The sequence below is a fragment of the Geotrypetes seraphini genome, chromosome 11 (assembly GCF_902459505.1).
Source record: "Geotrypetes seraphini chromosome 11, aGeoSer1.1, whole genome shotgun sequence".
NCBI lineage: Eukaryota > Metazoa > Chordata > Amphibia > Gymnophiona > Dermophiidae > Geotrypetes > Geotrypetes seraphini.
Genome location: NC_047094.1, coordinates 72,360,646 through 72,419,997, shown reverse-complemented (window position 1 = coordinate 72,419,997; position 59,352 = coordinate 72,360,646). Strand labels below are relative to the sequence as shown.

Here is a 59,352-nt window from a genome sequence, read left to right as displayed (position 1 = left end):
CCGCATCACTGATGACGTCATCAGTAACGCGGCAGAGGGAGGAGAAAGCCGCGAAGGAGGTTTGCTGCTCTCGCTGGGAAGGTCGGAAAGGTTCACGGGGGGGGGGAGATAGGAGGGTCAGCGGGGGTTCGGCTGGGAGGGGGGAGAAGCGGACTGCCTCGGTGCTCCATTACCTTCTTCGGGCAGCAGCAGCGTTTACAATTCGCTGCTGTTGCCGGCTTCAGGCCTTGTTCTCTGCCGGGTCCTGCCTACTTCCAGTTTTCATGAAGACAGGACCCGACAGAGAGGAAGGCCTGAAGCGGGCAACATCAGTGAATTGTGAATGCTGCTGCTGCCCGATGAAGTTCAGGACATCAGGACATCGGGGAAGGAGCAGGGAGAAATCGGCTGCTGGCTTGGGGGTGAGGGTAGGGAAAGAATCGTGGAAGTGGAGAAATCGGCACGATGGCTTTGTGCAGGCTAGGGGGAGAGAGAAAGAAAGGAAAAAATAAAGAGGGGGGGCCAGGGGGAGAGAGAAAGAAAGGCAGAAAGAAAGAGGGGGACCAAGGGGAGAGAAAGAAAGGCAGAAATAAAGAGGGGGACCAAGGGGAGAGAAAGAAAGGCAGAAATAAAGAGGGGGTCAAGGGGGAGAGAAAGAAAGGCAGAAAGAAAGAGGAGGGCCAGGGGGAGAGAGAAAGAAAGGCAGAAAGAAAGAGGGGGACCAAGGGGAGAGAAAGAAAGGCAGAAATAAAGAGGGGGGTCAAGGGGGAGAGAAAGAAAGGCAGAAAGAAAGAGGGGGGCCAGGAGGAGAGAGAAAGAAAGGCAGAAATAAAGAGGGGAGCCAGGGGGAGAGAGAAAGAAGAAGGATCAGAAGAAGGACCAGAGACTCATGAAATCACCAGACAAAAAAGTAGGAAAAATGATTTTATTTTCAACTTAGTGATCAAAATGTGTCCGTTTTGAAAATTTATATCTGCTGTCTATATTTTGCACTATGGCCCCCTTTTACTAAACCGCAATAGAGTTTTTTAGCGCAGGGAGCCTATGAGCGTCGAGAGCAGCGTGGGGCATTCAGCGCAGCTCCCTACGCTAAAAACCGCTATCGCAGTTTAGTAAAAAGGGAGGGGGAATATTTGTCTATTTTTGTATAGTTGTTACTGAGGTGACATTGCATAAAGTCATCTGCCTTGACCTCTTTGAAAACCCGCGGAATATAAATGATAATTAACATTTTCTCTGCGTACAGAGTGCTTTGTGTTTTTAAAATTTTATTGTTGGTAGATCATTTTGACTTGGCCACAAAGGTAAGGGGGAGGGAGGGAGGGGAACTGCTGAAAGACATCTAATAATCCTTGCAGGCTTGACTGCAGGGAATTATTTTTGTAAAATCATGTTTTGTTATGTGACTGGCATTATCTAGACTTTAATTTCTATGAATGAATAGAATGAAAATGATATAAAATTACTTGCTTGTTTTTATGTGCGTGCGCTGAAGGAAAGTGGAGAGAGAGTGGGCTGAGGATGCTGAAGGGAAATGGGGAAGAGAGTGGGGAGAAGATGCTGATTTATAAATTGACAATTGTACAGAATATTGTTTCTTTTTATACTTTAATATAAACAATTCAAGGCTTGTGTGGATGGAATCAGGTGGTTTGCGGGGATGGGGACCGAGCTTACGGGGATTAGTCCAATAAAATTGTATTTTTTTATATCTCATTATTTGTTTTATTTTTATTTGTTAATTTATAAAGTGGTGATTGTTATGTATCAGTTTTTTCAAATTTACATCTACTGTCTTTATATTTTGCACTGTTTTAGAGGACATGTGTTACTGTTTTTTGTGGTGTTGCATTGTATCCAGGGTCTGGTTTCTTGGCGGATCAGTTTAACTTTTGTCTACATATTTCTATTTTTAGTTTGTGATTATTCCATTTTGGGCGAGGGTGTATCTCTGTTCTGTGTGTATGAAAAAGACATAGTTTTCAGTTGGCATTGACTACAGGACCAATTGACTGTGCGGGATCTGGCTTGTTTAGTTTTACAATGTATGTGTTGGTGTTCTAGTGCTCACTGCAGTGTTTAAGATGCAGCCTTTTCCTAGGTACACTCTTGTGGTGCGATATGTAGATTGGTACTAAAAATCATATTTTTCATATAGATGGGGGGGGTGTCAAAAAATAATGGGCCCTGGGTGCCACATACCCTAAGTACGCCACTGCCTGCAACTACTCCATATGTACTTCTAATGTCATGACAATTTAGACATAATTTATGTTTTGTTATGTTTGGAATAATGGTTACATATATGAGGTTCAATAAAAGAAAATTTTAACTGCCTGTTTCTATTCTGACCATTTATTCCATTTCATGGTTATTGCAAAAAAAAAAAAAAAAATTTTTACATGGGGGGGGGGGGGTGTCAAAAAATGATGGGCCCCGGGTGCCACATACCCTAGGTACGCCACTGCCTAGCGGTTAGAACATTTGCCTCCGCACCCTGAGGTTGTGAGCTTGAGTCTTACTGCAGCTCCTTGTGTCTCTGGGCAAGCCACTTAACACATCATTGCCCAATACCTCATGTAAACCAAACAGAAAAAGCAATATATCAAGTCCCATCCCCTTTACCCTTGTATTAGGTTAGCATTTGAGGTTTACAATATTTCATGGTCATCATGGATATAACTGTCATCTTTGATACAATCAATCCTCTGACTTTAGTAGATCATTTGAGTATTTTTTAGGAATAGCAGGAAATATGCTTATATTTTTTTGTTACATAAGAACATGAGAATTGCCGCTGCTGGGTCAGACCAGTGGTCCTTCCTGCCCAGCAGTCCGCTCATGTGGCGGCCCCCAGGTCAAAGACCAGTGCTCTAAATGAGTCCAGCCTCACCTGCGTACATCCCAGTTTAGCAGGAACTTGTCCAGCTTAGTCTTGAAACCCTGGAGGGTGTTTTCCCCTACAACAGACTCCGGAAGAACATTCCAGCTCTCCAACATTCTCTGGGTGAAGAAGAACTTCCTTAGGTTTGTACGGATCCCCTTTTAACTTTAGAGAGTGCCCTCTTCTCTCTACCTTGGAGAGGGTGAACAACTTGTCTTTATCTACTAAGTCTTTTCCCTTCAGTATTTTGAATGTTTCGATCATGTCCCCTCAGTCTCCTCTTTTCAAGGGAGAAGAGGCCGAGTTTCTCCAGTCTCTCACTGTACGGCAACACCTCCAGCCCCTTAACCATTTTAGTTGCTCTTCTCTGGACCCTTTCGATTAGTACCGTGTCCTTCTTCATGTATGGCAACCAGTGCTGGACGCAGTACTCCAGGTGAGGATGCACCATGACTCGGTACAGATGTATGATAACCTTCTCCGATCTGTTCGTGATCCCCTTCTTTATCATTTTGTGTGCTGCAAGGCTCAAACAACTCCACATGGCTTAATTTTGACTCATATTTGCCCCATGGTTCTGCATTGTCAGCCATGCTTTTTAACATGTGGTGCCAGTCTGTAAAGTACTTTCATGTTTGGGATTGAACTATAGACTGTATGCATGTGACTTACGGTTTTAGTTTTTCCAGTAGGACAATCACACGTGTACTACAAACTCAGACTTTTATTTTTATGTTTTTATTGTGAAGAGCGAATAATAAATTATCTTCCAGAACATCCACATGCACAGTCTTTTGTTTTTATCATTGGATTGTTTTTACTGTGGAACATTGGGTCTTCTTTTTGTTTTGTTTTTCCCAGTCATGACTACAAATTCTGCAATTGAGTACAGTAAAACCTTGGTTTGCGAGCAGAATTCGTTCCAAAAACATGCTTGTAATCCAAAACACTCGTATATGAAAGTGAATTTCCTCTTAAGAAATAATGGAAACTCCACAACCCAAAAACTTTGATACAAAATACTGTATGTACTCGTATTGCAAGACCTTGCTTGTTTATAACAGTCACTACACTCCTGCAGTGTCAGAGAGAGAGAGAAAGAGAAGAACCATCTGCTCAGTTGTGATGTTGTGACGCGTGCATACTGAATGTACTTGTATTGCAAGACCTTGCTTGTATATCAAGTTAAAATTTAATAAAATGTTTTGCTTTTCTTGCAAAACACTTGCATAGCAAGTTCTGTGCAGATTGCCAAACAAAAAAAAAAGTGAGAGGGAGAGAGAGACTAGGGGCTCTTTTTACGAAGGTGCGCTAGCATTTTTAGCGTGCGAAGATTAGCGCATGCTAACCCCGCGCTACACAAAAAATACTAACGCAAGCTCTGTGGAGGCTAAAACCGCTAGCACACCGTCGTAAAGGAGCCCTAGGTTTACCTGAGAAATTAAATAGAGTTCAAATCTGGTCAATAAATATGTTTGAAAAATTAATAAGAACATAAGAAATGCCTCTGCTGGGTCAGACCCGAGGTCCATCGTGCCCAGCAGTCCGCTCACGTGGTGGCCCAGCAGGTCCAGGACCTGTGCAGTAATCTTCTATCTATACCCCTCTATCTTCTTTTCCAGTAGGAATTTGTCTAATCCTTTCTTGAAGCCCAGTACCATATTCTGCCCAATCACGTCCTCTGGAAGCGCATTCCAGGTGTCCACCACACATTGGGTAAAAAAGAACTTCCTAGTATTTGTTTTGAATCTGTCTCCTATCAACTTTTCCGAGTGCCCTCTTGTTCTTTTATTATTCGAGAGTTTGAAGAATCTGTCCCTCTCCACTCTCTCTATGCCCTTCATGATCTTATAAGTCTCTATCATATCCCCTCTAAGTCTTCTCTTCTCCAGGGAAAATAGACCCAGCTTCTCCAATCTCTCAGCATATGACAGGTTTTCCATACCTTTTATCAGACGCGTCGCTCTCCTCTGAACCCTCTCGACTAATGCCATATCCTTCTTAAGGTACGGCGACCAATATTGGACGCAGTACTCCAAATGCGGGCGCACCATTGCCCGATACAATGGCAGGATAACCTCTTTCGTTCTGGCTGTAATACCCTTTTTGATTATACCAAGCATTCTATTCGCTCTCTTAGCGGCCGCTGCACACTGTGCCGTCGGCTTCAATGTCATGTCCACCAATACCCCCAAGTCCCTTTCCTGGGTACTTTTATTTAATAATATCCCTCCCATTGTATAGTTGTACCTCGAGTTTCTGCTCCCCACATGTAATACCTTACATTTCTCAACGTTGAACTTCATCTGCCATCTCATCGCCCAATCTTCTAGTTTGTTCAAGTCCCTTTGCAATTCTTCGCATTCCTCTGTAGTCCGAGCTCCATTAAATAGTTTAGTGTCATCCGCAAATTTTATTATCTCGCACTTCGTCCCTGTTTCTAGATCATTTATGAAGATATTAAATAGTAGCGGCCCGAGCACCGAGCCCTGCGGTTTTAACAGCTTCCCCGTATGACAGATAGTTGGATAATTGTCTAGTTTCAAGGGGTAAAGAATTTCATATTTTTCTGCTATATGAAAAGACTATAATAAATAATCTTTTAGATTATTTTAGATCTTATAGATATAGATTTGGAAATTTTGATTGTTTATTTTGCATCAAGCTACAAGATGAATCTGGTGGAAAAAGCAATAAATTTGAAAGGTATAACGGAGCTTTGTCATGGAAGATTTTGAAAACCATCTTACGCAGTTTAAATACAATCCTTGCTTCAACTGGTAACCTTTGCAGCTGAATTAAGAGGGGAAACTCTCTCTGATTGATGGTCTGCGAATATTAATCAGGTTGCTACATTTTGTATAGTTTGAGGTTTCTGAAGTGAATATTTGCTCCCCTACGAATAGTAGATTGCAATAACCAAGCTGAGACTACAATTAAGACAGTACTACCAGCCTGAAGTGTTCGGATTGCAGAAAATGTTTTAGTCTTCTTAGCAGGGCTGTGGAGTCGGTAGATAAATGTTCCGACTCCAACTCCTCAGTACTTCAGACTCCGACTCCAGGTACCCAAAATTTCCTCCGACTCTGACTCCTCGACTCAGACTCTGACTCCACAGCACTGGTTAATTTTCAGATTGTTAAAATGGAATGTCAAGTTGAGAGAAATGAGCATTTTCGACACCACCTTCTTTTTGCTTTTAATCAAGGTTCTAAGGCCGCAGAAGCTGCTCGCAACATTTGTGCTGTGTATATAGTGGGTGCTATAGCTGGAAGAATTGCTCGTGATTGGTATGCCAAGTTCAAAAATGGAGTCGGTAGATAAATGTTCCGACTCCGACTCCTCAGTTTTTTGTACTTCTGACTCCGACTCCGACTCCAGGTACCCGAAATTTCCTCCGACTCCGACTCCTCGACTCCGACTCCACAGCCCTGCTTCTTAGGGCTCCTTTTATCAAGGCGTGCTATGGGGGTGAGCGCTCTCGGACATTTCATCACGCGCTAACCCCCGCGGCAAGCCTAAAAACTAACGCCTCGTCAATGGAGGCGTTAGCGACTAGCGCGGCAGGCGGTTGAATGCGCGGTATTCCGCACGTTGACCGCCTACCGCACCTTGATAAAAGGAGCCCTTAGTTTCCATAATGTTATATACTCTAAAAGCACGCTTAGTTAAAGCATCTCTTTTCTCTGTTTTATGGGCTCCTTTTATTAAGGTATGTTAGGGCCTTAACACACGGAATAGCGCGCGCACTAGCCAGTACCACCTCATCTTGAGCAGGCGGTAGTTTTTTGGGTAGTGCGCGCTAATCCAGTGTGTGCACTAAAACCGCTTGCACACCTTTATAAAAGGAGCCCTATGTTTTGATTTTATTTATTTATTTAAAACATTTATATTCCGCTGTAAACCAAAGCAGTTCACAATAAACATACACAGTAAAAATACATAACAATAGCAATAATAATTAAGAAACAAAACCAATAAAACTGTGGAAGGCGAATGAAAAGAACATTCTCATTAAAGCTTTACAAGACATAGAGGTATCAAAAATACATCAGCCAAAATAAATCTATTCACTTCATTAAATATATTAATTCATTCTTTAATTATTGCCAGACTTGATTATTAATAAATATTACGCAAAAGGAAAATAAGCGATTACAAATAATCCAGAACACTGCCGTTAAACTTATTCATAACGGTAAAAAATATGATCACGTTACTCCTTTTCTGATCAAATCTCACTGGCTTCCTATTAATCACCGCATCACTTTTAAAATTTTATTACTAGTATTCAAAACTCTTGTCACTAACGAACCCCAATTTATCAATAAATCACTTATTCCTTATAGTACGTTGCGTTCCCTTCGGTCTACTAACTAAAAGCTCTTAGTAGTTCCTTCCCTGAAGATTATTGGAACTTGACAACAAGATATGTTCTCAGTGATGGCTCCACCACTTTGGAACACTTTACCTCAGCAATTGAGAGAGGCATTTTAAAAGTAACTTAAAAAGAGTCATTTAAAAAGTAACTTAAAAAGTTTTCTTTTTAAAGATGCTTTTAATCTTTAAATTTAATTCAAAAATTTTACATTACCTCCTTTCAGGTTTCCACCTCTCCCCCCTAATGTTTTTCCATTTATGGTTCTCTCCTGTACTCGAAAAATATTGAATTGTAGTTCTGCCCTTTTTTTACCTAGTGTCTCTGTTGGTATATAAGTCCGTTAGTTTTAACTATTGTTTTAAAATTTTTAAACATTATGTTAAAATAAATGTTATTTTTTTCAATGTTGTAACTCACTTAGTAAAAATTAAATTAAGCGACTCATCAAATTAAAATAAACTTGAAACTTGACTTGATATCACAATAAAAGCTTAGGCAACAAAATGGATCTTCAATAATTTTCTACACTGTAATAAGTTCCCACAGAATCTCAAAATGCCAGAAAGGGCATTCCATAACTTAGGCCCAGCAGTAGAAAAGCATGAATTTCTAGTACTTGCGTATTTTATGTTTTGCTGGTATCAATCACCAAATGGTTCTCAGATCTCAGAGCTCTCATTGGTTTGTATACCGTCAAAGATTTAGCCAAATAATGTGACAGGGTACTGTAAATACCCTGCTGGACAAGTGTCAAAATTTTAAATTGTTTCCAAAAATGTATCGGTAACCGATGTAATTTTTTTCCAAAATCGGAGAAATGTGCTCATATCAGGACCAACCCATCAAGACCCGAGCTGCTGAGTTCTGAACAGTTTGTAAAGCTTTGATCCATTACAATAATCAAGTTGACAAAACCATCTTTTGTACAACTTGTTGAAAATCCTGATTCGAGAGAATATTTTTCAAATATTGTACCACCTTTGATGGCCAGCCTCATATCAATTTGGAAATCACATTAAACTCCTTATGGGGCATATTAGCAATTCATAAATATCTATGAAATGTAATGTAATTTATTTGTGGCTTCATGGTTAATTCACAGTCTAAAAGAACTCTTAAAACTTTTAAATGTGGTTCCAATGTGTTACTATCATTGTCAATAACTAGTTTTTGATCAGTTTCTAAATAGAGGAAGAGTTTCTGCAGAGCCAACAAATATACCTATAGATTACTATAATTTACATACATACTTGAAATAAGTTCAAGTTCAAGTTTATTTGTTCTTAATGAATCGCCTATTTAAATTGCTAGGCGATGTACAACATCATAAAATATACAAATAAAATATTGGTGTTAACATATAAACTAACTTTTGCTATGGGTTAAAACTTAACATACAAAATACATACATATAAAATAATTTTTTGTTATAGGTTAAAACATACAAGATTTGTGAGGATAAGTAGGGGAAAAGTTACAATGTTTGGATAGGAGAGAAGGAAAAACATAAAAGGGAAGAACAAAAAGGAGGGTAATTTTAGTTACTTAGATAAAAATCGATAATTAATATACTAGGAATCATAAGCATCTTTAAAAAGAAATGTTTTTAGGGTTTTTTTAAATAAGGTTAGATCTTTTAATTCTCTAATGTATTGAGGTAAGTGATTCCATGAATGGGGGGCCATGACTGAAAACATGTCGTGTCGTCTGATTCCTATAACTTTCATTGAGGGAATGGAAAGAAGATTATAAGAAGTCGAGCGGAGTGACCGTGTAGTGCTGTAGGGGATTAGCCACCTGTTGATAAATTGTGGTTCGTTAAAACTTACGGCTTTAAAAACTAAAAGCAGTAATTTAAAAGTGATGCGATGGCTTACCGGAATATATTAGCATAGAAATTTACAAATGTTACAAATTTAGGGGCCTTACAAACTGGTAAAAAGTAGCCTTAGTACCGCCCTTACGTGTGTCTTTCCCACACATTAAGGCCATTTTACCATGGGGTAAAATGGCTGCATTTGTGTTAATGGCCATGTGCTAATTTTGTCATTAGCGCATGGCCATTAAAAAAGATTAGAATGTGAGCCCTTAATGCCACCCATTGTGGAGTTAGAAAAGGCTCATATGCTAAGCACTTACTAATTGTTTAGTGGGTAGCAATGTAGCTACATTAACTGATTAGTGCGGAATGCCCACTCTGCCCCAGACATGCTCCTAGAATAAAGATTTTTTTTTTTTGCACTGGATAGTGCACACCTATCGCTAGGGTTACCAGACATCTGGGGAAACCTGGATGGACTTTCCAAAACCCGGTAGTTTGTCCAGATTTTGGAAAGCCCTGACCTCCAGCCGCATCTGGAGGACCTTTGAGCATGCGTGGAGGACGTCACACACATCCACACATGCTCATAGGCCCTCCAGACACGGCCCGGGAGCCGGAGAAGAAAGATGAGGCTTGGTGGGGATGGGGGTGGGGGGACGGGGGCATAATGGGGCAGAGCTGGAGGCAGAATAGGGTGGGGCTAGATGTGGAACAAAGCGGGGCTGGGGGCAGAATGGGAAGGGGCCATGTGTCCAGGTTTCTACATTGGAAAACCTACTCATGAGAAAACTACCGTGGCATGTCTCAGCGCTCCTGCGGTATGCCATTTTTTTGCTGCGGTAAATACACATTAGTGCTTACCATAGCTTTGTAAAAGGACCCCTTAGTTTTCTCTTTATTTCATTTTTGAAAGGGAGAGGTGGTACCATATTAAACAGGATTTGTTATCTTGGAGTTCTTTTAGGTTCCTCTCTATGTATCCACAATTGAAAAGCATGGTAACAGTGCCATAGTAAGGGGGGGAGGGCGATGGGGGTGGTCTGCCCTGGGCGCAGTCTTTCTCAGGGTACCGGCACCCCTTTTCCTCTCCGTCCCCCCTTCCAATTCCTCCCCCGCTGCACGCGTGCCCATTCCCTTCCCCCATACCTTTTTAACTTTGACGCAAGCAGCCATGAACTTGATACCCATGTCAGCTTTGGCACTCTCTCTGATGTCACTTCCGGGACCCGCACCTAGGAAGTGACTTCAGAGAGAGTGCCGAAGCCAACGCAGGCAGCAAGTTTGTGGCTGCTCGTACCAAAGTTAAAAAGGTACATGGAAGGGGTGTGCGTACAGGGCAGGTGGGGCAGGGAAGAGGGCAGGAGAGGAGCGCTACTCACCCTTGCTATGCCATTGCATGGTAAGAATGATTGAGGTTGATGAGGAGATTGTATAATTTTCTGTCTCCAGAAAACTTTTCCATGGTGATTCAGAGTAGAGAATGACATGGGGACAAAGTTTGTCCCAGCAGGATCTGTCCCTATCCCCGCCCCATTCCTGCGAGCTTTGCCCCTATCTTCGCCCTGTCCCCATAGGCTCTGCTCCATCACCCCGAGGTCTGTTTCCATCCCCGCAGGCTTTGTCCTCATTTGTTCAAGTCTTGAACACTTATGATTTTATATTCAAATCTTTTTATTAAAGTATAAAAATGGACAATCTGGTTTTGATACAGCCTTCCCAAAGATTCAGTTGCCTCTGTTTTTATTTCATCTAGGAAAGTAAATGGATTGTCATTCAGACAGGGGTGTAGAAGAGTCCTAAACTGTGTAGTGAGTGAACAGGAAAATAAGCGTCTGTCAAATGTTGGAAATACTCCTTGATGCCAGCAACGATGGATGAATCTCTTGCAGTAACAGAAAGATGCTTCTGCATCTGGGCACATGATGGAAGGATGTTGCAGGTGGTAGGAGTCTGATCAGCATACAAGACTCTTGTTGCCACATCAAATGATGTCGTTAACAGTAGTTCATTTAAATTCAAAAGCAGTTTGGTTTTAATCATTGAATTCAGTTGGCAATTGGCTAAGATGTGTTAAGTTTTTACATATTGATATTAGACTCAAGAGACAGGTATGCACTGTTTTATTCAGATCTTTGCGGGGTGGGAAAGGGTCCTTCCTTATAAATCAAAATTCTGGCTGCTGAACTAGAGAAAGAGATGTTCAGCTCGCAGGGCTTTTTATCAGCACAACTAATATACCACTTTATCCTACAGCAAAAAAAGAAAATAAATAGAATTTTTTTCTACCTTTGTTGTCTGGTTTCTGCTTTCCTCATATTCTCATTCAATTCCTTCCATCCACTGTCTGTCTTCTCTCTGCGTCTTCCATTTGCTCTGTTACTGTGCCTCTCCCTTCACGCCCCCCCCATTTGTCTGGCACCCATCTTCTTCCCTCCGCTCCCCCCATAGTCTGGCATCTCTGTCTTCTTCCCTTCCAGTGTCTTCTCCCCACTCTCTGTTCCCCATTTCCCTTCAGTGTCTTCTCCCCACTCTGTCTTCCATATTTCCCCTTCAGCGTCTTCTCCCCACTCTGTCTTCCATATTTCCCCTTCAGCGTCTTCTCCCCACTCTCTGTTCCCCATTTCCCATCAGCATCTTCTCCCCACTCTCTACCCATTTTCTTTCAGCATCTGTTCCTCTCCACCCCCTTCCCTCTCGCCACCCCCTTTCAGCATCTGTTCCTTTCCACTGCCCTTCAGCACCCCTCGCACGGTCCAAGCATCTCCCTTCATCCCCCTTACCTTTGTGGCGTGTTTTAAGTTTACAGAGTAACTTGTTCAAGCTGCCGGAGCCTGCCTGAAGTCGTGTGCATCTGTGGGCGGAAGCTTCTCCTCTGATGCAACTTCCGGTTATGTCAGAGGAGACGCTTCCCCCCCTAGACACACGTGACTTCAGGCAGGCTCCGGTGGCTTGAACAAGTTACTCTATAAACTTAAAATGTGCCTGAAGGTAAGGGGTAGGGAGGGAGATAGATAGATTCAGCCAGTAGGTATGAAGGATGGAGGGGGACCATATGCGATCGGTGACTGCACGTGTTCCCTCCCTTAACTGCGGGGACAAGGCCATTCGCCACTCCACGGGGCGTTGGATTGCCTTGTCCCTGTACCCACAGTGAGCACTTTCCCCCCTCGTTTTGGTGGGTTACCCGCAGCTAGCCGCGGGTAAAAGTCACCATGTCATTCTCTAGTTTAAGCCCTCCCATAACATGCCTCCCAGTGTTATAACAATTATTATTAAATGAAGGGAACTCCACCAATAATATATATATATATATTATATATATATATAAGATATATATTGTAAAGAACTATTAATTTGGGAAAAGTTAGCCCGCTTGATTAAAACTTAGCTAATTAAATATCAAGAACTAAGACTCGGAACATTTATAAGCAAACTGAAAATTTATTTAAAAGTATTAAAATCAAGCAGGTAGAAGCAGTAGGCTCATTAAGCAAATAATTAATAGTATTACACAAGACAAATGTTTCTAAAGCAGAAGGATCAATTTATCTGGATTAAAAAAGTTACTTATGATGTGAATAGTCCTTAAAATGGAGAAGAGGCCACAAGACCTAGTGAAGCAGCATGGTGATCCAGGGAGAAGAAGAGTTGTTATAGCTTGATCCAGGCTGGTTCCAGAGGGAGAGAGAGCATCTTCCCTCCTGAGAAAGGATTCCACTTCATATTTATAGGGTTGAGACCTGTTCTAAAAATAGAATCCTAGGTCTCTGGACCCATGATGCATAGCAGTTGTCCCATCCCTGAGGCTGACAGGGCATCACATCCAATCATAGAGCAGTCTTTCAATTCCCTCTGTTTCTAGGTGATGTCATGATTGAATTACACTGGCTTAAAATGGTATCCCAATACATAGTATTGTTACTTGTCCTTGCTGAATGTGGTGTGAATCTATGTCTGAGTGGTTTAAAATGGAGGATAGGCAGATGAGGTCATCTGATTGAATCTTCTTTGAGTGGCTTAAAATGGTGTGATGAACTTCTATTGTCCTGCAGACTGGAGTAGTCCAGAGATGAATGTGGTATGAAGGGCTTCTATTGATCTACATCCTGTTAAAGTTCTGTTTAGCTCTGGTATCCACCCTGGCCATGTCTTTGTACTTAACACTTTCTGAAGGTGAGGTTTGTAAGTAAGGCTCCCATATATTCATAAACATCAACTTTCGCTTCTCAGGCCTTCCAGCATCTCTCGCCTCCCAGATGGCCAACTGATATAACTGGTTTCGCCAATGCCAAAACTTCAGGGGGTCAGGGACTGTCTAATATTGTAAAATACATTTTTGGCCAATAAACTCATCTTCCTACACAGCACCCGATGACCCCTAGGCAAATGTCTGAAAGCCTCTGGCAAATCTAAAAAAAAAAAAAAAGGGTCAGAAAACTACGTAAAGAGCTCCCAATTATTTTTGACATATAGGATATTATTCTTTTCCAAAAATTTTAAATAATGGGACAAGTCCAAAATGCATGTCCCAAAGTATGCCTCCCAATCTCACATTTATGACACAATGGTGTAGGGAGACCTCCACTATAATATAACTGTGTACGAGTGTAATAAGCATGTAATGTCACCCTATAGTATGTTTCTCTTAACCATGCACACGGGGTCACCCCCAGTGTCATCCTCAGAGTTTGAGCTATATCCCAGTGCGGTCTTAAGATGGGTGTCCTAGAGTGTATTGATGTGTCATAGTGAGGTGATTTAGAGAATACAATTGAGAGGGGGTTATGGGTGGGAGAATTTATGCTTCTTATTTTATCTGGGGGTATTTATACTTCTTATTTTATATTATTTGATGCATTGTTGTTGTATTATACACTATGTGATGATCTTATGTTATTTTTTTTATATTATTTGCATCAATAAAAATTGTTTGAATCTGAAGGTGATGGCTCAGTCTTTTCTTTTGTGCTCTATTGAATGGGGCATTTAACACCTTTCTGAATAGATGGCTCTGATGGCTCAGAGGCCACATCAGAAATTCGCTTTTAAATCCATCAAATTAGTATACTTTTAACTTAAATTCAAATAGAAGTTCACTTTACTATAAATCCAAAATTTAAATCGCATTCTGGCTTCCGATCACTCATTGCATTACATATAAAATATTATTACTCACCTACAAAACCAAAACAACACACACACACCTGCTTATTTCACACAGACTGCTTATTCCACACTGTCCAAGTAGAACACTACGATCTAGTAACCAGCATCTTCTGGAAATTCCATCTCCACGACACCTATCTTATGACACAACCAGAAATTTTTTTTCTTAACAGTGCCCACAACATGGAACTCTTTACCTTCACATCTTCTTTAGATATATTTAAAGCCAATCTAAAGACCTTTCTCTTTAAGGACGCCTACAACAAGTAGATATCAGACCTTAGGCAGAAGGAAGAACATCTCCCCCCTCCTCATGTACCAACCATTTATGTCTTGCTCTCCTATCTCAGATTGTACTTCTTCCTTTATCATTATGTTTCAGTATGTCATTAACATCTTTTGGTCTTAATGTCATCCCCTTGTTTTTAATAGTTATCATATTGTACACTGCTCAGACAGTTTTTTAAGCGGTATATCAAATTTTTTAAAAAACTTGAAAACTTGATCCTGTCTTGGGTCAGACAATAATTCCAGAAAACTTACATAATTTACCTCCAACAAAACCAAATACGTCTTGCTATATATTTTAGCTGCAAGCAGAATTATAAAATCATTTCATGCTACACCAACATGTCCTTTTGAATTTTGGATGCTCACTGCTGGGACACCTTATAAGATGTCCAGAAAGATGGTTTTGAAAATCGGCACTTAGACATCCTGGTGATTAGGACATCCGTGTGCCAATTTATGATGTTTTTTGAATATCTTTCTATTTTTTTTAAATGCCTCTAATAATCTAATTATTTCTCTGTCCCTTCTAGTTTCCCCAGCAAGTACATACTCCTTTTCTCTAATCAGCCTTCCTACCTGTCACCATCCATCTTTGTGTGTCAAGGAATTAAACAGATTGTAAAACTAAGGTAAGGAGTTTTAATTATTTTAAAAGTTCTGTGCAGAGTAATGCCAAACCTCTGCTATTGTCAAGCATTTTCCCCATAGGTATGCATAAATGATTCTGTTATGTAAAATTCATTGCGGGTTTCTCTAACAATAGTTTATAATATATTTCATTTCATTAATATATACATTTCCAAAAGATTTCAAGCTTACACATACTAGTAATTTTGTAAACCACCTTGACCTTGTTCAGACTGGAGGCTGGGCATTAAACATTAAAAATAAATATAATATTGATTCTAATACACTTCAAGGATATATTTTTAAAACTCTATTTTAGATTATCAAAAGTAGAAAATTCCATAAATGAGACACCTGAGTTATACACACTTAAGACAATGTTTGCAGTTACTATATCAAGTGAGCTAGACTGAAATGAACACATTTACATGATTTGAAGAGCCTTTCATCCAACTGTTTGAGGGTCACAATGGAGAACTTCAGGGGCCATATGTGGCCCTGGGGCCACACATTGGAGACCACTGGCCTATGAGAACAGTGGAGTTGCCTGTGTTTGTTGAATTGGTCACTGGTCTCCAACCAAACAGAACAGTGATATTGTTTCACTTTGAAGTGGAGATGAAGCTGAAACTGGTTGAAATTCTTGGAGAACAGGTATGTATCTACCACATCAGACTGCTGGTCATCCCAAGGAAAATTTTACATTGGGGTAACTGTCCACTGGATTGATTGTCTTTAGAGAGGAGCCTATGTGTCTTACCTCAAGACTGAAAGATTCCCACACATTTGATGTTCTTGCATCAATGCTCAAAGATATTCAAACAGTTTGTCATCAGAAGAAAAATTGTTAGAACAGCAGATAATGACTCCAACTTTGTGAAAGCCTTCTTTGTAATTAGACAGCATGGCAATAATAGTAAAGATGCATGTGATAAATTAGACAGCACTATTTCTCATGCAGATGATAATGACAATAAAAATTGTCAAATGCAATAAGGAAGTCAACAATTTCAGACAGATTCCCTTGATCAGTACCTGCAGACTCAGTCAGAAGACATCAGTAATACCGCAACCTGGCCTGATTTGAAGGAACTTTTATCAGACTGATCAATCCACTTTCTACCAGTGCAGTTGTTGAATGCCTTTTTAGTTGTGTTTTAATGGTTCATTTTCAAAATTTAGCTTTACTAAAAGCAAAGTGGATTGAATATTAGGCAATAATTTTTTACTTTCACGTAAGTCAATTTCTTGTGTGTTCACTGTATTTATGGCAAACATCCTTCAAAGCGATGAAATCTTCGGCGATGATGCAATTGCTGTTTTTCCTTTTCCATAGAGTGTACTGGACTCCACGTAAACTGCACAAAATAGATCCTTCACTGTCAGATAAGTGCTGGTCCTGTATGAAAACTGTTGGCACTTATAACCATATGATATATCAGTGTTCCTTTTTACAGCACTTTTGGAGTGAGGTTTGGATCACTGTGTGTTGAATGCCTTTTTAGTTGTGTTTTAATGGTTCATTTTCAAAATTTAGCTTTACTAAAAGCAAAATGGATTGAATATTAGGCAATAATTTTTTACTTTCACTTAAGTCAATTTCTTGTGTGTTCACTGTATTTTTTTTTTAAACTTTTTATTTAGTTGCATTTTAACTCATACAAAGCATATATCATGCATTAGGTAAAAGTTCACTTGCATTATACATATTTGAAAAATAAATGCCAGGGATATTAAACATCTACAGAGGAAAAAGAAACAGCATTGAACTTCTTATAAGCCCTCTATTACAGAGAGAGTTCTATTGGTAAAAGAGCCTATCTCATAAAAAATAATGTTTAATCTATGCAGCAATTTAACCTAAGCAATTACAATTCATAACATCTTCTGTAACTAAGTCCCATTACTTATACCCCCCTATCCAACTCAGGAAGCTGAACAGATCATTTGTTATTAAGAAAAGCCTTAAGTTGCATGTCATAGAAAAGGTATCTATTAAGAGTCCAGAAGGAAAATGTAAGAAGAAATGCGCACCCAGGAACAAAACTTGTGGGCATATTAACAAGAATTGTTTTCTCTTCTCCTGCGTGCCCACACAGATATCAGGAAAAACCCAAACCTTCCCACCCAAATATAACATGTTCCGGTCTTGATTCCTGATAGTTCTTCTCAGGCAAAAAAATACACTTGAGAAGTAGGAGGAATAACTTCCTTAGGAACCCCCAAAATCTCTCAGATATTTTTAAACAATTTTATAGGAGCCATACTCCTGGCTTGGGGAAAGTCGACAAAACACAGATTCAACCTCCTGGTATAATTTTCAAGCTTTTCAACTTTATTAATCAACCCAATAATACCATTTCCAGGTGTTAAAAGGTCCTCGATTCAACCTACTGTAAATCACGTTGAACAGTTTCCACCTTCCTCTCTAAGTCTAATATTTTTGCCTCCTAGGTGACTAGGTGAGTCTTGCAATCCTTTAAATTTATTTATTTATTTACATGTTTATATATTGCATGATCCAAAATTCTCTGCGGCTTCCAATAAAACATACATAATAGAGTACATTTCTAAAACAGGGACTCAAACATAACCTCACAAAATCAAATCATCATGATTCGTTGAAACCATTCTATTATCTTGCTCCTGAAACCCAGATGTCTCAATCTGTCCTCCTTTTTCTGGAACCATACGGTAACCTTACATAGGTCACCATCTTGGATCTCTCCCCCCCCTCTTCACTATACTTTTACTTATGTGTTAAAATATGTATTTATTTTTACTGGTAGAATATTGTGTTCTATGCTGCAGTGGGAATAAAGAATGCACACTTACAAACAGCAAGGAATGTTATGGAAGCATTTTTTTTCTAGAAACATTTTATTTACTGTATCTCTGAACTCTATGGGGCTCATAATCAAAAAAGAAATACGTTTAAAAACTCGCCTAAATCAATACGGGTTTTAGAAATACCTAAAAACAACTTAGGCCTTGTTAGTGCTGCTGTACGACCAGAGCTAAAAGGGGAATTTTAGAAGGAGTGGTAAGTGTTCTGGGCATTTTTGACTTGACTGAATTTTTGGACGCGAATGGGGTATAATGATAGACGACTTAGCGGTCTGGACGATCAAACGTCTGGTCATCCAACTAGATTTACAGGGGGAAAAATATTTTGGACTTATTTTTCGGAAATGGACATATTTCTTAGCCGACTTTGGGCGATTAGCAACGTAGGCCAAAAACGGACGTAGATGTTTCTTTTGATTATGTCCCTCCATGAGTTCAATTTTGAAAAGAAATCTCAATTCTTATATTTAGGTAAATTTTAAGCCAAATTTAAGCCTATAAATATTCTGTAATCTACAATTCATTTACCTACATTTAGATCTCTAAGGCCCCCTTTTACAAAGCTGCACAGCAGAGTGCCGCGTGTCAAATGGTACGACACCCATTCAGTTCCTATGTGTGTCAGAGCATTCACTGCGCCAGCCTGCTCTGCCAGCTTTAGTAAAAGAGAGGGTAAATTGTGTATATACTGCAGAAAATGAGTGCTAAGCACCTAACTTTTGCCTAGTCTTATTTTCTCTCAGGCACCCTCTCCACAATTTAGGTAAACTTGATAACGGACTTTGTTTTTGATTATTATGTGATATTATTTGGATATTATTTGACTATTGTGTGTATCTTGTGAAATACCTGCTGGAAATGTGTACTAAGGGTTCCTTTTTGCTAGGCAGCGCTAAAAATGGCCTTAATGCATCCTTATGTGGGTTTTTCCTACACGCCAAAGCCATTTTAATTTTCCAAGTTAATGGCCAAGCATCAATGTTGATCAAAATAATAAATGTTTGCTATACTTTTCTAGAGTAGGAAAGACCTATGTGAAGCCACTGATATTACCAATGAACTCTAATTGAAGTATATTTTGGCTGATTCTTAACATTGCTTAAGTCTTTGAGGCTTCATTTAAATCTGAGAGCCGCTTGTATTTTCCTAATCTAGGGCTCCTTTTACTAAGGTGCGCTAGCCGTTTTAGCGCATTAGCGTTTAGCGTGTGCTAAAATGGCTAGCGCCTTAGTAAAAGAGGGGAGCTAGACAAGTACAGCAAACATTTATTATTTTGATCAGTGATTTAGAGTTTGCTACCTTCTTTCTAGTATTCACATGAATTAATGTAGCACACAGATATTAAGAAAAATTAGTGCGTGAGCACCTACCAACACCTATCTTGTAGGCAGTATGGCCTGGATTCTATAAATGGCGCCAATCACGTGTCAATTGCGCATCGGCGCCATTTATAGAATCGTGGGCTTTTGTTTTTAAACAGGCATCTTAAATGTCGGTCAGCATTGTACAGGCCTACATTAAGGCACCTGTCTAGCACTTATGGAAGCGCCTAGGGCTGCCTAAGGATGCCTAAGGCCCCTTACGGCATGAACCACGCCCATGCCAGCCTTAGGCATCTTTGGGCGACCCTAGATGCTTCTGTAGGCGTGCTATCAGCACCTTAAACGTAGGTGCCGTTTGCCATATCAGATACTTTAAAAACATGCATTCTGATTGGTTAGACGGCGGTAGGATACCTACCGCTGCCTAACTTTGTGATTCCATTTGTAGAATCCAGGCCTACAGGCTCATGCACTAATTCTGCACTAATCAGTTAGCATGCGGTAATACAGACATGCCAATTACCACAGAAACATCCACTCTCTGCTTTTCTGACACAGCTCCTCTGTGAAAAAAATAAATTTTAAGCGTGCGGTTTACGTGTGCAGATTGCAATATAACCATGGGATACCTCATCATGTCCTATGGTAAGCCCTATTCAGCTGTGGTAAGCACAACTCAGTGATTACAGCAGCTTATTAAAAGAAGCCCTAAGAGTGGTATAAGAAGCCAAACCTAACAAAGTAGTGAGTACAATGCCATGAGAAAAGCTTTATCAACAGGAGCTCAGTGAGGATTGGAAGATGCCATTAGGAGAGGAGCTTGATCAGGTAGAGTTCAACGATGATGGGAACAAGGAGACTGTGGTAAAGGCAGCTGGCACTGCTACATTCAAAAAAATTGAGTGTTGCTCCATGGAATAATCCAGTTTGTGAGGAACTGCAGATATTTTCAGAACCACATCCTCGTGTAGCAGTGCTGATTTTAGTGGTACCTGGATAGAAAATATCAGTTTATATCAGTACATCGTTGAGGATTTCTTTTTTTTTTTTTAACGTTTTATTTATATTGTAAACATAGCATTCATATACATAGTACAGTAATACAGAATACAATTGCATTTGCTGTTCAACACCTGACTATACATTAGAACGACTAGCAAAGATATCCAGGAAGCTCAATACAATATTAATTTAAAAAAACAAATTGAAATAAAAGAAAACAAAAAACTATCCCAAACCCCTGGTTCACCCCATCCTGGTATGGAACACTCATTATTACAGTGCAGAAACTCCGCTAATCAGAAACTGCTCTCCAAGATTTTTTATCTGTCCTTTATTTTCACTCACTTCAAGAGATTCTTTCCTTATGAGGAGTCCTGACAGTACAGTGAAAAGAATGACAATACCACTGGTTAATAGGAGATGGGACCAGGACTTCTACGACACACCCAAAAAGGAGATACTACCTCCTCAAGGTAGAGCAAAGAAAAACAAAGGGGGAGACCTGTGGTGTTTTTCTTTACCAAGGTTTCTACAACAGATATCATCTTATGATCCAGAGAGGGCAATGTGGGACATATGAGCACAACTTGAATATATCCAGAGTGATCAAGTCTGTACTGGTCACAGCTGTCTTAGGAGAACACAGGAACAGTGTTTCTTGAAGTGAAGAGTTTTGTTAACTTGTCTCCCTAGGTGCAGTAAGCTCTTGGCAGAATAAAACCCTAAAGTATCTTTAAATGTACATGTGTATAAGAACAGCATTTTAGGATGTCTGAATAAGGAACTACTTCACTTGTAGTGATGGAACCAAATATTGTAGGGTAATGTAATGTCCATATTGTGATGTTTTATTGCCAACTATAACATAACAGCTAAAATTTAATGCTAAGAAACGCAAGGTCATACATTTGGGCTGCAAAAATCAGAGGGAACGGTACAGTTTAGGGGGTGAAGAACTTAAGTGCATGATGGAAGAGCGGGTCTTGGGTGTGATTGTATGTGATAATCTTAAGATGGTCAAACAGGTTGAAAAGGTGACGGCGAAAGCTAGAAGGATGCTAGGTTGCATAGGGAGAGGTATGGCAGTAGGAAAAAGGAGGTATTAATGCCTCTGTATAAGACTCTGGTGAGACCTCATTTAGAATATTGTGTACAATTCTAGAAGCTTCACCTTCAAAAAGATATAAAAAGGATGGAGTCGGTCCAGAGGAAGGCTACTAAAATGGTGTGTGGCCTTAATGATAAGGCGTATGGGGACAGACTTAAAGATCTCTTTTGTATACTTTGGAGAAAAGGCGGGAGAGGGGAGATATGATAGAAATGTTTAAATAACTATGTAATATAAATGTGCATGAGTTGAGTCTCTTTCATTTGAAATGAAACTATGCAATAAGAGGGCATAGGATGAAGTTAAGAGGTGATAGGCTCTGGAGTAATCTGAGGAAATACTTTTTTACGGAAAGGGTGGTAGATATGTGGAACAGTCTCCCAGAAGAGGTGGTGGAAACCGAGAATTTTTCTGAATTCAAGAGGGCCTGGGATAGGCACATGGGATCTCTCGGAAAGAGGAAGAGATAATGTTTCCTGAGGATGGGCAGACTAGATGGGCCATTTGGCCTTTATCTGCCATCATATTTCTATGTTTCTATAACATAACATAAGTTTTTATTTGTATACCGCACAAAAGCCTTTCGGATGTAGGCGGTTACACAAAGTGGATGCATCAAGGAAGAAAAAGTAACATAAAAAATTATCTGATTCTGTCCCAGATTAGGAGCATAGTCTAAGCTAAGGTGCCTAAGAAAATTGAGTAAAATTGTACTGTATATACATAATTAAAATAGTTTCAAGAACAATAAAAGAAAGAAAAGAAAAATAAAGACAATCAAAAATAAAAATGCCTAAGAAACAACAATATTTGTATGATAAGAGAAAGAAAAAACAGTAAACAATGGATCTAGCAGTACAATAAATATAACTAAAGATAAGTTAATAAATCAAAATAAAATAAAATATCCCTGCATTATAAATTATACGGAGAAATTAGGTTCTTACCTGCTAATTTTCTTTCTTTTAGAGACTCTCCAGACCGGTACAGGCTTCACTGATGGGTAATAGCTCACCATGACCAGCAGGTGGAGTCTGAGACCAAACTTTTGGTTATAGTATTTAATAGCTGTCCCTCCCTCTATCTAACAATCTGCCGAATAGCCAAGCAGAACTAAGAAAAGCTAATCATAAACAGTAACAATACTCCAAATAGGAGTAAACAACCAATATACAAAAATGCTGTTGGAAAATGCATAGGATAGGCCCCCTGCAGCAAAATGTCCCCTTAGCTCACCAGCTGAGCCACAGCCGCTATTCTTTGATCTCCCCGGCCAAATACTAGAACCCACAGAAAAAACAAAATCTTCACGCGAAGAACAAACAACAACAGACAGGGTGGGGTCCTGTACCGGTAGGCCCGAGCTGGAGCTGTACGGTCCGGAGAGTCTAAAAGAAAGAAAATTAGCAGGTAAGAACCTAATTTCTCCTTATTTGTCAACCTCTCCAGACTGGTACAGACTTCACTGATGGGACATACCAAAGCCGCACTAATCACACGCTCACCGAACACCACAACCTGAATGTCCACACAGTAATGGCAAACAAAGGAATGCAGAGACGACCAAACCACAGCTTTACAGACATCCACTGGAGGCACAAGAGAAAACTCAGTCCAAGCAGCTGCCTGACCCCGAGTGGAATGAGCCTCGAGAAAAAACGGAACAGACTTCTTCTGAAGAAGATACACGGAAGCAACAGTCTCCTTAATCCAATGCACAATGGTAGCCTTGGAAGTGCCAGCCCCTTTACAAAGACCTTACAAAGAGATGATCCAATTTCCAGAACTCCTGGGTCTGCTGAAGATAAGAGCGAAGATAAGAGCGAAGGACCCGACAGACATCCAACTTGTGCAACTGCTTCTGCTCCGAAGAGCACTCTTGACTGCCCAACACTGGGAGGACTACTGATTGATTAACATGAAAATGCGAAACCAACTTTGGCAGAAAAGAAGGAACAGGCCACAACACAACCTGCTCCCTAGAAAACTCCAGGAAGAAAACAAGAGAAAGCCTGCAGCTCAGAAAACATCTCGCAGAAATAATGGCCACCAAAAAGAGTAAAGTCCTTCAACGAGCAGGAACCCAAGGGCTCAAAAGGAGGGTGCACAAGCATGGACAGGACCAGATTGAGATCCCAAGATGGAACCGAAGGCTGCACCGGAGGCCGAAGCAATTTGGCCACCCTCAAAAAGCGAATGATGTCTGGCAGAGATGTCAAGCACCAACCCTGCAGCAACGCGCAAAAAGCGGACAATGCCGCAAGCTGAACCTGGAGAGAAGACCAGGCCAGGCCCCTGTCCAGGCCATCCTGCAAGAACTCCAAGATATTAGGCAAAGAGGTGCGAAAAAGAACCACTCCATACACAGCACACCACTCCTCAAATAGATGCCATACACGCACATAAGCCCTAGAAGTGGAAAGTCTCCGGGATCCCAAGAGAGTTGACATCACTTTATCTGAATAACCTTTCTTATCTAAGCATTCCTGCTCAAAAGCCAAGCCGTAAGAAAAAAGGGACCCAGATCGACCATCAGAATGGGACCCTGAGTCAGAAGGTCAGGCGAGAGGGGCAGTGGAAGAGGATTCTTCCATGAGATAACGAACTAGATCTGCATACCACGGGTGCTGGGGCCACCATGATCACGTGGATGGGGTGCTGAGTAATGTGAAGAACTCTGCCCACCATCGACCACGGGGGAAACACATAAAGGAGGCCCGCCACCGGCCACAGCTGTACCAGAGCATCCAGCCTTTCGGCCTGAACATCCCTGTACCGACTGAAGAAATGAGGCGCTTTGGCGTTGACACTTGTGGGCCATCAGGTCCATGACTGGCTGACCCCCAAGTCTGCACAATCAACACAAAGGCTGTGGGAATGAGACACCACTCTCCGGGATCTAGCATGTGCCAATTGAGGAAATCCGCCTGGACATTCTTCACTCCTGCTACGTGGAAAGCCAGGATGTCTGGAAGATGAGTCTCTGCCCAGGCCTTGAGCAGAACTGCCTCCTGCGCCACCAGATGACTCCTGGTTCCCCCTCTGACAATTGACAGACTTGCCTGTAAACAATGTCTGGAATGCTACCAACGCCAGCTGGATGACTCTGGTCTCCAGAACATTAATTGACCAAGACGGCGCCTTCGATGACCAACTGCCCTGAGCCGAGCGACTGAGACACTGAGCTCCCCAACCAAGGAGACTGGAGTCTGTGATAAGAACTGTCCACTGGGGCCGATATAGACTCACTCCCTACACCAGATTGGAAGACTGTAGCCACCAATAGAGACTGCGATGAACCAACCCCCGATGAGGAATGGGAGAGTCCATATCGTGCACCTGTGGCGACCACCAATGAAGCATAGCAAGCTGAAGTGGGCGCATGTGAGCTCGGGCCTACCGAACCACATTCAGGGAAGCCACCATTGATCCTAGAACCTGGAAAAATCCCTAAGCCTGAGGACATCAAGAAGCCATCAGAAGGTGAATTTGCGACTGCAGTTTGACCACACAGGTCTCCAGCAGGAAGACGTTCCCCAAGCTAGTGTCAAAAAGAACCCCAAGGTACTCCAGGTGCTGAGATGGAGCCAACCAGCTCTTGAACATGTTGACAAGCCATCCCAGCAACTGCATGAACTCCACAAACCAAGCCGTAACCTGGGTGCTCTCCTGAAACAACGTTACGTGGATAGAAACATAGAAACATAGAAATTGACGGCAGAAAAGGGCCATAGCCCATCGAGTCTGCCCATACCAATGACCCACTCCCTGATTCTTACTCTCTTAGAGATCCCACATGAATATCCCATTTTCTCTTGAAATCTAACACGCTGCTGGCCTCAATCACCCGCTGAGGCAGCTCGTTCCAATGATCGACCACCCTTTCGGTGAAGAAGTACTTCCTAGCATCACCCCGAAATTTCCCTCCCCTGATTTTCAGCGAGTGTCCTCTGGTTACCGAGGGCCCTGTAAGACTGAAGATATCATCTTTCACCTCTATACGCCCAGTAATATACTTAAAGGTCTCAATCATGTCCCCTCTCTCTCTTCGCTCCTCCAGCGAGTACATCCGCAGTTTTTTTAACCTTTCTTCATATGTGAGATCCCTGAGCCCCAAGACCATCCTGGTAGCTATTCGCTGAACCGACTCAATTCTCAACACATCTTTTCGGTAGTGTGGTCTCCAGAATTGAACACAATACTCGAGATAAGGTCTCACCATGGATCTGTACAGTGGCATTATGTCTTCAGGTTTTCTGCTGACAAAACCCCTACGGATACAGCCCATCATTTGTCTTGCCTTGGACGAAGCCTTCTCTACTTGATTGGCAGCCTTCATATCGTCGCTAATGATCACTCCTAAATCACGTTCCACCGTGGTCCTGGACAAGGTTTCACCATTTAGTGTGTAAGTTCTGTGTGGATTTTTTTTGCCTAGGTGCATTACTTTACATATTTTAGCATTGAAGCCTAGCTGCCAAGTTGATGACCACTGTTCAAGCTGTCTTAGGTCCTGCGTCATAAAGTCAGGCACACTGCTTTTGCCAACTATGTTGCATAGTTTGGCATCGTCGGCAAACAGTGATACTTTTCCTCTAAGTCCTTGGGTCAAATCTCCTATGAATAAATTGAATAGAATCGGCCCTAAGACGGAGCCTTGAGGTACTCCACTCATCACTGCTGACGTTTTCGAGGGGGTACCGTTTACCATCACCCTTTGAAGCCTACCATCTAGCCAATCCCTTACCCATGTAGTGAATGTATCCCCTAATCCCATCGATTTTAGTTTGTTCAACAGCCTGCGGTGTGGGACGCTATCAAAAGCTTTGCTGAAGTCCAAATATATCATGTCAAGGGATTCACCGGCATCCAGATGACTGGTCACCCAATCAAAGAAGTCAATCAGATTAGATTGGCAGGACCTTCCCCTGGTAAATCCGTGTTGATGTGGATCACGTAAATTTTCTTCGTCTAGAATTTTGTCAAGTTCCTGTTTGATCAGTGTTTCCATGAGTTTGCACACTATGGATGTAAGACTCACCGGTCTGTAATTTCCTGTCTCTGTTCTGCAGCCCTTTTTGTGGAGTGGAATTACGTTAGCTGTTTTCCAGTCTAGGGGTACTTTTCCCGTGCGCATGGAAAGATTGAAGAGTACGGATAGTGGTTCAGCCAGAACTTCACTCAGCTCTCTGAGTACCCTGGAGTGTAGATTGTCTGGCCCCATGGCTGTCTACTTTGAGTCTTGAAAGTTCGTGGTAGACGCTACTAGGTGTAAACTCGTAATCACGAAACAGGTCATTTTGGCTGTCTCTTATTTGTAGTTGTGGACCATCTCCCGGTGCTTCACAGGTGAATACTGAGCAGAAGTATTCGTTTAGCAGTTCTGCCTTGGTAGTATCAGATTCTGCGTAGTTTCCATCTGATTGCCTAAGGCGTTCTATTCCACTTTTGTTTCTCTTCCTGTCGCTAATGTACCTAAAGAAGGATTTGTCCCCTTTTTTAATGTTCCGTGCTAGATCTTCCTCTGTTTGAAGTTTGGCTTCCCTGACTGCCTTTTTGACAGCCTTAGATCTGGCCAGTTGTTCAGATAGGGGTGAACCAAAATGTCCTCCTTGCACAAGACCGCTGCCATAACCACCATAATCTTGGTGAATGTCTGAGGAGCCATGGCCAGACCAAAGGGAAGTGCACAAAACTGATAGTGCCGGCCCACGATTGGCTTCCCTGACTGCCTTTTTGACAGCCTTAGATCAACCAGTTGTTCAGATAGGGGTGAACCAAAATGTCCTCCTTGCACAAGACCGCTGCCATAACCACCATAATCTTGGTGAATGTCTGAGGAGCCATGGCCAGACCAAAGGGAAGTGCACAAAACTGATAGTGCCGGCCCAAGATCGCAAAACGTAGGAACCGCTGATGGGAGGCCCGAATCGGAACATGCAAGTAGGCCTCAGTGAGATCGACAGAGGTCAGAAATTCCCCCGGCTGAACCGCCAGAATGATTGATCGTAGGGGCTCCATGCGAAAAGACGGGACTCGCAGAGCCCTGTTGACCCCCTTCAGGTCCAAGATGGGCCGAAAGGTCACCTCTTTCTTGGGCACCACAAAGTAAATGGAGTATCGGGCGGTGCCCCACTCCTACTGAGGCACAGGCACTACCACTTTGAGATCTAGCAATCTGTGAAGCATCTGGCGAAAAGCTCGCTTCTTCCATGCCACCTGACAAGGAGAAGCGAGAATGTGATCTGGCAACGAGCAGAAAAACTCCAGCTTGTAACCGTCCAGAATCACCTCCAGAACCCACTGATTTGACGTGATCTCAGCCCACCCCTGGTAAAAGTCTCACAACCGAGCATCCAACAGAATCAAGGGAGGCGTCGTCAAGGAGTCATTGGGCGGGCTGGGCAGCAGAGGGGCCAGCGAAGGGATCACGTCCCCCCAATAGGACTGCATGCACTGAAAGAAACAACCCTGGGATGACCCAGAGGCTAGGAAGGAAGCAGCCCCTTGACCAGGGTGATATCTGCGGAACTCACACAAATGCCCCCTAGCAATGCCACCTCTCAAGTGGACATGCACAGTCCTCCGGAAGACGGGGCACTTTAGAGTCTGTTAAGGTCTGAAACAACTTTTCCAAATCCTCTCCAAACAAAAAAGACCCCCAAGAGGGAAATTTTGTCAGCTTAGTCTTACATGCTGCATCCACCACCCAAGCATGAAGCCACGACGTATGACACGTGGCCACCCCGAAAGACATAGACTTGGCCGACGTCCACAACAAGGCATCTGAGAGATAAGAGGCAGCCATCTCAATTTTACCACTGCCTGATCCACCAAGTACCAGTCATCAGACTCATGGTCAAGGATACGCTCGGCCCACCAAAACATATGGCCACTTGGACCCCTAAGCAGAGACATCAAAATTCTGCTTAAGAAGGGCCTCTAGGGCACCGTATGCCCCTTGGCGATAGCTGAGACCACCGCATCCACCATTGGTGACTTCAAGGTATCCCTATCCCCCTCTGGGATGGGAAACAGATGATCCATGGAGCGCGCCAGGACAATATCCCAAATATCCTGATGCATGGGAAAAGAGCGAGATGCAGAGCGAATCCCCCAAAGCAGAAGGTCCAACACATGTGGGGTCTCCTGCATCTCCTCCTCAAAGTGCAATATCAAGGAGACCTGAAGAATCAGCTCCGGGTGCTTGTCTCGCTGAAAAATGCACACCACAGATACATCTTCACTAGTAGACAGAACCTCAAAGGCCCTGCTACCAGCATCCATCCCCCAAGAGGATCCTGGAGGTCTCGCAAAAGGTCCAGGTCCTCATCCACAGAAAACTGCTCCACAGATACAAAATCCTTGTCCCAAGCCACCCGTGGACGCTTGAACGAAGGAGGAGGCGGCAGGGACACAACTGGTACTAAGGGGGGGTCGAACCGGAGTGGACGCAGAGAGATCCCCCACCAAGACCCCCGGAGTGGAAAAAGGACCCCTGGCCGCTTGAAAGTAAGCCTTGCACAAGGCAAAAAGAAAATCAGGGGGAAAACTCCCTCGTGGCCCATGAGACTCACTACCAAAGCAAAGGACCCATTAGAAACCTGCCCCTTTCTTTCCAATACAGGGGGAAGGTCACCTGAGGCTGCAGACAAAATTGAGGTGCTTCCTGCCAGAGAGGTTCCCGCCGAAAACGACCCCTCCGAGGCCTGTAGCGTCTGGGAAGCCTGAACTGTCCCAGCCGCTAAAGCAGGCAAGCCAGCAGCAGTGGTAAGGGAATCCCCAGCAACATTGGCTGTAAGGGTATCCTTTTTACCCTTACTGTGGGCAGCTGGGGAAATCCCTGCATGGGTGGCGGGGGAAGCTTGGGCTTCCCCGCAGTCAGCTGCAGGCGAGCAAGGCACTTGCGAAGGGGAAGTCTGGACGTTGACACCCGATGCCATCGAGGATTCCCTATTGCGGCGGCTTACACAGGCCGGCCGCGAGTGCCTCATGTCTGGAGCACAATGAGCACTTTCTCCCGGTGAAAGTGCTCATTGTGCAATACACGACCTAGCTAGAATACAAAGTGCCAGTTAGTAAAAAAAGTAATAATAGACAAGGGAAAGCTCCCTTCAGACCAGCACTGCCTCAGGGTTTTGTTTATTTTCTTTTACAGAACAGACTCCATTGGCTCTCAAAGCTATATGCCTTATCTGTATCAGTGGCAAGGCTTACAGCTGAGGCACCTCTACAAAATTTTGGGGAGGTAGAAGTCCGTCGAATGTGACACCCCGAGGTCGGATGGACCCCCAAACAGAGCTCCTCCAAGCTCAGTCCAGCACCAGAATGGGGACAAGGATTCCTAAACAAATTCCAACAGTTCTAACAAGGGGAGATTGGCATAGCTCATCTACCACCTGCTTGGAGACTGAGAGATTGAGGGAGGGACAGCTATTAAGTATTATAACCAAAAATACTATAACCAAAAGTTTGGTCTCTGGTCAAAAGGAGGACATGTCTGTGGAACTATGGACGTCTGGTAACCCTAGGTTTGATTATACCGTCTTTTGTCAAAAGCAGCAAGGCAGCTTACAAAATTAAAATAATTACCCAACAGTTAGGCAAATGAAGATTATGCAAGCTGAGATCTAGTCTGGCTAGTGGATCCAGTGGGGTTCTTCTGATCTATTGTAGGAAGCAAAAAATACTTGGGATAGGAAGATGATTTTATACCTTTCCTGGGAAAGAAATTTCACACTTTAGACCCATTACAGCTATTGTACCTTTTGATACTGTGAGACTGTAGTAAATGCAACGATTTTCAGCTCCCTCACATTTTATTGTGCTTGATTTTTCACATTTGTCTGTTCCTACAGCATTGCATGATGGGCACTGGAGTCCATTCAGAGTGTTGTTTACGTTTGGCACTAAAGATGGGGAATGGAAAGAAGATTGTCTTAATAAATTTAAGAACATAAGAAAAGGATTAAAAAAAGGGAGAAGAACCAAGCTCCACTAAGGAACAACCAACAGAGAATAGTGGAGATGGCCAAGGAGTGGAAAAAGAAAGGTCAAGATTGATGCAGTAAAATAATTAGGCCTTTACTGAAAAGCAATGCCAGTTTTAATAGAGGCCTAGTTCATTTATTGCATTTATCCTGAATCGCTATTCTCTGTAGGTTGTTAGAACATAAGAAAAGTCCTACTGAGTTGGACTGTGTCCATCAAATCTAGCATCCTGTTTCCAACAGGTCACAAGTTCCCACAGATGCCAAAAAGTAGATCTATTTCTCATCACTCTTCTAGGTGTGAGCATTGTGCTCTCAAGTCTACTTGGCTAATCATTTTTTATTGAAGCAAATCGAACTGGAAATTTAATCCCCACAAATATGAAACAAAGTCCAAAAAGTAGGGAAGGAACTCCAAAGTTCAACTGAACTTGCATACAAGGAAGACTAAATCCAGTGAAAAGTTCTTCCAGAAAGTCTTTATTGATATATGTATGCTAGATCAGACACTTTCCAGAGGAATGTTTCACTGGATTTAGTCTTCCTTGTATGCAAGCCTGGTTGAACCTTGGAGTTCCTTCCCTACTTTGGACTTTTTAAAATCATTTTATGCAAGTTTCTTCCTCTTTTGAATCTTGTGTACTGGTTGCCAGAGCAGGGATGCCCAATCTTTTCTGTACGCAGGACAGATGCTCAGAATTACCTGCTTTCATAGGCTTCAGAACGGGGGTGGCCATGGCCTCCCCAAAAATTGCCTGTCCTATGGGGAACACTTCTTGGGACGCTGGGAGCGGCACCTTGCTACCGGCAAGCGTGCCTGCTGGTCGGCAGTCTCTGCCGCACACCTTCGCCAGCATCCACTCCTCCCACCCACCGCGTGTCTAACTTTAATTTTTTAGAAAAGCGCTGTGGTCACAGTGTCTGCTCTCCACTGCAGCCAGCCCTAGCGGAAACAGGAGGTTGTCAGAGAGGGCGGGCCGCAGTGCAGAGTGTTGGCTGCGGCAGCAACTCTAAAACGCAGCCTGCGATCTCCCTTCGCGCTTTCCTTGTGCCGCGCTCCGCCCACTAAAGATGATACTTCCATTTTCAGCTTAGGCGGAGCGCGGCACAAGGAAAGCACAAAGGGAGGTGCAGGTTTCATTTTAGAGTTGCTGCCGATCCGACATTCCACTGCCACAAAAACGGATGCGAGTGGAGATGAAGGGGGATGATGTGCTAGACCAGGAAGCCCCCTGGGCTGTTTTTTTTTTAAGGTAGAATGGGGGATGGGTTTCCAAAACGTGCTAGACTGGGGGTGGGGAGTGAAGGGGAAGAACCTATAGGGCCAGGAAGAGAGGGTACCAGAGAGAGAGATGGTGGACAATGTTGTAAAGGGAGAGAAAAATAGAGTGATTGGGCATGGGGTGCTGTGAAGGAAAGGGGAATGAGATACTTGAAGGGAAGACAGTTGGAAAGAGACAGAGATGGTGGACCTGGGGATGGTGTAGAGCAGGGGTGTCAAAGTCCCTCCTCGAGGCCGCAATCCAGTCGGGTTTTCAGGATTTCCCCAATGAATATGCACGAGATCTATTAGCATACAATGAAAGCAGTGCATGCAAATAGATCTCATGCATATTCATTGGGGAAATCCTGAAAACCCGACTGGATTGCGGCCCTCGAGGAGGGACTTTGACACCCCTGGTGTAGAGGGAGGGAGATATATAGAATAGGATAGTTGGAAAGGGAGAGATATGGCATGGGAGAGCAGTTCGGAAGAGAAAAGGACCTGGGGATGGAAGGAGGGGAAGGAGGGAGAAATGTTAGATCTGGGAGAAAGAGATGGTGTACATGGGGAAAGGAAGAAAGGAGAAATATTGGACATGGTGATGGGAGAGGAGTGAGGGAAAAATGTTGGATGTGGTGGTGGAGAGGAAACAGTGGGACAGATGGAAATGGATGCAAGAGGGAGGAATGTTGGACATGGTGTAGCAGGGGTCTCAAAGTCCCTCCTTGAGGGACGAAATCCAATCGGGTTTTCAGGATTTCCGCAATGAATATGCATGAGATCTTTGTGCATGCACTGCTTTCAATGCATATTCATTGGGGAAATCCTGAAAACCCGACTGGATTACGGCCCTCAAGGAGGGACTTTGAAATCCCTGAGGGAATGGAGGCAGAGATGTGGCATGGAGCTGGACCCATCTGGACTCCCCCTAATGGTAGAATCAGTTCAGTCCAAAGCCAAGCACATACTTGTAAATCCAGGGCAAAGGGGGTACAGGGGAGAATTCCCATCAATACAAGTAAGTCACGAACTGGTATGCTCTGCAAAATATTAACAAGTAATAGACAGGCACAAAGGCAACTCAGGAAAAATAACATTGATGAACAATGTAGAACTAACCTACTATGTGCAATGAACACTCCAAGAAAGGGCTTTGGTAATGAGCATACTCACAGAAAACTCCCCACAGGATCTGTCAGCTGGCTGGAAAATCTTCAAGCCTGTAAGGAGAGTAACCGAGGCAGAAAGGAGCAGGCTATATAAAAAACTGAATGTACACAGAGAGGGCGGGTTGTAAGGAATCCTCCAGGGACTAACAGAAAGAAGATTATTGTAGGTAGAAACCTAATCTTCCATTCTGTTACGTCCCTTCAGGTTCCATACGTTAAGTCAGGGGTAGGCAATTCCGGTCCTCGAGATCTGGAGCCAGGTCAGGTTTTCAGGATATCCACAATGAATATGTGTGAGATGGATTTGCATGCACTGCTTCCTTGAGATGCAAATCTATCTCATGCATATTTATTTTGGATATCCTGAAAACCTGACCTGGCTCTGGCTCTGGCTCTCAAGAACCGGAATTGCCTACCTCTGTGTTAGGTGATGTACCAAAGCCATGGAAGCTAGGGAGGGACAGAACAGCCTGCTCACAAAACCAAGATCCCGAAAAACAGCAGCAGAATGTGCTGCCACATCCATTTGGTAAAACTGGTAAATGTATGAAGACCATATTTCATCAGGATGAATTGCGCGAGATACCGCCCACGACACCACCACCCTTCCCATCGGAGTGCTGTAAGCAAAATAGGCAGCTGCCCACCACAGGAGATGTAAGTTGTGGAAATGGCCCTTTGAAACTATTGAGCGATTGAGGACTTGGATGCCAGCCTACCATGGTGAGGTGCAGCAGTGAGAACAAAAAAGTGATCAGACAGCCTAGAACTCATATCCTTTCCAAATAAAGAAGCAAGATCCTCTGGACATCTAAATTTGCGGAAGATCCAATCTTCGCGCTCTGAACCTGCTGTATGAAATGCAGGCAATCTAACCTCCTGATGGACTCGGAAAGTCGAAACCACTGTCAACATGAAGGAATGTACAGTACAGAGGAAAACACCCGTGTCTATCATACAGAAAAAAGGTTCTCTGCACGAAAGAGTAGAAACTCCAAAATACACCGTGCTAAGACAACGGTAACCAAAAAAACCGTTGTGAATGTCAGGTCCAGAAGAACTACATCTTATAGTGGTTCAAAGGTAGCCTCATCAAGGCCCTGAAAAACAATGTTAAGACTCCACCTAACTCCTAGCACCTCCCTGTGAGAAAAGCCTACCAGGCTTTCACAGAAGAAGCCAAAGTAGATGGTACTTCGAGTGCAAAAGACCTCCAAATAACCACTAAGCGCTCAAGAGCCATGCTGTAAGACCAAAATACCATGGGTTCTCCAAGGACACTAGTCCCTGACTGAGAAGATATTAATAAAAAGGGAACCGGAGCATCTCGTCCTGCTAAAGACATATGAGAACTGCATACCACAGGTGGCGAGGTCAAATCAGAGCCACTAGAGACACCAGGCTATAATGTGTTGCTGTCCGGTGGAAAACCAGACCTATCAGAAGTCACAGGGGGAACATCATGCAAGAACTCATGAGCCAGCCAGGGCCAAACCAATGCAACTGACCCTAGCTTCCATGCTGTTCATCGACTGAAAAGGCGCCCGGCCTTCGAGATCTCTGCCAAAGCCAACAAGACCCTCTGGGGCAAACCCTGGCTCTTGTAAGAGCAGACAGAACAGCTCCTGTGAGAGGAGCCAGGCTCTCTAGACCAGGAAATGTCGGCTGAGAAAGACTGCCGGAACATCGGTGACTCCGGCCCCATGGGCCACCAAGAAAGGCAGAAAAAGTGCTTCCTCCTAGCGAAATGTCGCTGATCAATCTTGCCTAAGAGAGAGAGAGAATGAGCACTAAAGCTCCCTTACAATGTACATTTGCCACTGCTGTGGCATTAAAGAAAAGTTGCACCACCAGTCTTTCTGAAGGGGCTGAAGAGTGAGTAGCACCAGCCAAATTTTCGAAGCTCCAGACGAAACGTCCACCAATGGAGCAGGCCCCACAATAAGCCCACAAACCAACAGGCTGGCATTCGTGCTAAAAGTTAACCACTTGGAAATCCGAAGAAGCCAGCCCTATCCAAGAGCCACCCTGAAGCCATCAGCTCAAATAGCTGCTATCTGGCTACGTCCAGAAGAGCAGCCTTTAAAGGTGGAAAAACTCAGTGACGATCATCGAGAAGAGGGACTCCTGTCAAGGGTGCATGGTTGCGCTGGCCCAGAGGATCACACCCAAGGAGGCTGCCTGAGCCCCAGAACCTGCAGATAAACCCAGGCCAAGAGAGCCGGACAATCCAAGAGAATTCTAATTTTTGACAAAGGTTCTGTCTATTCGCCCTGAGAAGAAATGCATGACTCCGTCAAAGAGAAGCCCTAGAAAATCCAGAGACTGGGAAGACGCCCTGCGTCTCTTCCTGAACTTGCCATGCCTGAAGCAGAGACACTACTGTCCCCATCACGTCTTTGTACACCCAACGAGACAGAACCCGGAGCACCCACTGTTCCAGGAAGGCTGGACGTGGACCCCCTGTTGGTGGAAAGCTGCCTCAACCACAATCACTGGGATGAAAGTACGGGAGCCATTACGAGGCCAAGGGGCAGAGCTATGAACTGGAAATGCTGATGTGAAACATGGAAACGCAGAAACCTGTGATGTTCTGGGGAGATTGAAATATGGAGGTAAACCTCTAGGAGATCCAAGAACACTAGAAACTCCCCTGGAGGCAGCATCTAACAAAGTGTACTCTATTGACCACTAGGAAAAGGGGAATTTGCAAGAAGTGGAACCGTAGAACCAGAATATGTCTCCAAATCACTGAGCCCTTCGGCATGAGGAAGTATAAGGAGCATATGCCTAAGTCCTCATTCGTGGTACTGGAACAGGTTCAGGCATCCTGAAGACCAAGAGGCGCTACAGAATATCGCAGACCCTGGACTTTGTTGCCAGTGACTTGCCGGAGTCCAGAAACTAAGAAGCCAGAGGCAGGCAAAGTAGGATTAACAAGTGTCCGATGAAAGTCGAATCCACTGTGACAAAACAGTAGAAGACAGCTTGCGAGTGAGAGTGTGTGTGTGTGGCGTAGCCACTGCCCAGGAACCTGAGGAACCGTGATAATGGAGGCGTAGCCCTGTGAATGTCTCTAGGAGGAAAAATCTGAATATCCCTGACGACATATGTGGGAGGAACGAAGAGAACTATGATCCCCTGCTAACGGCCAGCAAAACTGGATTACAGGGAGCAACGCAGGGCAGTGTGCACCATACCTGAGAAGAGGTCATCCCGACCTATCCCGACAATAATCCAGCCCTTGAATGGATGGCTGTTGAAGGAGATCCTCAAGACAGCGTCGGCATCCATAGACAGGTCCAAAGAGGCCACCGGTCAGACTCTGCACCAGCAGAACATGTTCTGACTCAAATGAGATCATAAAGGACACCCGGCACTGCAGCCACAAAATCCTGCACCAGCGGAGAACAGGCATGCACCAGAAATGAAGTGGTCACCACCATTCAGCTACCTGAGGATGCTAGAAAATAATATTTTGTATCATTACAGCCTTCGATCCTGAGGGACCTGAAACTTCACTCCACAGCACTAGGGAGGGCTACGTGCTGGAACCCAGTGCCACAGCAGAATCTACCTCAGGCTATTCAAACCTGCCAAGGAGCAGGATTCAGTTGATAAAGCAGAGACATAGCTGTAGCAGATCGGAAAACGCTGTCCAGGAATCACATTGTTCTGAAACCTGTCCCAGGATCCGTGGATGGAATGGAAAAGGCACAGATCGCACCAGGACCGAAGCCTGGAAAGTGAAAAATCCAAATGGAGCTCTTTCAGAACATCAGCCGTAAAAAAGGCAGATAGAAGCCCACTGAAAATTTGAAGAAGGAGCAGAACTTCCAAATCCAGATGCTCATGGAGGCTGAGGAGACCAGTCTCAGCAAAAGGATCAGCTGGATCCAAATTAAATACAGTGACAGGAGGCAGAAAAGAAAATCTGCACGGCATCTACTGCAATCAAAATCTGGCACAGCCAAACAATAGAGCTCTTGAAAAGAAGCTTCACCACAAACACCATAGACCAAAAACACCTGACGCACCCGTTGGCTCCGTCAAACAAGTTGGGTGTGAGAAAACGTCGTTCAGAGGAGCTGAATAAAATCCAGTGATAAGGCCCACTCTGCAACCAGGGCAGGGCACTGTTGAGGTATATGCGGCGCGTCAAAAGAGGCCCCAGATTCGGAATGCAGGCGAACTGCGCCAGACTCCAGAACGGCCCCAGGGGGTAGTCTCCCTTTTTGACTGAAAGAAATGTACAGCTTTGGGGAAAAACTGCCTATAGCCTCCTAGCTTCTGTCAGTCCCTGCCCTAGTCTGAAACCAATAAATTTTTTATATGTAAGATATAACTCCTGACAGTATATGGGCATACTCAATAATATTAAGGAGTTAAATAATAATTACTTGTGCTAATAGGTCAATTTCATGAAAATACTCCACAAGTTATAGAGCCAATATATATCTAAAAAACACAATATGCTGTGTAATAGTAATATATATTCATTAATATAAGTGAAGTGCTCAGTCATCAACCGATCCGTGTATAAAGTACCGTTATAAGTACAAGCGCTGGTTGTACAACAGGGACCATCATAGCACTCACAGTCCCTAAACCTTCCTTATACAGTAATAATTGTCAAGAAGAAATGAAAAAACACTTATCTTCAAATAAGCAAAAAGAAGGTAGCAAATGCTTTGTTCAAATCCAGCGCTCGTAACAGATATCCATCTCAATAAAGACTTCCTGAATTTGAAACTTCCATTGCCTCCCTTTAACTCGAGTTTCACAAAAAGCGTCGTCAGGAAGGGGGCATCAGCTACAGGCTGGAGGCATTCTCCTATCCAAACTGGAGATCAGAGCCAGCATATTGTGATTTTTAGATATATATTGGCTCTATAACTTGTGAAGTATTTTCATGAAAGTATATGGGCATATACTGGACCCTTCCCTCCCCCCCTTACACAGGCAATGGAGTACAGACAATTTAGGCAGTATTCAGGCTCAGTTCCAGCCTCCCCAAGTGAAAACTATAGAGAGAACCTCCATTCTGGGGTGGGAAATTTCATGGCGACACCAGGAAGTTCTTCTTCACCGAAAGGGTGTTTGATCATTGGAATGAACTTTCACTTCAGGTGATTGAGGCTAGCAGCGTGCCAGATTTTAAAAGGAAATGGGATACACATGTGGGATCTCTAGGGGGGGGGGTAAAAAGGAAATGGGATACACATGTGGTATCTCTAGGATGGGTAAAATCAAGGGGGTGGGTCATTAGAGTGGGCAGACTTGATGGGCTATGGCCCTTTTCTGCCGTCATCTTCTATGTTTCTATGAATATCTGAATATATAGGGGGTCCCCTCACTGTTACCTTTAAGCTGAACAGAAGTCCTCCACCCACTTGCCTGTCTCTAGTGATTGAAAACACAATATTGAAGCATCACCTCCCACTGGCAGAATTGTGGTTTGAAGAAGGTCTACCATTCCTGTATTCTTTTCCCATAGGTGTAGTTTGCCTGCTTGCTGTGCAGGAATAAAGAGTAAGAAAGTCTTATTGATAATAGGGAAGGGGATCAATTCAGCATAAACACCTGTAACTTTTGGGGGAATGTTCCCCCCCATATTTACCCAAGCTACGCCTATGCCTTCTTGACTTTTATTCCCCAACTCTAATGCCTCTTTTCAGAGCCTCTTTCATTTCTAACATTTCCAATCTCTATTCCTAAGGCATTCTCTCCTTCTACCTCCTTCCACAAAACCTACTGAGTTTTACACTCCATCCCATTCCATCCTTCAATGGCTCTTCCTTCATCTGGCTATTCTTGAGTCAAGCCGAAAAGGAGTTTGATGATCCTCCACCTCACAGCTACAAAAAAGAACCATCCCCCCCAGCGATCTTTCAGCAACAGTGAGCTGAAAGAAAAGCCAGTATGGTGCTCACAGGCTCAATCATGTCCCATCCCTTAGTATCAGGAAGTCCAGACTGTGAGCACCATGTCAATTTTTCTTTCTTCTCACAGCTGAAAGAGCACCATGGGGAAACAGCCCTAGGTTACAGCTCTGATGCAGATGATGGTCGGGCTTCCATTGTGCTGATTGAGCCATTCTGCACTGGTAGAATTAACACCAACGAGTCTAGATAAATATACAGGAAAAAACGGATACATACGGGAAATGACTCCGTTTTCACAGTTGTCTGACTTGCAGCACTTGGTTGCTCCTCTGGTCTTGCTATTTCCGTCCGTCATAAAAAACGGGAAATTGCATTCTGAAGACGCACTGCATGCTTTTGCAAAAACATTTACTTTTGTATCACCTGTGATTGGGAAAGAATTAGAAAAGAACATTTTCATTGCCTTGCAGCAGGATATGCATTTTTTTATACCTTAAGTGAAGTACCTCAAACATTAGTAGAAAGCGGAATATGATCAAGCTGTATCATTAAGTATTTGAGGGCCTTAATTTTTATAAAATTGTCTGTTTTGTGCTTTATCAATCGCTTGTAGATAGGTTCTTTAAACACAGGCTTAATAAGTTGAGACACTTTGGCACTTCAAGTACCAGAATGCACCTGAAGGAGGTGCGGTCAAAATATTAGACCTGGCCTGGAATTTTCCTCCCACCCTCTGAACTGGAGTGACTTGGCAACTCCTTTCAATGTGATTCAAAGATAAATTTTGTCTCTTCTGTTAAATAGATATGGAGGCATTCAACTGAAGTGTTGGACTGGGTTATAGTGTTTTTAAAATAAGTATGGAGTCTGGAATTTCCTAAAACTTCCAGAATCCAAGCTGTAGAAATTAACTGAGGGGTTGATATTCAAAGAGGAGGCAGGCAGGAGAGGCTCTTAACCTCACAGATCCATTTAATATCATCTCTGACTGCCACAGAGATCTGTGGGTGGAGTTAAGGAGGAGACAGCAGATATGTGAGGTGGAGGTGGTGGAGAAGAAAACAGTGTCAGAGTTCAAACAGGCGTGGGATGAACACAGAGGATCTCTAATCAGAAAATAATGGGTATACATTGAAGGAACTAAGGCCAGTACTGGGCAAGCTTGCAAGGCCTGTGTCCCGTACATGGACGTTGAGTTGAGGACAGGCTGGGGAGGGCTTCATGGCTGGGATGGTAAAGATGTGCTGGAGTGAGCTTTGACGAAGACTCCAGTAGATGGAACCTAAGCACATTACCGGGCAGAGCTCTGGGTTTCTGGCCCAGAAATATGTAAGAAGAAGGAGCATTTCAATTAAATGATTAATTTATGGAGCATGTATGGTTGGGCAGACTGGATGGACCATTCAAGTCTTTATCTGCCATCATTTACTATGTTACTACACTTCTCCCTCCGTATTCGCAGTTTTGATTATTTGCGGTTTTTAGCTTGTTGGCTCCTCCCCCCAAATTACATCAGCTTGCATAGAGAAATCGCTGATTCCAAGCGTTTACAGAGAAAATCGCTGATTCCCAGCACTTTCTTCACCATGTTTTGCCTCCCTTTCAGGAACAGGCCAGGTCTCCCACCATGTTATTCGCAGTTTCACCATATTCACGATGGTTTTTAACAGAAAACAGCGAATAACATGTGAAAAAGTTATTCATGGTTTTTCTGTATTTGCGGTTCTGTTAATCCCCTATCACAGCGAATACGGAGGGAGAAGTGCATGTGGGCACCGGCCATATTCAGTGCCAGTGCATGCACAGCTAAGCGAGTAGACAGGACCGACCAAAAGGTAGTCCTATCTTTTTCCACTTACATAGGGTTAACAGATGTTCGGATTTCCTTGGACATGTCTTCCTTTTGAGGACATGTGCGGGGGTCCGTCCGGGTTTTCAAAAGCTTTCCTTCATGTTGGAGCCTGGAATTTGTTAAATTTCAACTAATGAGCTTCAGAAGAGACTGACATCCAGTATTGAAGACTGTTGTCTTTTAAAGGCTTCGTTTGGCTTCCTGAAGAAATACTGAAACGTGGCACGTCGAGGCCAAAGAACTTTACACAATAAGATAAGTGCTGTTGTTTCAACATTTCATGCTTTGCACTATATTTATTACTTTACAAGTGGAAGTACTGCAATGATTGGGTGGTAAGGTTTTTGGGGGACTTTGTCCCCTTTTTCCTCCATGTCTCTGAGCACAACCTTTCCACATATGAGAAATTGAATTATAAACTCTTTTGACAGTCACTTTGAGTTTATTTAAGTGTTTCATGTAAGTGTGTTACTTATTGCTGTTGGATCAAACTTTTCACGCTTCCTTTTGAATTGTGTTTTTCCCCCCTTTTTGTTTTTGACATAGTTTGCAACCATCTTTGGAATTAACTTAACATTCAGTTTTTCCATTTTTCTGCTTTCTTCTTAAAATCTATTTTTCCATGTTTTACCTTCCCTTCCCGTTTCTATGGTCTGATATCTCTCTCCTTCCCTAGTCCTATCCCCCCCCCCTCCAGTAGTCCAACATCTCTCTCCTTCCTTTCCCAGTCTGGCATCTCTCTCCTCTCCTTCCCATAATCTGGCATCTCTCTCTTCTACTATTATTATTATTATTTTTATATAGCTACCAGACTCCCCTCCTTCCCTTCCATTTCCTGGTCTGGTATCTCTCCCTTCCTTTAGTCATTTCTCCTCCCCCATAGTGTAACATTTCTTTCTCCCTTCCTCCTTTCTGCCCCCTGCAGTCTATCTTCCTTCCCTTCCTCCTTTCTGGTCCCCCCTCCGAGTCAAACATTTCCCCCTCCTTTCCACCAGTCCAACATTTCTCTCTCTTCCTCCTGCATGCTCCTTCCCTCCCCCAACCAACTTCTCTCCATGAATTCAACTTTTCACTCTCTGCCCTCTCCCCCTTCCCCTGAGTGTGACATTTCTCCTTCCCTCCTTTCTTTCCTCTCCATCCATCTCGCCCTCTCCATGAGTCCAACATTTTCTGCCTCCTGCAGACTTTCTCTCTCTCCTTGCCTCTTCCGAGTGACATCCCTCCTTCCCACCCACGAACCCAACATGCTCTCTCCCCATGCACTATTTCTCCCTCTCCTCTACCCCATGTCCATTTCTCTCATCACTCTCACTCCTCCTACAACAATTTTATTTCCTTCCTTCCCTCCCCCAACCCCAGTCACAACTAATCTGATCTCTCCCCATGCACCATCTCAGTCTGCCATCCAGTGTGCACCTTTCCTTTCCCTTCCCTTCTGCCAGGTCCAGCAGCACCTCTTCTCATTTCCCTTTCTCTCCAGCACCTCTCCCTCTCTCCATGTCCAGCAGTATCCTTTCTCCCTTCCCTTCCCCTCCCCACCCCACCCTTAGTCTGGCATATGCACTTCTCTTTGGACCCCCTTCCCTCCCTCCCTCCCTCCCTCCATGTACTTCTATACCAGGGGGCCCCCCCCCGAAGGCCTGCATGTTTCCCCTTCTCTCTAGTGTCCTCCGGCTTCACCCCTGGCCTCCTGGTCTCACCTTCAAAGCTAATTACAGCCTGCAGAGGATCACCAGTGATGTACAAATACTAGCAGACTGCTGTCAGCCTCCGCAGCACATTCCCTCTGCCGTGGTCCCACCCCTGATGTCAGAGGTGAATCGGGCAACACTATGCAGCGCTGGCACCGTATTGGGTAGGCAAGTCTCTTCCTCCTCAGTGTGCCGCGGCACACTTGGAATCTCAGGAGGCACACAGTTTACAATACACTGCCTTACACAAAGCTCCATTCCCAGTACCTGTTCCCAGCCTCTCTTTCCTGTACAACTTATTTTATCTCTTCCATAGAGTTACCAGATTTCCTCTTTAAAAAAGAGGACATGTGGCCCCACCCTGTCCTGCCCTCAGCCCTGGGGAGAACATAGGGGAAGATGAGTGAGGAGAGATAACGGGGGCTTCAGAGCGAATGCACTTGTAGGTCAGCAAGAGGAGTTTAAACTGTATTCGGAAATGGACGGGGAGCCAATGAAGTGACTTGAGGAGAGGGGTAATGTGAAAATAGCAGCTCTCACGAAATATGAGTCGCACAGCAGCATTTTGAACGGAATGAAGAGGCAAGAGACAGGTATGCGGGAGGTCTGAGAGAAGTACGTTGCAGTAGTCTAAGCGTGAGGTGATGAGAACGTGAACAAGGGTTTTGGTTGTGTGTTCAGAGAAAAGAGGACAGATTTTGGTAATGTTATAGAGGAGGAAGCGACAGAATTTGGCGGTCTGTTGGATCTGAGCAGAGAAGGGGGAGGTGTCAAAGATCACTCCAAGGTTGCCAGCCAATGAGACAGGGAGGAGGATAGTGTTATCCACAGAGATAGAGAAAGGTGAGAGGGGGGAGGCAGATTTGAGGGGAAAGATAAGGAGTTCAGTTTTAGCCATATCGGAGTTTGAGATGGCGACGAAACATTCAAGCGGCAATATCAGACAGGCAGGCTGAAATTTGGACCTAAACTCCCTCAGAGATATCTGGCATGGAGAGGTAGATCTGGGAGTCATCAGCATAGAGGTGATATTGAAAACCATGAGAGGAGATCAGCGTACCAAGAGAGAGGGTATATAGGGAAAAGAGGAGAGGGCCCAGAACAGAGCCTTGGGGTATGCCAATAGACAGTGGGATGGTGGCGGAGGAGGATCCACCGTAACATACGCTGAAGGTACGACAAGAGAGATAGAAAGAAAACCAGGAGAGAGCAGAACCAGGGAATCCCAGCGAGGACGTGTCAAGAAGGAGGCAGTGATCAACAGTGTCAAAGGCAGCAGACAGATCGAGAAGAATGAGGATAGAGTAGAGTCCATTGGATTTGGCAAGGAACAGGTCATTAGAGACTTTAGCAAGGCAGTTTCTGTAGAGTGGTGAAAGCCCGATTGAAGTGGGTCAAGAATATTATGAGAAGAAAGGAAGTCCAGGCAATGGTGGTGAACAGCAGTTTGGATAGGAAGGGGAGGAGGGAGATATTGCAGTAGTTGGAGGAGGACGTAGGGTCTAGCGAGGGCTTTTAAGGAGGGGCATAACTACAGCTTGTTTGAAGACATCAGGAACCATAGCAGTGGAGAGCGAAAGGTTGAGGATGTGACAGATGGGAAGGATCACAGCGGGAGCGATGGATCCAAGTAGGCAGGTAGGAATCGAATCAGAGGAACAGGTAGTGGATTTGGAGGAGGAGAGAAGGCGAGCAGTTTCCTCTTCCATAACTTCAGGAAAGGAAGAAAAGGTTGTAAGGGTTGTCGAAGGGAGGTCAACAGAGCGGTCAGTCGGAAAGGGCGGCAGGGGAGGCAACATTGTTGAGAATTCAAGGTGGATCTTGTGAATCTTGTCGCGGAAGAACTCTGCCGTCATCGGGGGGGAGAGTGAAGAGGGGATGGGAGGCGGGGGCACTTTGAGAAGAGTTGAGCATGGCAAAGAGACAGCGAGGGCTGGCACTAAGAGAGTTAGTTAAACGGTTGTAGTAGTCCTGTTTGGCAAGCGAGAGGGTAGATTGGAATGACGTCAGCATGAATTTGTAATGGATGAAGTCAGCAAGCGTGAGAGATTTAAGCCAAAGATGTTCAGCAGCTTGGGCACAGGAGCACAGGTAACAGATTTTGGGGGTCAACCAGGGCTGGGGTTTGGCACGTCTTACAGGACGGGAAATGGGAGGGACAAGGTTATCGAAAAAAGATGAGAGAATGGAGTTATAGGAGAGGACAGCTTCATCGGAAGACTCATTCGACATAGTAGTAAAAAGGAGAGATGAGACAGCGGTAGAGAGCGCATCAGGGTCAATAGCCTGAAGGTTCCTAAATGTACAGGTAGTGATTGGTCAGGGTTGGGGAGGAGGGTGATGAGTTGTGAAGGTTAACAGCTGATGGTCAAAGATGGTAAGGTTTGAGGTTTAAAATGATGTCATGCCAAACGCGCGGTCATACTGATTTGGTTTTTGGAGCGTGTCATATGCAGAGCTTCTACCCATTTGGCAAGCTTCTTGGTTTTAGTTTTTAGAACTTTTAGTGCCTTGTGTTCTTTGGCTTTCACGATCTCACTGTGTGAAGTTGTTGTGGTTCTTTTAGCTCTTTTGCTTTCAGCCTTGGTTCCCCACTGCAACTCTCGGTCTGAGATTGATTTCCCCGCCCCTAGTAAGTAAGCTTTCGTTTCCTAAGCACTGTAGTGACCCTAGGGAAATGAATCAATCTTAAGTGTTACTACGAGCACTGTTCTCTAAAGATTCAATTTTCTTCCTAAGATTTGTATTATCTTTGATTAATGTCTCTTGAATATGTTTAAAGGATGTTAAGTCCTGTTCAACTTTTTCCATAGTGGATTTCATCTGATTTTAAATGGGTTGAGTACTATTTTCAACTTTTATAGTATGATGTTCATGACCATCTGACCTCTACATAATCTCTCTTTTATTATGAGTGGTTCATTTTTATTTCTTTATCTTTACTTTCATTTTTTGTAGGACCTGGTGAGCATGGTTTAGCACTCCATCTAGTATGGGTTTCTTTCGCATGCAGTTATCCCCTTTCCTATCTTTTGCTACCCTATAACTTATTTCCTATCTTTTTTTGTCTGTACGAGATGTAATTTATTATATGTTTTTCATTTTACATATCTTTCCTTCAACACTTTTTTTATATGCATTTTGCTCTTTGAATATTTGATTTTTATTGTGTTTTATGAGTTCATCAAATTATTTTAATTTTTAATTGTAGTACTTTCGGATTGTTTAGCCTTTCCACATATTTTTCATCCTAGGTCTAGCAGGATATGTATTTCATCTCGTTTCTTCCGGTATAGTGATTTTTTCATCTTTTATACTTAAATTTTCATTCATCTTCGAGCAATAGCATACGGTCCTTTTTAACTTCATATTCATCATTTTTGGTCACCATCTTTCACAGCTTCACTCCAACACTTATGTACACACTCTTTCACAGTTCCATTATCCTTTTACGTCTCATATCACCAGTCACTTGCATATCCACTGTATTAGTGTATTATATCACACTGCTGCATGATTCCACATGATTCACCAACACACAAGTTGTTTCCATTTCATTCATATCATTACATTGTGACACCGTCATTTTTAGGACCCCTGAGGAAGACTCTACTGTCGAAACACAGACCTTGTTGGGTCCAATGTTCCCAGCGGACTAGATCCTTAAGGTTTTTATGTGGATTGCTATGTTGATTTTTTAATATATATTTTTTAATAAAGTCCAACTCAGGAACATCGTCTCTCCACAGGTTGTTGGTTTGGGGGGGGGGTTTCTTGGACTTTTTCTCTGTGGATTTTCCAGGGTCAATTTCTTTGCTCTTCTTACCAGCATTAGTGTACCACCCAATACTTTAATGGTTTCAGCATGGGTGCTGAAACATTAGCACAGACCGCATTTAAATGTGGCCATTAAATAATATTCCACAGGATGTTTGAAATAAAAAAATTGTCAGGAATGTTTAGTGCCAACATAAATAACTCCAAGGCAGCATTAGAAGGGTTAGTTGGATTTGCAGTAGAGTTTCCTCTGCCATAAATGTTTGAGCATGGGCCCATGGAAGAAGAATAAAGAGGCTGGGAAGTGATGCAGGGAACTGAAAGTAGGGTTACCATATGGTTCCAGGAAAAGAAGAATGGACTGAGACATCCGGGTTTTACTTACACTGAAAGCAATGGAAATAAACCCCAGATGTCTCAATCTGTCCTCCTTTTTCTGGAGTCATATGTAGGGTTACCAGATTTTCCTTTGGGGAAATCCATACCCATGGCCATGCCCCCAGGACTGCCCAGTTCTGCCCCAGCCCCACCCCCAGATGCACGGACACGATGCAAAGACGTCACCGCGTTGCGTCCGTGCATACGAGGATACCCCTTCCCGATACAATTGTGCCGGGTTTTGAAAAGCCATCCAGACTCCTGGACTTATCCTAAAAAGGAGTACATGTCTGGGGAAATCCAGATGTCTGGTAACCCTAGTCATATGGTAACCCTAATTGAAAGTAGTTACTCCCTGGGAGAGAGGATTCAGAAAAGAGCCATAAAGTGAAGAGAAGATGGTTGAGAGTGGAGCTCTGAGAAAAGAACAGAGGGAACTAGGAAGTGATGAAGGGGCAAATAAAGTTTACTAACTCTGTTTCCTTTCTTTTCTCAGTGCCTATCTTCCACTCTTTCCTCCTGCAGACAGAAAATACATCTATCCTAGGTCACAGCAGCTCCCTGCTCCTCCATTGATCAGATACAACCAACCAATATGCTGCAGGGGGAGGTGGGAACAATAGCTAGTATACAGAAATCTTCCTTCCTGCCTTTCCCTGCAGGCTTCCAATCCAAATCTAGGGAGATATAGAGGAAAATATGGTGCTCAGGCACCCACTTATACCTTTGACCATATATGCACTTCAGGGTTTGAAAACTCACCCACAATAGTTTCTGTAGTCAAAGATACACAGTTATTTTCGGAGGTGCTGCAGGTTATCTCTGTGCCCTCGCACTTGTTTTCCGTTGTACTTACACACTGCTGACACTTTAGTGATATCACTACAAAAACAAGGTGCGAAAAGATTGATTATACCATATTACAGCTTGAAAGTGAACATCAAAATTTCACTTAGCTGTACATTGGCGTCTCTGTGTTTGAGCAGTCTTGTAGCCATGCAACTGTTATATCCCTCCTCAGGAAGTAGAGGGAATGCAATGGTTATAGAGATGCACAAGTGGTAACATAATATGTGTTGAATCGATGAAGCAGAGAGTTGCATATGAAGGAACATCGGCTCTAATGTACAGCTAAGTGAAATTGTTCTCAACTTCATTGCCCTTATTAAGAACAGAAGCTTGTACAACCTATGTGTAATATCATTATTAGAGCATTTAGGTTGTAGGTCTGAGCACTTATCACTATCATTTATATAGTTTTAATTGCTTATGTGAGGAAAATGACTAGGAGATCAATTATTGCAGTGTTCTCCCCAGAAATTTTTTCCAGCCGGGTGGCATGAAAAAGTAGCCGGGTGGGGCGGGACAGGGAAATTTGGTGGTGGGGAAAATTAAGGGCTCCTTTTACTAAGCTGCAATAGCATTTTTAGCGCGTGCAGAATTGCCATGCTACACGGCTAGAACTAACGCCAGCTCAATGTTGGCGTTAGCGTCTAACATGTGCGGCAATTCTGCGTGAGCTAAGCGTGCGGTAAAACCGCTATCGCAGCTTAGTAAAAGGAGCCCTAAATGTGTACTATTTGTATTAGTTAATTATTATTAGTTATTTTCCAATGCTCAATATGACTGCCTTTCTTAAGGTTTGACACTTGTTCCATAATATATATATTAAATTTAAGAAGTATCCAATTCTAGAAGTGAATAATTAGATAGTTGCCCTCTTTCAAATGATATAGAGCAGCGTCTCTCAAACTTTTTTAACTCCGGCACACTAAATGCAGCAAATGTTTTTCATGGCTGGAAAAAATTTCTGGGGAGAACACTGATGCCGTTAGTTTTCAAGGTCCAACCACGTCAAAGAATGATGCTTATCTGGGTAGTTGTATAATAAAAAGAATGGATAAGATAACATGAGAAGTGAAATTGTCATGAATCAGAGGGATATATACCCTGTAGGTCCTAAAAGCAGGCTTGTGGATTAGATATAAACTATGAAGGCAGTGGCATACCTAGCATATGTGACACCCGAGGCCCATCATTTTTTGACACCCCCCCCCTTCTGTATGAAAAACATGATTTTTAGTAACAATCCACACATCACACAAGAGTGTACCTAGGAAAAGGCAGCATCTTACATATTGCAGTGAGCAGTACATCAATACACCCATTGTAAAACTAAACAAGCCAGACTAGTACAGATCAATCCTACACAGTCAATCCTAACTGAAAACCATGTCTTTCGAACACACCTTCGCCTAGTATGGAATATGTAATCATAAACTAACCCCTCTCCCTTTTACAAAACTGTAATGTGGTTTTTAACCATGGTGGTAACAGTTCAGACTCTCAAAGAATTCTGAGCAATTACCACCATGGCCGGTGCTAAAAAAAACGCTTACGGGTATCTTACGGGCCGCATCGAGGCGGAGGAAGATATCTTCTTTTTCAAGGGTCCCACGACAACAAGAGGGCATCCGTTGAAAATCAGGGGCGGGAAACTACGAGGTGACACCAGGAAATTCTTTTTCACTGAAAGAGTGGTTGATCGCTGGAATAGTCTTCCACTACAGGTGATGAGGCCAGCAGCGTGCCTGATTTTAAGGCCAAATGGGATCGGCACATGGGATCTATTCACAGGGCAAAGGTAGGGGAGGGACATTAAGGTGGGCAGACTAGATGGGCCGTGGGCCCTTATCTGCCATCTATTTCTATGTTTCTACAATTTTGTAAAAGGGGGGATAAAATAGAAAAACGTAGACAAAGGTTAAATTGAACCACCAAGAAGCTGGACTCTGCATACAATGCAACACCACAGAAACAGCGATGCATCTCCCCTAAAGCAAAAAAATAAATAAATATAATTTTTTTCTACATTGTCTTCTCTGGTTTCTGCTTTCCTCATAGTCTTGACACTCTCTTCCTTTCATCCACTGTCTACCCTCTCTCTGCCCCTTCTATATGGCATCTTCTCTCCTTGTATTCCCCTTCCATCTCTCCCTTCACCCCTATTATTCTGGCATCCATCTTCTTCCCTTCCCTCCTTCAATGGTCTGGCATCTCTCTCCTCTTCTTCCCTTCCCTTTCTCACACCCCCATGGTCTGGCATTTCACTCTCTCCTCTCCCTTCCCCCCACTTCCATCAGCATGTGCCCCTTTTCTTTCCCTCCAACCCAATTCCATCCAGTATCCTTCCCCCTTATGTCTCTCTCTCCTTTCCCTGCATACCAATTCCATCAGCATCTGCCCCCTTTCTCTCCCTCTACCACCCTTCCATACCACCCTGACCTCCTTTTCTCCCTCCACCACCCTTCTATACTCCTCTCTCCCTCCAAACCAGCAAGGTCCCATGATGACTGCTTCTGTTGCCTCTGCCTCTGGAAGATGTAAGTGACGTTGGAGGAGGTGGGCCGGCAGACACAGGGAGTTGCAGCAAGGTTCCGCAATGACTGCAGCTGCCGGTCCTCCCCTTCCGACGTCACTTACGTCTTTCGGAGGCAGAGGAGGCAAATGCAGTCATCGCGGGACCTTCCTGCACTTCAGTGCGGCTGCCGACTCTGCTTCAGAATAAGTACGGCAGCCATGCTGAGGTGCAGGTGCCATTTAGAGCAGCTTGGAAGGTTCTGGATCCAGCCGGCTGTGTACCCCCCTAGGGCTGGCACCCGGGGTTGTCTGCCACTGTATGAGGGGACAAAAAATAAGAGAAAGAATGGATAACTTGACCAATTTAGACATGTCATACAATTATAACCACAAAAATGTCATAAAATGTAATTCTAAACTCAAAAGACTCCAGACGAAAAGCAGACTATAGAAAGGAAACCAGAAAAGACCAAACCCATAGTACTAAGATCCAAATGCTAAAATCAGACATGTCCATTACGAAGAGACGTGTGGATCACCGCTAATTATAACGAGTGAGTCTTTAAAATATGAGACGGTAACGGATAGCCAGACCTGGGGGACGGAAGTGACAAATACTGGAGCCAAAACCAGAGCACCGTGATGCAACTTGAATATGGATACCTATTTATACTTTTGAGTAAAATTGCGATAAGAACATGTCATAGAAAAGAATAAATAATGTGTAAACTAAAAACCAAGAACAACATATTGTAACACCGAACTCAGAATTAATGAAACAACATGCTAAAAGAAGTTAACCCCCACCCCCTCACTGCACCACTTGATAAAACTAAGGAGCGAAGTTCTAGAGCAGGGGTGCCCACACTTTTTGGGCTTGCGAGCTACTTTTAAAATGACCAAGTCAAAATGATCTACCAACAATAAATTTTTTTTAAAAAACCACAAGGCACACTGTACGCAGAGAAAATGTTAATAATCATTCCTATTCTGGATTTTTTTCAAAGAGGTCAAAGCAGATGACTCTATGCACTGTCACCTCAGTAACAACCATACAAAAATAGACAAATACCCCCCCTCCCTTTTTACTAAACCACGATAGCAGTTTTTAGCGCAGGGAGCTGCGCTGAATGCCCAGCGCTGCTCTTGATGCTCATAGACTCCCTGCGCTAAAAACCGCTATTGCGGTTTAGTAAAAGGGGACCATAGTGTAAAATATAGACAGCAGATATAAATTAAGACACATTTTGATCATTAAATTTACAATAAAATCATTTTTCCTACCTTATTGTCTGGTGATTTCATGAGTCTGGTTGCACTTTCTTCTTCTGACTGTGCATCCAATCTTTCTTCCCTTCTTTCAGCCTGTATGCTTCCTCTCCTCCTGATGTCATTCTCCTCCCCCCAACTTTTTCTTACTCTCTTCCTGCCCTTTCTTTCTCTCTTCATGCCCTCTTTCTTTCTCTCTTCATGCCCCCTTTCTTTTTTTCTGTTTCTCTTCTTGCCCTCTTACTTTCTTTCTCCTTGCCCTCCCCCAAGCCACTGCCAATGTCACTGCCATCGGGGAACAGGCCCCAAAGCCGCTGGCCTCTTCCCCCCCAAGCTCTCCCTACTTCGTGCCGACCAGCATTCCTCTCCCCGATGTTAATTCTGCCGTTGGAGAAGAAGGCTGATCGGCCCAAGATCACAATCGATTGGGGGAAATGCTGCCAGGTCCTGCCTTCGCGGAAACTTAAAGTAGGCAGGACCCGGCAGCAAGAAGAGCAAATGGAAAGCTTCACTGACCTGTCTCCCGCCTTATCCCGTAGCGAACTTATGCTTCGGGGATCTAACATGTGCATGCCGGCTTCCCTTCTCTTACCCCCCCCCCCCCCGGACATAACTTATGGTTTTGGAGGGAAGAGAAGGGAAGCCGGCACACACACGTTAGAGCACTGGAGCATAAGTTCGCTATGGGCTAAGGTGAAATCTTGGTGTCAGGTCATAAGCGCGCCGGGACAAAGGCGCGCGCAGACAACTGAGCGCAACGCGGAGGTGCACGCTGAAGAAAATGACTGTTTTAAAGGGCTCCGACGGGAGGTGTGGGGGGGAACCCCCCCTCTTTACTTTATACAGATCGCGCCGCATTGTGGGGGCGTTGTGGGGGGCTTGGGGGGTTGTAACCTCCAAATTCACTTCCAAAAATAAACGCTGTGAGAAATCACACAGTAATTTTATGCCATGCCTCAGAGACCGAGTATTCAAGCAGAAACTGCTAGATACAGCTTTCGGTCAAAGTCTCAATTATTGGCCAATGGCATGTACCTAAAGTACTATTTAGATTTTATATTTTTGAGAAATATCTGCTAAGGATTCAGGTCATTTTTGGCTCCGTAAGTTTGCTGTATTAAACACTGATTTTTAATCTCTTTATGATTTCAAATATCTTGAAAATGTTTATTCATTTGTCATCTTTTTCAGGCACTGTCTATGTTTTCCCCTGATGAAGCCAGTCCAGGTGAAACGGTGGTCCCGTTGGGTTTTGAATACAGTGCTGACATCTTATCAAGATAAGTGCTTTGTTTGAATATGTGCACTATCTAAACAATTTTTATGATGTTTGATGTCTGATACAAGATGTTTTTACATCTTTCTTAAAAAAATATTTAAATAATCTATTCAAAAATACAAAAAATATAAAAATACAAAAAATATAAAAATCTAAATAGTACTTTAGGTACATGCCATTGGCCAATGATTGAGACTTTGACCGAAAGCTGTATCTAGCAGTTTCTGCTTGAATACTCGGCCTCTGAGGCATGGCATAAAATTACTGTGTGATTTCTCACAGCGTTTATTTTTGGAAGTGAATTTGTTTGTTTATTATTTGATTCACACTTCTTTAGTATTTGATTTTTGGGTTGGAACCTCCCACATTTTACTGAAAACTTCACTTTTTCCCTAAAAAACAGGGAAACAGTTAAGTTTCCAGTATAATGAGGGCGGTTACAACCCCCCAAACCCCCCACAACGCCGCCGCGATCTGTATTAAGTAAAGTGGGGGGTTCCCCAACAAAAACCCCCTGTCGGAGCCCCTAAAAACACTCTTTTTCTTCGGCGCGCGCTTCCGTCTTGCGCTCAGTTGTCGGCGCACACCTTTGTCTTCGGCAGTTTTGTCTATGAACCGAAATCTTCAAGTCGGCTTTTTTTTTTTTTTTTAATGTTGAGCAGCAGCGGCGGCAGCAGAATTTAGCTGAGCGGTCATCTAAATTACCCGGGCGGACCGCCCGGCTGAAAGGCCCTAGGGAAAACACTGTATTGAATGGTTCATAGACAACGGCACGAAAGACAAAAGCGCGCGCTGACAATTGAGCGCAGCGTGCGCTGCCGTGCCGCTCTAAATTACAGTTTTTAGGGGCTCCGACGGGGGGTTTTGTTGGGGAACCCCCCCCAGTTTACTTAATAGACATCACGCCGGCGTTATGGGGGGTTTGGGGGGTTGTAACCCTCCACATTTTACTGTAAACTGAACTTTTTCCCTAAAAACAGGGAAAAAGTTAAGTTTTCAGTAAAATGTGGGGGATTACAACCCCCCACAACACCCCCACAACGCGGCGCAATGTCTATTAAGTAAAGTGGGAGGGTTCCTCCCCCACGCCCACCCGTCGGAGCACTAAAAACAGTAATTTAGAGCGGTGCGGCGGCGCGCGCTGCGCTCAATTGTCTGGGCGCGCCTTTGTCCCGGCGCACTTTTGACCTGACACCATATTGAATGAGTGTATCCTGTGTTGGTTGAGCACTTAATGCAAATATTATATACAGATATCCAGCTGGTTAGCCGGTTCTAGGAGGGAAAATCCCCCCCCAATGGATGTGTTAGCATTTAGCACACGCTAAATTGGCTAGCGCACCTTAGTAAAAGGACTCCTTAATTAATTAAGGAAACATTGAACTATTGAAATGTGCTCATAGAGAAAATCTTCAACAAGGAACAACCAGGAGGCAACAACCATTGGTCATCTTATTTTCTAATCATACGATAGTACTCAATCCTTAGTATGCCAAACATGCATCAACAATGTGTCAAAAAAAATATAAAAATTAAACTTATCTTGTGTATTTATACTATATAAGGGAACCGTTGTGATCTTGGACCATGCCTCGTTGCAAAGAAACCATAATTTTTGGACCTCGGACTACACCTTTGCAGTGAGGGAACCATTTTTGATCTGAGATGCCACTTCTAACAATGTTTGTTTGAGCTTTGGATGAAGATAAAATAAATGCTAAATGTAGCGTAGCACCCCCTTGGTTTCAACACTCCCTTGACTAAGTGCAGCAGCTGAACATCTACTGATCACAGTGACTAGTGATAGGTCAGTTCCCCTGAGACAAGGCACACTTTTACCTAAAACTACTATAGATGTTTAAAAAAACAGCACTGTGAAATTGAGTATGCAATAAACCTTGTTAACACCACGCAGGAAGAGACTTTTAGGCACATTTTAGTTAAAACTGGCTAGTACTTATTGAACAAACTTTTAAAAGAACAAGATGCAAGCATGGAGCCCTCTAGTGGTGATGTGATGTAATTACATTACAATTTAATTACAATTAAATGTATGAGATGTTATAATCACGGTCAGATGTTTCAATAGGTTTCCCCTTCAATTCACACCAACACAGAGGTCAAACATTTAAATATTTGTATTTATTTGTTGAAACTAAAACGAGGACATATCTGGGTTTCTTGGACATCTGGTAACCAGTGTTCCCTCTAAGCGGGCGGGTGTTGTGAGCAAACTTTTTTCACTGTGAGCTAAAAATATCGGGCGCCAGCAAGTTATGAGCCAAATAAATATGTTGTCAAAGTTGCTGATACATGAGGACGAGGTATTCAAAGGAATTTTAGGCCTACACGCTAAATTAAATAACGTTAAATAATATTTTTAAGAACACAGAAATTGTAGGGATGAAATGATATCTTAATAAATGTTTTACAACAAATGTAGTTATGTCTGTTACATCCATATGTGTAAACTGTAAATTAAAAACAATCCAGAAGACAATACGTTTGATGCTTTCAATTTCTAGACCAGTGTTTTTCAACCTTTTTTGGGCAAAGGCACACTTGTTTCATGAAAAAAATCACGAGGCACACCACCATTAGAAAATGTTTAAAAATTTAACTCTCTGCCTATATTGACTATATATAAAGTAATTCTCTTGAATAGGAATCAAATAAACACAAAGAAAGTATTTTATAATTACTTTATTATGAAATAAAAATTATAAAAATTATAAAATACTTTATTCAGTGCGAAACCTGGGCCTGTTTGGCTGAACACAAAGCTGATATTCTGGCTGGAATGGAAGAAAGACACACACGTAGCTCTTCGTCAACAGCTCTCAGTCTCTCTCTGTATTTGGTTTTTATAGCATACAAAAATAGACAAATATACCCTCCATCCTTTTTATTAAACCACAATAGCAGTTTTTAGCGCAGGGAGCTGCGCTGAATGCCCAGCACTGCTCTTGACGCTCATAGGCTCCCTGCGCTAAAAACCACTATTGCGGTTTAGTAAAAGGGGACCATATTGTAAAATATAGACAGCAGATATAAATTCAGAACTGTGCATAGTAAGTGAAGGGAAGTTTTCATCTCTGGGAATTTACCCAGTTAACTATTAAGTTATTTGGGCAAATTCCTTTGAAAACTGTGGTAATACTGCCTCCACTTTGCTAAATTTAAAATAAAATCATTTTTCCTACCTTGTCTGGTGATTTCTGGTTGCACTTTCTTCTTCTGACTGTGCATCCAATCTTTCTTCCCTTCTATCAGCCTGTATGCTTTCTCTCCTCCACACCTCATTCCCTCCCCCAACTTTTTCTTCCTCTCTCCCTGACCTTTCTTTCTTTTTTTCTGTTTCTCTTCTTTCCTTCTGTTTCCCTGCCTGCCCCCTTTCTTTCTTTCTCCCAGCCTCCTGTCCAGCAGTAACTCTCTTCCCTTCCTCCACTCCCAGCAGCATCTCTCCTTCTCCCTCTCCAGTAGCAGCTGTCCCTTTTTTTCCTAGCCCAGCAGCTTCCCAGATTCCTTTCCCTCCTCCCCTCCCAGAAGCATCTCTCCTTCTTCTCCCTCTCCAGTAGCAGCTGTCCTTTTTTTTCCTGGCCCAGCAGCTTCCCAGATTCCTTTCCCTCCTCCCCTCCCAGATGCATCTCTCCTTCTCCTTCTCCCTCTCCAGTAGCAGCTGTCCCTTTTTTTTCCTGGCCCAGCAGCTTCCCAGATTCCTTTCCCTCCTCCCCTCCCAGAAGCATCTCTCCTTCTTCTCCTTATCCAGTAGCAGCTGTCCCTTTTTTTCCTTGCCCAGCAGCTTCCCAGATTCCTTTCCCTCCTCCCCTCCCAGAAGCATCTCTCCTTCTTCTCCCTCTCCAGTAGCAGCTGTCCTTTTTTTTCCTGGCCCAGCAGCTTCCCAGATTCCTTTCCCTCCTCCCCTCCCAGATGCATCTCTCCTTCTCCTTCTCCCTCTCCAGTAGCAGCTGTCCCTTTTTTTTCCTGGCCCAGCAGCTTCCCAGATTCCTTTCCCTCCTCCCCTCCCAGAAGCATCTCTCCTTCTCCCTTTCCAGTAGCAGCTGTCCCTTTTTTCCCCTGCCCAGCAGCTTCCCAGACTGATAGTGGTTTTCTCCCCTCCCAGCAGCTCTTCTTACTTCCCAGCGCAGCGATTCACGAAGGCAGCTTCGGGTCCTTTGTTGTGTCGCGCCGCCTCTGAGGAAAGAGGAAGTTGCATCATCAGAGGCAGCCGCGACTCAGCAAAAGCCCCGAGGCTGCCTTCGTGAATCGCTGCGCTGGGAAGTAAAGGAGAGCTGCAGAGAGGGGAGAAAGCCACTGTCGGAGGCTCCCCAAGATCTCTCCGGCCCAGCGCACGCTTCCGATGCTGATCTTGCCGGTCCTGCGTGGACCGGCAGGAAGTTCAAATGAGTCAATCTTGCCGGTCCTGCGCTGTGACGAGAAACTTGTGCGCTGCGACCTAATATTTTGTGCGCCAGCGCACGCCAGCGCAGCTTAGCGGGAACACAGAAGTGGTAACCCTAGAGTTGAGCATCAGTTGCAAAAAAAGACCAGTGTTTTTTGGGGGGCAGTCTAGGAAACCGCATTGGTAGTAGCATACTGGCTTGCTGGCTACCTGGGGCAGAGCAACCCCCTCCTCCAGTAAGAGCACCCATGTCTTCCATACAGTAGAGGAGGCTGTGGAACTGTTGTGGGGCCACGATCCACATATGCACGGCTGTCAGCTCTGGCAGTCCCCCACCCTGGAAAAGGAAGGTGGCCCCGCAACTACTCCAGCACCCCCCCCAACTTCCTGCACCTAGGGCAAACTGCTCCCACCGCCCTGCCCTTGGTACACTAGAGAGCGCTGGAGTTTTGTGCTCCTCCTAGCAGCCTCCTTTCATCTTCTGAGCCAAGCTGCCCTTCCCCTCCCTGTCCCATGACAGAAAACCAGAAATAGCATGTGGTAGAGAGAGAGAAACAGTTGAACAAACTCTCAACAGCATGGACTAGCTTGTTGCGAAATGTTTTTTAAGCAAGCTTATTGTGAAACATTTTTTTAAGCAAGTTTAACTAATAACTTACAAGTATGAAAACTTGAAAAGAAATGACAAGGGTGAGTAAACAAGAAAAATTATACACCATATTAAAGGGACATGCACATCCAGGGTGGGAAGGTGGGGAGTACATTTTGGAATTGGGTTAAGGGATATATATTGAGTATTCTTGAAGGTATCTATTTGTTGATTAATAGGTGGAAGGGTGGGGGGAAATAATTTTCCTTTTTATAAATTTTTGTAAGTTTAATGTGCTTTATTTTAATATTCTATGTAAGTATATTATTTGTGTGCACTTCTGTAGTTTAAAAATTGAATAAAGAATTTAAAAAAAAAGAAAAATTATGCACCAATGGACCACAAATCTAAAACTCACCTCTTACTGTATATTTAAGTTCACAAAACTGAGGCAAAAACAATCAGTGGAGAGAATAAATGAAGTTAGTAACTCAAAAAAGAAAAATAGGCTACAATGACTTGTTTAGGTAGCCAGGTCTCAAGCTACAAAGATCCAGGCCACTCTAACAGGGAGAGGCAGGGAGGGGGCTTTTAGCACTCAACAGAAAAATAACTTTTGTCCTTGGGGGATTATAAAAATTTTCACATCGTTATAATTACCACAACCATACACATTTGGCATTTGAAAGGAAATTGGGCTCTGTTTTGTCTCGGTGGAAGGGTGGGGGGCAATGTCTTCAAATCAGTTATGCTATGTGGGAGAGCTAGATTCAAATCTTTGTTCCCTCAATTGCTCCCAGGACCAGCTGCACAATAGCGACCAGACTCTGGGTGCACATGAATTAGGTTCTGGAGGAAACAGAGCCTGCGATGACTGGAAGGGGGCTATTTTTGCAGTAACTGAGCTAACAAAAATGTTTTAAAAATGGGGTAACTGTTTTGATAAAGCAGGAGGAAAACTGCTGGTTCATTACCATGGTATACTATGGTATATTTTTAAACCTCTCCTCTTGAATGCAGCAAATAATTCTGAACAGTGATATTTTTGACAAGAAAATCTTTGTTGCTTCTGTACCTCTCAGGTCTTTTCCACCCTAATCTTTCACTATAATAGTAAATTCGGGCAAACAGAAAACATTCAAAACAATACCAAATCACCCCAAAAATGTACAGATTGTTCCTCACCTGTTACTATTAGAGCAGAGAGGAAACAAACACCGCTGATAAGAAAAGTCCTCATGGTGCTGGAGAGAGAAGAGAGCTCGGGCTGTGCACAGATATATGTGAAAACACCTCACCCCCAAGGGCACTCTATTTATGTCAAAGGCATGAAAGGGGAGGGACAGAAGAAGTTTAAGCTAAGAATGATTACGGTAGATCTCTGACAAAAATACTTGACCCACCAGCCTTAAATATTTTGATTCATTCATTGGTTATCAGTAAACTTGACTATTGTAACTCTCTTCAGGAAAACAAAGAAAGATCCAACGAATCTGCAGTGAAAAGCGAACACCAAAAAGTTTCTTTCTTTTTACTGTAACTCTCTTTACATAAATCTGCCACAAAAAGAAATAAGGCGTGTACAAATAATACAAAACACAGCAATTAAAATCATCATGAATTTGAAAAAGTTTGATCATGTCTCCCCACCCTTTTGAAACATGCACACTGGCTACCGATACGCCACAGAATTACGTTTAAACCGGTACTGTTAACATTCAAAATTCGTCAAACGAAACAACCATTCTTTTTAGATAAGTTCCTCATTCCTTATACACTAGTGGTCTCAAACTCAAACCCTTAGCAGGGCCACGTTTTGAATTTGTAGGTACTTGAAGGGCCGCAGAAAACAATAGTTAATGTCTTATTAAAGAAATTGCAACTTTGCATGAGGTAAAACTCTTTATAGTTTATAAATCTTTCCTTAATTGCTTCTGATACATTCAGTTATATACAGCTGAAAGCAATGCAGCATGCAGAAAGTGAAGTTTAGATAGTTTTTCACTTTCTGCATGTTG

The 59,352-nt window shown here is 43.4% G+C and overlaps 1 protein-coding gene across 1 annotated transcript; it reads right to left on the bottom strand.

Moving 5' to 3' along the window:
• Nucleotides 1-17,476: 17,476 nt before the first annotated feature.
• Nucleotides 17,477-58,654, bottom strand: LOC117345685 (phospholipase A2 inhibitor and Ly6/PLAUR domain-containing protein-like). Its single transcript, XM_033914705.1, has 5 exons — nucleotides 58,520-58,654; nucleotides 47,198-47,317; nucleotides 39,014-39,160; nucleotides 30,195-30,338; nucleotides 17,477-20,311 (listed from the first exon to the last, which is right to left on the bottom strand). The coding sequence occupies exons 1-5, from the start codon at nucleotides 58,572-58,574 to the stop codon at nucleotides 20,127-20,129; spliced, it is 651 nt and encodes a 216-aa protein (XP_033770596.1). The 5' UTR covers nucleotides 58,575-58,654; the 3' UTR covers nucleotides 17,477-20,126.
• Between the last annotated feature and the right edge of the window lie 698 nt (nucleotides 58,655-59,352).

Bases quoted from the DNA above. Each gene is read 5' to 3' on its own strand.
- LOC117345685 (XM_033914705.1), bottom strand. From the start codon at position 58,574: ATGAGGACTTTTCTTATCAGCGGTGTTTGTTTCCTCTCTGCTCTAATA. The intron at 47,318-58,519 runs GTGAGGAACAAT...TTGTTTTTGTAG, and splicing joins CTCTGCTCTAATAGTAACAG to TGATATCACTAAAGTGTCAG. The intron at 39,161-47,197 runs GTGAGTTTTCAA...TCCCAATCACAG, and splicing joins GACTACAGAAACTATTGTGG to GTGATACAAAAGTAAATGTT.